This window comes from Vanellus vanellus (genome assembly GCF_965231255.1).
Source record: "Vanellus vanellus genome assembly, chromosome: 2".
Taxonomy (NCBI): Eukaryota; Metazoa; Chordata; class Aves; order Charadriiformes; family Charadriidae; genus Vanellus; species Vanellus vanellus.
Genome location: NC_138906.1, coordinates 67,267,098 through 67,339,186, shown reverse-complemented (window position 1 = coordinate 67,339,186; position 72,089 = coordinate 67,267,098).

Genomic DNA, 72,089 nt, shown 5'->3' with positions numbered 1-72,089 from the left:
TTAAAGGAGAAAGATGTTCTTTGTTCTGGTTTATATTATTCGTTGGCTGGAGGAGAGCTTTGCAATGCTGGTTCTGAGATTCTTATTGTCAGAAAGTGTGTGATTGTAAGAAATTTCAAGGAATAGTGCATTAAACTATGGATTTAAAAAGAAATTAGACCAGAATAAAAGAAAACACTGATTCATCAAAGATAGACTTTCCCAAACTAACCTTTTTGATAAGATAAGCCATATTTTATGGAGAGGAACCTAGTGAACCTTTTGGAGCTTTTAAAAGACAAAAAAATAAAAAATGCAGAATTACATAGGAAAATAATCATAGAGCTGGAGAAGAGAGAAAATACAAGAAATGTAAAATAGCTAAGGATTTGGTTACAGGAAAGTCTACCAGAAGTTGTCCTAAATGGACAGCTATTAAAAGAAGGGATTCCCTGGTAGAAGCAAGGATTGATCTTGGGGTTGAATTTATTTAATATTTTCATGTGCAAAATAGAGAAAATACTGAGATTGTACTAATGAAGTCTGCAGAGAGCAAAATGTTGTGAGACACTGTCAATCTCAAAGAATATTATGCAGAAAAAGGTGGGGGGGGATTGAATAGTCAAAATGAGGTGATTTTCAGCAACACAGAATTAAACTTCATTTTCCGGATGTTTTGGATAGGAGCTAATGATAATGCGGTTGGAAAAAAAGACAAGTATTACTTTAAAACACAAGTGGAGGTTTATCTATTTGAGATGGAGAAACGTTAACATCATGCAATAAAGCTTGGATACAACTTCATCTGGAATAATGCTTAAAGCTGTGATTATTCATGCTCAGGAAAAAAGAATACAAACTGAAAAAGTGTAGATATACTACTCGTTGTCATGAGAAGCACCATATATGTAAACTAAAAGACATTCCACCTAGTAATAAGGAGGTTGAAAAGATACAGGCTGTCATGTATAAATATTTTGTCTCAGGAAATACAAAGACACGAGAAGAGTTATTTAAGCAAAAGTATGATCATGCCACAAAATAGGTATGGAATGTAGAATACCCATAAATAAATAAAGTCCAGAAATAAGAAAGAAGATTCTAACCATCAGACAAGTAGCATTATTTCTAGCTAGGGCAGTGAGATAAAGAAATCAAACTGATTTTTAGAGGGAGCTATGTAATTTTTTTTACGTAATAGAGTTGATAGCCATGGCAAATGACTGGATGTAATGATTCAAAGACTGTTTTCCATCCTAGACCCTAGGTTTCTGGTGGAAGAAGAAAACACCCAGAAAACTGAACTGAAGCTGGACCAAATCAGGTAAGCTATTTATAAAATAAGATGTACTTCAAAAGGTGTCATATCAGAGATCATTAAGAGATTTTTTTTTAGCTGATCCTAATATTTGGAATGATAAACCTTATTACAGAAATGGATTCCTCCTCCCGTTTTCCTTTTCAGCTCTCTAAAACTACTTTCCTGTGAACCTAAAGCCTGTTTTTCTGTAGGTTTCATTAGCGTGTATGAGGGTATTGGGGTGGGGCAGCTAAACCTTCCCTTCTTCATGTAACTCCATCAGGAGTTCTACCTCTCAGATTATCCTGAATAAATTAATACCAGTTACAGAACACTCTTATTTCTGTTTGATATTTGGTCTTACCAGCTTCACTGCAATGTGATGCAGATATACTGAGGTATGAAGGATTTATCTTTTTTTAGAAGTGAAGTAACTGAATTAGCATGAGATTTAAGTGCCTACTTGAAAGCACTGAATTTATCGAGGGTTCCCTCCTTACAATAATTGCAGAATTGCTAGGGTATTTGTAGCTGCTAACTTCATACTTAGGTAAGGGTGTAATTTCTGTGTAACATGTATGCAGAGGTCATAGAACAAGGCTTGGGATTGCTTACATTTTGTTCCTGTGGGCAAAACAATAATCTCAGCTGGTTCTTGGGGGTTTATCTTAATTAATATCTCATAACCAGGTCTCACCTTAAAATCAATCCTATTGCAACTGATTTGGTTGTTTATTTGCAACATTTTGTTACTATAGCTTCTAAGGCACTGCTGCTGCTATTGTGTGGGATCAAGTAATTAGCATTTGTAATTACAATGTTATCATTTACATAATATTCATACTTATTATTTACATAGTGTTCATATTCATATATACTATATTTCTTTGCAATTCTATTTAGAAAACATGGAGGTGAGTGTGGCATCAGCTATTTCATAAAATTCTTTGAATTAGGCATCTTTTTTCTACTAGTAATGGTTAGTAAGACAAATACAGTAGCCTAAATTCATTATTTTCTTTCCTCCATTGATAATTAGCACTAGAGGGGATGGGTATGAGTTACCTATTAACTCCAATTGCTATGTTTAGCAGTGCATCCAGAAAAAAAATACATTATCGGTCACAGTAAAAACCTGCTTCTTTTCTCATGTTTATTTTAAGAACTTGTCAGCAAAGGGAAACTTCCAGCTGTGGTAGACTCTCACACTGCTTTTTGTTCAAACTGATGTTTGTTTATGTTGTATATTGGACATATCAATACCTGCATTACTGCTTATCAGTGTTAATTTCTTGTGACTATAAAAAGTGCCAGTGAAGAATTTGCCATGATGATGTTGGACTAGCACTAAAGAATCTGTGTTTATATAAAGTGCTTCATCAAATGGAGTCAAATTCTGCCACATTCAGATATATACAGTTAGCTCAATTGAATTCAGTGGAGTCAGGAAATAATTTGACCCTGTTATTTAAAAATTAATGGAATTTCAGCTTAGTACACAGCCTTACAAAGTCATGAATACTTCCACATCAGGTGTTACCTTCATGAAACAGCTACTATTTATTTTCCTATGGTTCAGAAACTTATTCTATTAATGAATCCTCATGATTGTATCTATTTATATAAATTGAGTTTGTAGCTTAAAGTAAGCAAGTTCTTATTGTTCAGCTGATGAGTTATACTGAAATATGAAGCTTAGCATACTGTAAATTGTTAGAGGTAATGAATATTTAATAACATGGATTTGCACACAATGATAACATAATTAATGGTGTGCAACATATCTGGTCAAATAAATTAACTATACTCATAATTAAACTAGATAGCCCTGCTTTTTTTTTCTCCTCAAGATAACTGACATCTACAGTAAACACTATAACTGCAGTACAGAGACATCAAAGTACATAAGTTAAAATGCAAATTCTCTGTTCAGGGATGAGAAAGGAGAGTAGACACCAAGTTATTCAAAGCCTAGGGTTTGCAGGTAGTGAAAGGTTTGAATAGAGAGGCCTGCTTGTAAGTATCTCACTCTGGCAGTGGCCTACATTCTAATCCTACCTTCTGTTTGTGTTGCTTAAAGACCATATTGGACTCTGTACAAATTACCACAATAAACAAAAAAATTACCACGACAGCTGCTTCATATGACAAGTGGAAGAGGACTTCCTGTCCTTGTGATAGACTTGTAATACTGCAACCTGGGTTGCTATATTTTCATGTAATAACCAGTGCCTCTATAATGACTGCCACTATGAAAAGTGCTTGTTAAACATGAAATTGAAATAAATCTCCTAGACATTCTTAAGTACATTGGAGAATGGTGTTAGAATTCAAAATAGATTTTTCAAAATTGGGTGACAGAAAAAAAAACAGGATGCAGTTCAAAAGGGATTCAAGGGAAGTAACATGTTTTTGGGATAATCTGCAGCAGAAATGACAGAATGGAGGAGGACTGGTTAATGAGTAGCACTGGTAAAAGAGTCTGAGGGACCAGATAAAGATAAGAAGCTGAATCTAACTCATCAATGTCACATAGTTGTAGAAAAAACAAATATAACACTGGCTTCTAAAAAACGTGATATGGAGTAGTCCCTTCACCCTTCTCAGAACTGGAAAAAAAAGCCTTAGCTGATGTGTGTATAGTTTTGAGTATTGCACAAAAGACATGCACAGACTAGACAAAATCAGACTAGACAAACTAGTTTGCCACAAGATTGCCTCAATTACTAGGAAGTTTGTACTTTAAGAAAAGATGGGCAGCTTTTGGCTTGTTTCATCTCAAGGAAAAAAAGAGCAGAAGGAAAACTGTCAGCAATCCTTGATCATATAAAAAAACCTGTGCACTCATGGATAGAAATGAAACAACAGGTGTAAAATTCAGTGCTATGAGATTTAGGTCAGTGCAAAATTTTTGTCTTGACCTTTTAAGGATAGCTTTGATAAATTCTCATGAGGTGACAGAGGAGTCAGGGATGCTGTAGGCCCATGTTATTCTGCCTTGTGCCACAATGGACATCAGCTCTGTTTTCTATTATGTATTTTAGAGTAGCACTAGTTTAAAAAAAGCAAATTATTCCCACTGAGTTTTGGAAAGAAATGCTTTGGTATTTTGGTTATCTGCCTCCAGGGAAAAAAACAATAACTAGGAAATTCAAAAGGAGGGAGGCACTGAGTAGAGTGACAGTGTGCTAGGACACATTCTTGTTCTCAGAATTTACTACTTGCTGTCTCTGACAGTTCCTTCTTCATTACACTGCCCTTTATGAATTCCAGAGTGAATTTGCCTCATACTTGATACATGAATCCTCAAAACTTTACTTGCTTAAGAACAGGTTGAAGAAATATCCATTAGGATATGTGCAAGTGTAGTCAAGGGATTTTAACTTAGGGTTGTGATAACCCCTCAGGCATTGTGACATGGAGTCTTGGAGTGGCCAAGTCACTTTGCGAGTGTCGATTCTAGAGCCAGATCCAGAAGAGGCTTAGGTATCGATACTGTGATAGGTAATTAAGAAGTTAGACATGCAAATTCCAAGCATAGAGTTTCATGGCTTCTTGGTCAGCACCTGTTTTTTTTTAAAAAAATCAACATTTTAATGCTTTTACTAGTCAAGTTACTAGGCACGGAAGAAATCTGTTAGTTACTATTACTATATTTATCCTTCCCTCTCCTGTTTATCCTCCACACATACAATGTATTGTGTATCACAATTCAGAGTACTCACCCTGGATATAGGACCCAAAGGTTATTTGTTCTTATCTGGGAAGGAGTTGTTTTTAATTTTTAGATGTCTAATTCAGGGCTGTTGGTAACTTAAGGCAGAAAAAAACCTACAGTTTTTGTAGGCGTATTCCCAAGACAGTACAATAAAATCAAAGTCTTCTGTCATTCTCATATTCACATGGACACATTCTTGAATAGTAAAATCCAAATAGTGAGTGCAAAGACAGTAATGCTGTTCATTGAACTAATGTTAAATTACAGTGGAGTAATGTAAGTATCATACATACACAGTACAAACCTTTCCATTATTATAGAAAAAGCAACATTTTCCATCACAATGAATACAACACTACAAAATAATGATTAAAAATGTATTGCTGGTTACTAAATGGATAATGCATGGCTTCCAATTAGCTGGGAAATAAACCCTCTTGTGTCATGAAGTGTACAGATGCGTTATCCTTGGCTGGAGATTCTTCAGCAGACATACTGAGGAAATACTACATAATGTAATAAGCTGGCTATTTATATTGAGAATGGAATTCAGTATTATATTGTAAAACCAACGTAGTTTAATTTAATTTGGTCCTTTTCTATAGCAAGTTAGTGTGATGTGTGATATATGATATCAAAGTGAAATCTTTCCATTCCCCATTTGTTTAGTTATCTCTTCTGTCATCAGTAAGAAAAATATTTAACCCACAAACAGCCAATGTGCCTAAGAGACATTGGACTTGGTGTCATTTTTCGGTGTTGTGGTTTTTTTTTTTTTCCTTATTCATTGGCAATAGAATTGTTTACATTACACTGCCATTAAAGGCAATTTAAGTTGCCCAAATGTAGGTAATGGATTTGCACAGCTGGAACAAGAGACCTGGTTTGGCATCTGGAAGCTTTATGATTTGTGAGGAGGTGAAAATGTGGAAATTCAAACTGAAGTATTGGTAGTCAGAACGTACAACATTGTAGTTGTAAACTAGGCATATATGAGAGGTCTTGAGTGACTACAAGCAACTGTGGTCACTTTTCTGAGCAGAACTGAAATCACTCAATTAGCCTTGGTATCATTTGAACCACTTAAGGCTTCTCCACACTACTATGTATGTTGTACATGTTTGAGATTCAATTCTGAAATCCATTTATTATTAAGATATTTGAGATTATTGGCACATTGGCTTCAAGTTTGAGGGAAACATTTCTGCTATACCTGAGATTAAATTAGTAGACTAGCAACATACCAGAAACTGTTGCTGCACCAGGAAGACCACGTGACTTTCTCTTTTGAACTGGAAAGGAAAGAAATGAAGAGGCCTAACTCTGTCCTCATACAAAAGTCAGCTCATTGCTTTTACTGGGGTTGGAACTGATGTAAATTGGTATAGGAGAGTGCACCATTTAATTTAGCGTCTGAAAGATAAATAGTTGTATGGCTCACACAGGAACCATTTACTGACCAGTAAAACTGTACAGTAAGGCTGACATAAGACATAGGCAGTACATAAACAGTGTTTAACTTCAGCCACATAGTAAATACCTTCAGTTGAGTTTGGAGAGACTAAGATGGGCCCACTACTTTTCAGAGCTTTTGGTAGAAGCTGCAGGCTGTTTTTCTTACAATTATTCTGTTTATCTATTCATTGTTGCATTTATATCTTATATGTATTTACAAGCATAGAGTAAACTGAAAGAGCTTACTTGCTTGCAGCCTAATTATAACATGAAGAGCACATAATGGGGGGTGCATAGGGACAGGAAAAAGGTTATGGGGAAGAACATCACTGGATGTCTTAGTTTTATTGCATGCCCTGATGGTTTCGTCAAACTTCTTTCTTTCTCTCTTTTCACTTACTCTTCTTTTCTCTTCTCCATACCTCCACATTTCCAGGTCTTAGCAATTTTGCTTGGTAAGAAAATCCCTCTTCTTCCACATTTGCATGTTGTTGTAGGGCTGGACCTTGAAAGTGTTTTACACAATCAAAAAATCAGTGTTGACTCATGGTCTACTTTGTATCTGTGAGCTCTGCTACCAACAGAAGGTGGTGGTGTCTTCTTTCAGTGTTTGGCTTTAATATTTTCTTTGACTAATTATACTAAGATTTTTATTTGATTTTGCTTTAGGAAATATGAGAGTTTACTTAGATGGTCAGTTTCACCTTGAAGTTTGAAAGTGTGACTGAAGTTTGAAATGCACTGTAGCTGGAAAACAAGTTCTTTTTTTTTTTTTTTTTAAGTGCTAGAACCCATGGATAAGCTGTTAAAATAATAATAGCAATAATAATAGTAATAACAAAACAAAAGTCCCACTTGCTATTTTCAGAATTAGGGTTGTCCATAAGTGCTGGTAATATTATGAAAAACTTTTCGGAGTTCCTCTTTCCCAGTCCTCCCTAAGCCTCTCATTCACCAGAAATTATTCTTTTTCCTTTTAAAGCCCACCATCTTCTTTACCTCTTTTACTTTCCCTCCCTGTTTTCTTTCCACCACAACAGGAAGCCTCCAGGGGAATTTGCTAAATACAAGGATGCCTTGGAAGGAAAAGGAGACAGTTGTAGGTTATCTGAGGGTGTGGATTGTATGAGAATTTCTTTTCAAAAAGAGGTGTGGGTTATCTGAGTAGCAGGCTATATACAGGAAAATATGGTAATATAAAACCATTTTAGTTCTATCTGATACATTCTTGCTAGGCTTGTGATTTGCTTTCCTGAGATGTGCATATCTATATAATTTCATTTCTTTCATGAGAGCAAACATGTATAACTGAGAATTGTAGTGTTTATTCTTCTCTTTTATACCATGATTTTACATGTGCTACTAAGCTGTAATATTACACAAACTAGTTTGGTTATTTTTTTTTCCTTTTATGTTTTATGTTGTGGCAAGTTAATTTTGGATATGGGAACTAAATGAGAACTGCAAGTTATTTTAATATTTTTCTGAAGAAGAGAGGGAGAATAAAGAAACTTATCAAAAGAGGAAGGATAATCTGACACAGAATGCTTGATATTGCATCATAATTACCCAAAAATCAAGAAAGGTAATTTCATAAGTCATAGCTCTTCCTCCACAAGACCCTGAGCATTATTTCCAGATGCTTGATAGTTCTTGTCATCCAAGCTGTAAATTTGTAACTCATGAATAAACAGTGGGCTTAAATTTCCCTTTGATAGTGATCCCTTAATATTGTACCAACAGGTAGCAGTAAGATGCAAGCTTCACAAGCAAAGATTTCTATGTTGCAAGCTGACTGACTGTGCAGTGAAACGGGCATCAGAAAAAAAATATTTAGTAGGTAATGAATAGAGGTAACACTAAGATTCATCTTTTCCTTTATTACTTAAATTGCCTATTCTGGCAGCTTTGATTAAATAAATTTTTAAAAAATCGAAATTAACAACCATATTTTCTAAAGTAACTTTGTTTCCTCAGGTGATAAAAAATAATGTTTACACTGTTTTTTGATATTAACTATATTATCATTATTATTATCATCATCATCATTACCACCACTACTGCTACTGCTTTATCAATAAATTGTCTCTGGTTTATTTTAAGAAATTAGGGTACGTTCTACAAATGTATTTAGGAGGCTAATTGCTAAACTGAGTCATGAAACATTAAAGGAATATTAATTGATGGTATATTAATACCATTGCAAATATGATCTTTTGAAAGGTGCGCACAGTGGGAACTGTAGGTGACAAACCTGTTATTTCAAGTGAGGGAAATCAAACATTCACTATGCACTAAAATAAGCTTCCATAGGCATCTGATAAAGGCAGAAAGAACAGGTTACTAGTGAGAGAATATTTTTCATTAAATGACTGCTCAATTTTTTACTTCTTTAGCCCTGATCCTTTAAAAAAATCTGCAAACAAATGTATAACTCAACTTTGTATTAAGTAGTTTTATGACACGTTACATTTTTGCAGTTTTCCCTCATTCCATTCTTAGTTGACTCCTTTTCCTTTCTCAATGAAGCTAATTCCATACTGATGAAAAGCCAGCATTGATCTCCACTTTCTCATTTATTAAATGAGTTGCCTAACCTGCTAGAAAGGAGAAACTGGGACAGGATGATGAAAGGACATGGAAGAATGCTGCATGCTCAATCGTGCATTTCTACAAGTTGGTTCTCTGACATCTTCCAGTTTTGTTCCGAAGTAGAGCCTCAGTTGAGTGGAGCTTTCGGATAACACCTGCATAAAAATAGTTCTTTTCAGGTATAGTGTTCAATGCCCTTAAAAAACTGTTGTTTTTTTTTATTCCAGTGAGGAATTTTCAGTTTTGCAAATACGAACAACCTGATCTTACTGAATCGGACAGTCAATAAGACTGAATTATACTTTTTCCACTGTTTGTATTCAGAGCAGGTAACTGGGCAGAGAGTGATATTACAGAGATGAGCACTTGGTGACCATATTGAGAATTCACCCAGGTATCCTCGAATCCAAGCTTTGCAGTTCAGTGTATACAATGCCAGCTGTCCAAATTACCCTATTTGAACTCCATTTCTATGGCATTCATTAGTGTGCCAACAGGATAATGATTGGAGCCTTAAATATCTATTCCTAATACATATCTATTCCTAATAATGGTTTCTTCTAAAGGTACTGTGTGTTGTATGTAATTTTCTGCATGTGTTTCTTGTGTTTTGTGAAATGCTGCATTTTCTGTGAGTGTTGTCTTCTTTTACGCCAAATATTTTTGCAAAGTAAGAGATTTTCCCGTGTCTTAATATAAAGGTGAATATCCATTTCTAAAAGAAACATCATGTTAAGTGCAGTTGTTAGAGTAGCGGTAGCATATTACATTGCATTTCTTCTTCCACGTTTCTGTCAGGCCCAAAAGTGCTAGAAACTTAAGTACACAGTGACATTACCAGGCATAAACAAAAGCAGCTGTGGTAGAAGATAAAGAACAAAGCCCTCTAACTAATTTTTCTAACTTCAAAGATGAGCTGAACAAAGAAGTAATTCCACTTACAGCATTGTTTACTGACTTTTTCATTAAATCCAACAAAGACAATAATAAACAATGCAGGAACAGTAACGGACAGATTTCTATCTTTGATTCATAGTGCTCATCTCCCTGCATATTTAAAAATCTGCTACTAGACGATGATTCGTGCTGTGTATCTGAAGGCACCAGCAAGGAGTAAGTCTTCAATATATTCTATAATTTTAATTATTTGGAAAAACAATGAGTAAACTTATTTACTCCAGATTTGTGTCAGTAACAGAGAACTGATTTTAAGATGGTCTCGCATGATCCACAGTGTCTTCATGAGCATTCCCGTCAGGGTGTAGCACTCCAACAGTGGTTGCATGTGTACATCAGGCCAAAATAATGATGTAATTTAGAACAATATATCTGAAAAGAACAGGTAGAAGATATGATGCTCTAAGCAACATCTGGCAAGTCCTTTGTCTGACTTTGAGCAGTTTGCACTTTCAGCTTATTTATATTTTATGTTGATTTATGTGATTATTTTGTTGTTGAAAAAACCAATTTTTTGTAAACTAACCAAAAGGTGCAGAAGAAAGAATGTTTTTTATTTCTATTATTAGAAATAATTATTCCTATCATTTCTATTAGTATCTAAAGACGTCATTTATTTAGGAGCTACTTGAAAGAGAAATTCTGGCAAGTCCTCTAGGGCTTCATGGTAGCCAGGAAGCTTCCTCTTTCTGTCCACAGTGGTATGGAAGATTGTTGAAATTACATTACTGATTTCACATCTTGAATATAGTCTGTAAGTTCCCTGTCTTGAGAATAGTGGTAGAAACAAAGGAAATTTCTTAAGAAGGAAGAAATTCTGCCCCTTCACAGAGAGATTTGGGTAACTATGAGTTCCATCATCTACTGAGTGCTTATTCCAAGTCCCTGAATTACACACTTAGAAAAAAACAGTTTTTCCTTGAGTTTTTAATGTTTCTTGAATTATTTTCCTTAGACTGTAATCATGCACTGGAGAGAATTGAAGGGGCATGAATTTAAAAAATGAATAGAAGAAAAATAGTGATCTAGTAGAACAAGACAGGGAAGGAGAAAAGTTACAGATGAGACAAAAAAGAAAAACTGTAATAAAAGATGATATTTCTAACAAGCAGTGAGTTTACCCAAGGTCAGAGCTATCAGTTTCAAACAGATGTAAATGAAAAGAAAGATACAGTTTAGATGTAAACATATAAAAAACCAAAAAGAAACTATCAGGAATGTAATGAAAAAGATTATGTGCTAGACTCCCAAAGGCAAGTAAAGAACAGCGGAAGGAAGAAAAAAGAAACTAGAAGAAAACTAAACAAACAGAGGGCTAATGAAAAAATGAAATACATTCCTACCAAAGATAACTGAAGTGTACCTGAGGACAACTTGAAAATCATAGAATCATAGAATAATAGAATGGTTTATGTTGGAAAAGACCTTAAAGTTCATCTAGTTCCAACCCCCTCAGCCATGGCCAGGGACACCTGCTATTAGACCAGGCTACTCAAAGCTCAATCCAGCCTGGCCCTGAACACTTCCAGGGATGGGGCATCCACAACTTCTCTGGGCAACCTCTTCCAGTGTCTCATCACCCTCGGAGTGAAAAATTTCTTCCTAATATCTCATCTAAATCTGCCCTCTTTTAGTTTAAAACTGTTACCCTTCATCCTATCACTACATGTCCCTGGTAAAGAATCCCTCCCAATCTTTCCTGTAGGCCCCCTTTAGGTACTGGAAGGCCGCTGTAAGGTCTTCCCAGAGCCTTCTCTTCTCCAGGCTGAACAACCCCTACTCTCTCAGCCTGTCTTCAGAGGAGAGGTGCTCCAGCCCTCTGATCATCTTCGTGGCTCTCCTCTGGACCCGCTTCAACAGGTCCATGTCCTCCTTATGTTAGGGGCCCCAGAGCTGGATGCAGTACTCCAGGTGGGGTCTCACAAGAGCAGAGTAGAGGAGCAGAATCACCTCCCTCAACCTGCTGGACAAACTTCTTTGGATGCAGCCCAGGATGTGGTTGGCCTTCTGGGCTGCGGGCGCACATTGGCGGCTTATGTTGAGCTCCTCATCCTCCAACACCCTCAAGTCCTTCTTCTCAGGGCTGCTCTCAATCAGTTCTCTGCCCTTCCTGTATTTGTGCTTTGGATTGCCCTGGCCCATGTGGAGGACCTTGCACTTAGCCTTGTTAAACCTCATAAGGCATGCATGGGCCCACCTCTCAAGCGTGTCCAGGTCCCTCTGGATGGCATCCCTTCCTTCCCTGAGGAGCACCACTTGTTGCTGCTCGCCCCTTGGACATGGAGCCGTTGACCAGAACTCTGAGTGTGGCCATCCAGCCAATTCCTTATCCACCGAGTGGTCCATCAGTCAAATCCATGTCTCTCCAATTTAGAGACCAGGATGTTGTGTGGGACAGCGTCAAATGCTTTGCACAAGTCCAGGTAGATCATGTGATGGAAAATAAGAGAAAAGTCCATGAACATGTCTCCTATGACAGAGGAGCAAGATACAGTTAAGACCACATCTAGCTTCACTTACCTAATCAGGGAATAGTTGAGGTGAGAAGGGATCTCTAGATATGGTTTAGTCCAACCCTCCAGTTCAAAGCAGAGTCAGATAGAGCTAGTTAATTAAGATCTTGTCCAGTCAGGTGTTGAATATATCCAAGAATATTTCCACAACCTCTCCAGGCAGCTTGGTCCAATGTTTATCCACTCTTACAATAAAAAAGTGGGGTTTTTTTTCCTTATGTTGAAGTGGAATTTCATATATTTCAGTTTTTGCCCATTGCCTCTGAACCTTTCAGAGACCACAACTGAGAAGAACCTTTTGTGTCTTCTTCACTCCTTCTTCCCCATGAGGTATTTACAGACATTGATAAGATCCCTCAAGAACCTTCTGCAGTCTAAACAGTCCCAGCTCTCTCACACTTTCCTCATGTAGCAAGTGCTCTGAGCCCTTAATCATCTTAGTGGCCCTTCGCCAGACTTCCTTCAGTATGTTTATGTCTGTCTTGTGTTGGGGAGCTCAGAACTGGATCCAGCACTCCAGATGTTTCTCTCACACTAGTGCTGAGTAGAGGGAAAGGATCACTTCCTTCAACCTGCTCACAATACTCCTTCTAATGCAACCCAGGAGGCTTTTGGGAGGACCGCATTGCTGGCTTATGGTCAACCTGTCCACCAGGGTCCCAGGGTCCTTTTCTGAAAAGCTGATTTCCAGTTTGTTGGCCCCAGCATATACTGGGCTATGGGTTTATTCCTCCCCAGGGACAAGACTTTGCATTGCCTTTTGTTGAACTTCATGAGATTCATGTTGGCCCATTTCTCCAGCATGTCAATGTCCCTCTGAATGGCAGCACAACCCTTTGGCATATCATTCAGTCCTTCCAGTTTTGTATCATCAGTACTGAGGGTGCACTCAGACCCACCATTCAGGTCATTAATAAAGATGTTAATAGTACTGGCCCCAGTACCTACACCTGGGGTGCACCACTAGTGACTAGCCTACAGCTGGACTTGCCACTGGTTCAAGCTCAGCAGTTCAGCCTGTTTGCAGTCAACCTTGCTGTCCTGCTTATGTGCTCTGTAATTCATCAGTTTGTCAATGAGGGTGTTGTGGGAGATGGTATTCAAAGCCTTGCTGAAGTCAATAGAAGCAAACATCCACACTCTTTCCTCATCTGCCCAGCCACTTTTCTCGTCATAGCAGGCTATCATCAGATTGATATTGCAGAGGTCATCTTGGAAATGAAACTACAACTACCTTGTACAATGAAGCTAGATACAGAGACTTGAAGTAACAGTTTGTTTCCCTGTACGAGGCTCTCACTTTACATGACTGTGTATAAGAACTAGGAAGAATAGTGTGACATGGAAAGCTATATTCACTCTGAAGGCAGAATTGCTCTAAAGAAAGGAGTGAGCTATTTCCTACCTGCCTGAGGCTACCATAACCAAAACACCCAAAGACTAATCTGATTATTCAGTTTTGTCCAAGATTTTTCATTTTGGCTGGAGCAGAGATTGAACAAAGGTTGCTTTTCTTTATGGGGGAGGATAGAAGGGAACTTTCAATGCTGTGTTTATATTAAAAGAAAACGCTTAATTAATTTTTTTTAATTGCAAATCTCAATTAGTAACCCATAAGTCATTTGCTGTTGATTTAAATTTTTTTAACATGAACTGTACTTACTGTTAAAGCTATGCATGTCATTTATTTATTTTACATAAAGTGGAAATTTTATCACTTTATAGTAGAAACTCCATATAATGGTTAAGATCATCAGCTGTTCTTCAGCATATTCACATGTCATTTCTTCAACAGATGCATTAAAGATTAGATGCCTCACTTGTACAGTTATTTATTCACTGCTGGACCTCAGTTTTGGTAAACCATGCTCAAATGTCAGAGTGTGTTATTATGAACAGTATTGTACTAGGGCTGAAGTGTGTCACCTTCATAAAGTTAAACTTGTGTGCATCTGTTTAAAAGGATTAAGGTCTAAGTCAGTACTGAACATCTAAAAACTCATTTTACAATTAACAATTTTAATATGAAGCATTCTGTTTAACTCTGGTTATCTGAGTATAGCAGTTGGTTTCAAGAGTATGTGAGTTTTGAAAGAAAATGTGTTGCTGTCTTCCTTATATTTGGATTCAGATGACATACAAAGAGTTGTAGGAACTAGAATCATAGCAGAATAAGTCACAGGAGGTGAATCAAAGAAGTTATCAATAAGGAAGTTGCATGACCAGAGCAGAGGTTTTTGGATTCTCCACCATGTAGCATTGTGATGAAAGAATATCTGGTTTGGGAACCAAAAGAGATTCTAACAAATGGAAATTAGCACTTGATTGGGCAAAGAGAAAATCTCTACCCTTTTTCGTCATTCTAGGATATGTCTACTAATCCAGAAGCAGGTAAGATATCCTGCTATCACATTGTATAACAGTCCAGCTAATACTTGATAGGGTTGGGGTTCAGTGCAAGACTGTTAAGGGGAAGGCAAAGTACGCAAATCCATGTATTTAATGAGGCTTTTTTTCAGCCACATATGCTCTTCCACTATCAGTTGCTATAAAAATTGCTATATTACTTAGTCTGATTAGAGATGCTGTTGCTGAACTCATTAGAAATTAATGCTTTATATTATGTCTTGAATTCTGGTACAGAGTATAGAGATAAGCAGCATCCGCTACTTGTTTGACTTCTTTGTCTGTCATAAGGCCAAGCATAACTTGGAATGGTAGAAATGCCACTGTGTGATGATAGCTCCATCAGGAAAGATTTTTTTTACCTTGATCAACAAATTCTTCCTGCTGAAAGATATTATTCAGAATGGGAAGAGGGACACGTGTTTAGGTTTTACTCAAGGCATGCCAACGTTACTATGGGGGGGAAAATTCTGAAAAAATGTACTTTAGAAGAGGAAAACATTATGTATATGAGTAAAATTATCAGTCATTCATTTACTATATCTGCCAAAATGGATAGTGTATTTGGCTGCTCAAACTATTTGTATTGGATCAGTTGCCTAGTTATTTTTTCAAGGAGAACCAGAAAAAACAAAGTGGTTTTATACATAAATCTGAGACTAGAAACAGGAAGAATTGCTAACTAAATAAATGCTTTTAAAAGCTGTCAGTAAGAAGGTTGAAGGCTTACTTTACCAGTCTAGGTAAAATGAGATGTTCTCTGACTATTTCTTAATGAAAGAAAAGGGGCAGCTCTGGAAAAGATAAGTGGTAGCCAAATTAATCTGGATTGCGCTTCATCGCTACCTTTCTGTCCTGTCTTCTTGTGCGTACTGTATGCTAACACATACATATGTCTGCAAATAGAAATGAGACAGCTCAGAAGTCCCACCATCTTTTCTCCTATGTTGTTTCTGCCTTATTGGGTAATCTTATCCCCAATTTAGTCAGAGAGAAAATATACCATAGATCTGTGGCAGGGATAAATGATCACAATGGCTTTTTTACAAGGTGTTAAGTGATTTCCTTTTTTGGGGGATTTTTAAGCAGCTAACTTTGGAAGGGAAATTGATACTGAGGGGTCTTGTGAACTCAGACTGGACCATATGTAAAACCCCTGACTTCATCTCTCATTCTTGGGCTTCACGGGAAGTTTTGAAGCTAAAGTTCAGATGTACAGAATTAGCTGATTTGCATCTGCCCTGGCTGGGCTATACGAGAAAGTAAAGTCTGGTGTCCCAGCTTCTGCTGAAACTTAGAGCAATGGCAGAACTATAGTTGCATGGATGATTAAAGAATATTTATATTGCCTCATTTATATGAGTACTTAGATGCCTAATTTAGAATCTTAAACTCCTTGCTTAGGTAGTAAGGAAAGTACACGTTGTGAAAGAGCAGCTTGGTTATATGCTGAAAGTCACTCTCCTTGAGCTAACCATTTTGTTGATGTGTTTTATAGGAGCAAGGTTCTTAAATTAGGCCCCAAAGTAATCAGTATTAATTCCACCTTCTATGACAGATAATTTTGATAATTTATACCCAGAAGTGTTTTAGAGTTACCAACACAACGAAGACTTACTACACAGATAAAAGCCCTGAACATTTAGTTTGTCCCATTTGGTTAGTGGTAATAGATGATAGCATTGGTTTGCTGACTATGAACAAAATATGTTGCATATCATAGAAACAGATTTCTGGTTTCAGGACTTTTTTCAGTTTGTCAATTATTAGCCTAAGTCTAAAGAGAACTTCAGTACTACCTTTTTGTATTATAATTAGCCTTTATTTTTGGAAAATGAAAAAGTAACTGCACTTGAATGACGGAGGAGTTATTCAGAAATACTTTCAGAAGGAATCTGTGCAGGCTCTGGGAATCCCAAGAACTCACAAGCACATTGTGACTTTCCCAGATGTGATATCAACTAGGAAAATAGAGTGGTTGTTGGAAGAATGTGAAGGTTATCATGCAAAGCATGTTTACATGGTTCAAATGAGAGGAAATGATGGCAAATCCCAGAGTAGTGGGGGAACTTCCTCTTCAGAATATCCTGACTTTCATTCCCATTGCTGAAAGCCAGATTAGTCCTGATCATTGTCAGAAGAACCAGGAATATTGTCAATGCACAAAGAAGATACCTTCAAAATTAATAGTCCACAAGATGAATGCATGTATGCTTATAAAATAGAATTTTACTAACTAGAATACCATTTGACTTTTTTTGTCTCTACTTTTGTCAGCTCATTCTTAAACTTTAAATTACTTTCACTATGATTTTTCAAGGATTTTCATTTTATTTTTCCCCCTTTTTTTGTCTTTCTGATTAAATGTACATGCTTCTCTTTGTCCCAGATTTTTGCCCTCAAGTCCCAGTTCATAATTGTTGCGACTTTCTACATCAGCCATTCTGAGAAACTTTGTCATATGGTCAGAAGCCACATCTTTTAAGGCAGAGAAAGTTTGCGTTAATTGGAACCACGTCAGGACTTGTTCCTAATAGCTACGCCAGCTCATCTCTATTCCCTGTTGTCTTCAAAGTAAAGCTTAACTTTCAATTTTACATTATTAACCTGCTTTTGTTGGCTTTATCTGAGCTGTTCTTTCTAGGGCTGGATGGTATTTCACCACCTTCCTGAGCTGGCAGGCACACAACAGCACAAGCACTTAAAGAATATTTTCTTTTGTACTAATATAAATAAATAAAGTATTTTCTTCAAAGTCTGCAATGTTATTGGATTAGCATATCCTTTAATATGAAGAAAACATGTTGGTAGAACAATTATTTGTCACTTGCCCTCTGTGTTGTGGCTGGTCTACAGTGCACCCAGTTGTACAACAGGCAACACTCAGAGCCCTGCTTAGAAGTAAGTTCCAGAAGTCCAGATAGATCAGAGGTGTAGATATCTGAGAGCACGGAAAACAAAATCTGTTTATCCAGGTACAGATAAATACTTCAATGTAAATTTCAAAATGTTTCAGCACTTTAATGATACTAACTTATCAAGGTCAGATAATGGCCCTCTGACCCTTTCCTTCTAGAATTCATTCAGACCGTTAGCCATATCTAAAAGAAGAACCACAAAAAAGTTCTTTTGTTTTTTTTTCAAAAGTGTCCTTATGCCAATAGAAATCAGAGGAATAGCCTAATTCTCGTGTAACTTATGTGTAAAAGAGGAAAGAGATTGTAGTAGGCTTGTGTGCCTGGACTTAGTAAAATGGAACCTGTGACTACTGTTTCAAATGGAGCCGTATAAACCTTGCTGAACCGAGGGCACCCGACTGTCCCACCCAAACCTGCTCCCAGCTTTCTTGGCTTTATCATAAACTGGCAAGGTGCTTCAGCTCTAGGTCTAGAAGTCTCCAATCAGGTGCAAGCTTGAATTTTCACATAAATACTGTTTCTAGCCACTTTTTTTGTCAGGGAAAGCTCAAAAGTGGAGACTCAAAATGCTCAGTAGTCATAAAGCCATTAAAATGCCCCAAACTTACTATCATTTAAAAATGAACTACTGGCTATTTTTTGAAATGTACAGTTTGCAAAACAGCAATAGGAAAATACTCTTATCACGTATTTTTGCTGAAAAAGTTAGTTTAAATATAATCTTTCAGAAAATGCTGCTGCAGTATTTATTTTTTTTTTATAAATGTGAGGTGGTTGGACCTGGTGTCTTTCCCTGAAAACGAATGTTTACAAATATTCAAGTCTATAAATCTGTAGGGAAAACAAAATACAGAAAATTCTTGTTAATGCAGTACATTTTCTCGTTATTTTATAGTCTAATTTTCAGTGGTTCCCTACAGAATGAATGGAGTTCAGAAGGCAATTCTATAAAGTACTTTGTGGATAACTATTATCGGCTAATTATTAGAAATTGCATGTTGTTGTTAATTGCATAAATAAATTGTTTTATCTGAAAGCCATTAAAAAAATGTTGGGTGTTTGAAGCATATATGGTTTTGATGTTCCTTTATAAAACATTTAACTGTTTAGCTCTAAAATAATGGAATGGTGCTTTAAACCATTTTTTTATTCTAATTCATTGAAAGGGGATTTCAAAGAGCTTTCTTTTGTGAAGCATAGCCTGACAAACCTTTAATACAACTCGTGATGTTTTTGGCAAATACTGAAGCCATCTCTCTCTTTTTTGGAAAAAGAAAGTTATGCAAATATATTTTCACAGACTTATTAAAATTTAGAGTAGCAGACATATAGCAGATTTGAAAGAAATGGGAATATTTATTGTGAATATTCAAATTAAAAAATGCTTTATACTTTTTCATGAAGATGTTTGTCTGAGATTGTTCTAAAATTTGTGGGGCTGACCTTACAAACTAGAACCTTTAACTGTTTTTGTTTTAAGTTAGTCAAGGAGTGTAAAGGGTTTTTTCCTAGCTACATGTGTTGATTTTGCTAATTTTTTATGTATTTCTGGGCAAAATCAAGATCGGTAGAAGTTTCTTTCTCTTCATTCCTTCAGCTTCGTAAACTCAAGGACAAACTGAGGTGTTAGGGCTGAGTAGGTAGACTTTTTCCATTGACTTCTCCTGGGTCAGAATTTTATATTGAGCATCTAATTGTGCTATAAATCCAAGCAGGTCCTATTTCTCTTCTGAAGTAGTCAGTTGCAATGGCACAGGAAGAAAACACACTTTATGCAGGAAAAGGGTATAGCCATGGATATTGCCTTAGCATTTGTTCAGGTATTGGGATTATGCCTGCTGGTATAAGACGTAAGCTTGACCAAAGAAGAGTAATCTTGAGCAGGATATGAATGTTATTACACACATTGGGTATTTCTAAAATGGTTCTGTTTTGTGCATAAGAAAATAGGCCAAATCACACTTGCTTATAGACAGAAAGAATAGGAACCCAGGGCAACAGGGTACATGAGGCAGAATCTGTCCACCTGTAGATGTCTTTATGCAATTCTGCAGCCAATGGTGTAGAATTGGTACTTCTAATCTACAGTTCATCTCTTCCTAAGGTAAACCTCTAAGCTGTGCCTTCTACACTCAAATGAAATGAACCACATCTATGTAAGGGGAATAAATCAGTATAGTGAGGATGCTGGGAAGGTTATGGAACAAATCCCTTGACAGTAATTTCCAAACACATGAAGCACATGCACAGTCTTCCACAAAATCCCTATAGTCAAATTGGTGACACATGACCTGGATAAGTGGATGCTAAGGTGAGTTGGCTGGACCGTTGGGGTTGAAGGGTTTTGATCAGTGATAGAAAGTCCAGCTGATAGCCAGTTAAGAGTGACATCCATCAGGGGTTGTAGCTGGAGCAAGAATGTTTGACTAAAGTTTGTGAGCCATACCTAGTTGAGGAAAGTGGTTTTCAGACAATAGCAGAAAAGAACCTGGAGGTCCTGGTGGACAGGTTGAATATAAGTCAGCTGTGTGCTATTGCAGCAAAGGCGGCCAACTGCATAGTGGGCTGTATTAGTAAGAGTGTTGCACTCATGACAGCAGGTCGAGGGAAGTGATCCTCCCTCTCGCTGCAGCATTTGTGTCCAGTTTGAGGTGTCCCAGTACAAGGAAGGCATTGACATAGAGATGGTCAGGGAGCTGGAGGACATGCTGTATGAGGAGGCTGAGAGAAATTAGTTTGTTCAGCGTTAGGAAGAGAAGGCTGAGGGAGATCATTTTGCTGTCTACAGCTGCTTAATGGGAGGGCATAGAGAAGCCAGAAATAAACTCTTCTTGGGGGTGCACACTGATAGGACAAGATGCAATGGTCACATGTTGCAACAAGGGAAATTCTGGTTAGCGATCAAAAAAAATTCTTCACCATGAGGGTGATCAGATGCTGGCACAGGTGCCCAAGAATCTCCATCCTTGGAGATACTCAGAACTTGCCCAGACAAGCAACCTTAGCAACCTGATCTAATTGAACCTGCTTTGAGCTAGAGTTGGAATAGATATCTCCAAAGGTCCCTTACAACTTAAATTATTCTATTCTATGCTAGAAAGTCAAGTCTAGACTTAACATTTGTTTCTACACTACAAAAAAAAAAAAAGGTCTCTTTTTGTTTTGTTTGTTTTTGAGAAAACTAATTGCCATTTAGTAGTAATCAGCCAGTGATACTACTTTTATGACTAAATGGATTTTAGAGAAACAGAATTGTTTCGTGGCATGTCACTTGCAGGGAAAGGGGGAGAGGGATGAGAAGAAAAATAAAAAAAAAAGTTAAAAAGGCATGACTAAATGCAGTAGGCTTCAGAAAGTACCACTGAACCCAAATCAGTCTGTGGTGGCTGCTGATGCTTTCTTGCAAGTTGCCTCCTGGTGTCTTCTGTGCTGATTCTTATGTAAGTCACACTGAAACCATTAAAAATTATGAGTATTTGTAGAACATAACATAAAAAGTCATATAACAATTGATGTAATCTACTGCTATCTGGGAATTTTCATAAACTATTACATTATAATGGTGCCTGCTAGCACTGCTATAATTAATTTAAAGATAGCATTTCCACTAAAACCTCTTATTTTCCAGAGCTTATACATCTGATAAAAATTCCTCCCAGGCTGAAACTAGGTACACAGGGTCTTGACTGTGGAATGAATTATTCACAAAACATTAACAGAAGAAAATATGATAATTTCTTAATGATCTTAATTTCACATTTTAAAATGGGCTTTGTTTTACTAAAATAAATACAGCAAGAGGAAGCTGGAAGTGACAAATGGCTGCTAGCTTTAGCAGGAAGAGTAAAGAAGTGTCGACTCCGAGTTGCACAAGGAGATTGCAACAGCCATGGATCACACCTCCTTTTCAGTAGCTACCCAACCTCAACCAAATTTCCCCTTTCAAAATATTGGTTTGATTTACTATATCTCTTTTTTTATGCTTACCAAAAATGTATCTGTGATTTTTTTTGGCAGACAATAATAGTCGAAGTGCAGATTGACGTCTTGATATTTCAAAAGTCATTTTCTTTTCTTCTTTGAAAATCCTGTTACCAAATAAATGAGAATCAAGTAATCATTTTGCAGGATAAATGAAACTATAGTCCTGTTAGGAAAAAACCTGTTATAGTCAGTGAAAATCCAACTGTTGCATCGGAGGAACATCAATATCTGCAAGTAGACTGCCATTTTGAAAAAAATCTCCCAAAATAGTGCCTGACAGCAGAATGTAACACCCTGAGCCTCTTCCAGTTAATGGATGGGCCTTTGTTACTTTCACGTTAATGAAGTCTCCTAAACCTCGTTTTAACCAGTTTTGCTCTTCGCATCAGGTCCATTGCTTTTGTCATAAATCCCCCTCATAGCTATTCTCCATTATGGGGGACAACAAGAAAACACAAAAAGAAATTCTTTACCCAGCTCATGGGTGAAGTGTCATGGGGTCTTCATGGGTGAACATCACTTCAACCTTAGATGATCACCCCTATTCCTGAGGAGACGACATGGAAAGGAGCAAAGGCTGTTGCCGAAAAGATGATAGACCTTCTTTTAAGAAGTCTGGCTTTGGAGATTCAGCTCTCGATGGTACTACAGATGATGAACTTGCAAAGGAACAGGGGCAGTTTGGTCACGGTGACCTGGGGCAATCAAGGGATTTTAGCCAGCTAGAGTCCAGTGGATTAAAACTCCACAAAAGAGTGTGACTATCAGAAATGTAATGGTGTAATGCAAGATACATGATTTGTAGCATGTCAGCTGGTTTTATAACTGTTTAGAAATTGCTTCGGTTGAGATCTATTTTAGGGAATGAATGTAAGCAGTGGTATTTGGATCTTGATAGGTATTAGAACTTTCCTAGGAATTTGTCATCACAGAATCATAGAATGGTTTATGTTGGAAGGGATCTTAAACATCATCTAGTTCCAAGCCCCCTGCCATGGCCAGGGAAACCTGCTACTAGACCAGGCTACTCAAAGCTCAATCCAGCCTGGCCCTGAACACTTCCAGGGATGGGGCATCCACAACTTCTCTGGGCAACCTCTTCCAGTGTCTCATCACCCTCAGAGTGAAAAATTTCTTCCTAATATCTCATCTAAATCTGCCCTCTTTCGGTTTAAAACCGTTACCCTTCATCCTATCACTACATGTCCCTGGTAAAGAATCACAGAATCACAGAATGGTCAGGGTTGGAAGGGACCTCTTGAGATCATCGAATCCCTCCCAATCTTTCCTGTAGGCCCCCTTTAGGTACTGGAAGGCCACTGTAAGGTCTTCCCAGAGCCTTCTCTTCTCCAGGCTGAACAACGCCTACTCTCTCAGCCTGTCTTCAGAGGAGAGGTGCTCCAGCCCTCTGATCATCTTCGTGGCCCTCCTCTGGACCTGCTTCAACAGGTCCATGTCCTCCTTATGTTAGGGGCCCCAGAGCTGGATGCAGTACTCCAGGTGGGGTCTCACAAGAGCAGAGTAGAGGAGCAGAATCACCTCCCTCAACCTGCTGGACAAACTTCTTTGGATGCAGCCCAGGATGTGGTTGTCCTTCTGGGCTGCGGGCGCACATTGGCGGCTTATGTTGAGCTCCTCATCCTCCAACACCCTCAAGTCCTTCTTCTCAGGGCTGCTCTCAATCAGTTCTCTGCCCATCCTGTATTTGTGCTTTGGATTTCCCCGGCCCATGTGGAGGACCTTGCACTTAGCCTTGTTAAACCTCATAAGGCATGCATGGGCCCACCTCTCAAGCGTGTCCAGGTCCCTCTGGATGGCATCCCTTCCTTCCAGCGTGTAGACCGTGCCACACACCTTGGTGTCATCAGCAAACTTGTTGAGGGTGCACTCCATCCCAACCTCCATGTCACCAACAAAGATGTTAAACAGCACTGGTTCCAGTACCGACCCCTGAGGAGTACCACTTGTTGCTGCTCGCCCCTTGGACACAGAGTTGTTGACCAGAACTCTTTGAGTGTAGCCATCCAGCCAATTCCTTATCCACCGAGTGATCCATCGGTCAAATCCATGTCTCTCCAATTTAGAGACCAGGATGTCATGTGGGACAGTGTCAAATGCTTTGCACAATTTCAGGTAGATGACATCTGTTATTCTCCCCTTATCCACCAGCGCTGTAACCCCCTCATAGAAGGTTACCAAAGGTCACTCAGAGGTGAGACTAACTGGCCTATAGTTCCCCGGGTCTTCCTTTTTTCCCTTTTTGAAAACGGGATTGTGTTTCCCATTTTCCAGTCAGTGGGAACTTCACCAGACTGCCACGACTTCTCAAATAGGATGAATAGTGGCTTGGCTACTTCATCTGCCAGTTCTCTTAGGACCTGTGAATGAATCTCATCAGGTCCCATGAGCTAGTGCACCTTCAGGTTCCTCAGCTGGTCTTGAACCTGGTCTTCTCCTACAGTACTTCATTCTCTCAGTCACTGCCTTTGCCTTCTGTAACTTGGGGGGTGTGGTTAGAGCCCTTAGCAGTGAAGACTGAGGCAAAAATGTCATTATCTCAGCCTTCTCCATGTCCTGGGTGACCAGGGCTCCCATTTCCTTCCTGAGTGGGCCCACATTTTCCTTAGTCCTCCTTTTGTCACTTATACACCTAATACAAGGCTTTCTTGTTGCCCCTGCTGCCCCTGGCCAGATTTACCTCTATGTGGGCTTTAAATAATACAGTTCTGTTTCTGATTCACTGTGAAAAGAAGCTTTTCTCAGAAGCTTCCTCAGTTCCTTCTTACTAGCATTCCTACTATATATTTTAAACAAACTAAGCAGAGTTCTGTCTTCCTTCCTTTTCCAAACCCACCATCTTATTCATGTTTATTCTGGGAGAGCTATGTGTTGATATGGTATTTTTTCAGCCTGGCAAAATCAGTTGAGATTCACATAAAAGAATCAAAGGAGTTTTAAATTATAGAAGGTAGAATGCATTTTTTAAAAAATATCATACATAAATATTCACTGAAATTTTGAAAGAACACTATGACTGCACACTAGTGTTTACTTTTTCTAAACGTTTTAATAAGGATATATACAAGTTTGATGGAATTTTGAAACCTAATTGCAGAGAGAAATAAGACAAAAATTCAAAGCCTGAATTTAATTTCTGTTACAGGTTGCATTGCTTATAAGTGTTCTGTTCTTTGTCACCTATACCTCAGAATTTGAATATTATAGAAATAACTTCCATGAAAGCCTGTATTCTAAGAAAGGATTCACCACTGAAAGGACCTGGAACATTAATAAGAAAGGTTGTTAACTTCCAGATGATGTTCAGTAAGACAGTATACAATGAGTTATATGCTACATATATAGAATCATAGAATCATAGAATGGTTTATGTTGGAAAGGACCTTGAAGATCATTGAGTTCCAACCCCAAATATGTAAAATCTTATTTGGATTAATAATAATTGCCTTTAGGGACAGGTTTCAAAAAATCCCCCTTCACTCTGAGTTCAAAAACCATCAACTGCAAAATCATATTTCATGTTGATGTGCAAGCTAGTTTTGAGAACATGAACCACAATTCATTTAGGTATCTGTCAATAATCATTATACACTCTGACTGATTAGGGTGTGGGAAGCCATGTTTGAACTTGCTAATCAGACAGTAGCAAATAAATTGTATTTTCTTTGTGAAACTAATGACTAAATTTAAATGTTAGGGAAAAAATGTGATATTGATATATGGATAGTTAAACATTTCAATGAAATTCACTATTCAGCACTTTCATTTGAGCTAAAGGATTTATATACCATAATGGTACAACTATATTATTTTGTAAATCTATTCTTGCTACTGAAGATGTTACATTAAGATTGAATGCTTTCTGTATTGGTCTAAGTGGCTTGAAATGCAAGAACATACCAGGATGTACTCATCCTTTTTAATAAATTATGTAAGTATGACATCTGTACATCTGCACATCTGCTTAAAATAGATACATAGTTTTATGAAAATGCCTGTAATATTTACTCTGACTATCATTTTGGTGGTTATGATTGACCAGAAGATTTTAGGAGCCTTAGGACAAATCTGCAGTTGTAAGATATATGTATTAGCAATAAATTTAGCATACTGTTTTGCACAACATGATTGAAAGTTCATCAGAAAATTTCAAGATATTGTCTTCTGAGGTGACAGAAAAGTTAGATACAGAGGATTCAGATTTAAATTTTATCTATAGAAAAATCATAAAATATTGTCAAGGCAGAATTAATGTTTTCTTTTTTTTTTTTCTTTTTTCATCAAGAATAAAGGCTGACTACATTTAATGCTTTTAATTCTAAATCTAGATTATGGATAGTTGTCCGTGGGGAAAATGAAGTGTCTTGAGTCTGAGCAAATATCAGTTACGGTTTGATGTCTGAGAAAGCCATAGTTCTTCAACTGATTTCAGTCTTCACTGTGGGGGTGAGGAGGGGTGGGAAAACACGGAGGAGGAAGTTATAAATGGCTCTACCATCTCCCTTTATTGCAAGGAGCAGCAAACATCACTCACATCTACTTTAAAATACAGATTGTGGTGGATTTGCTGCTACTTGGATTTGTGCTGGAATATAATCCTTATTTCCTATTCAACACACAAGGAATCATGAAAAATAAGGTCTGGAAAAGACCCCGGGAGGTCACCTGCCCCATCTCTCAGCCCCAAAGTGGAATCAACAGTACATAAACCGTTCCTGACAGTATTTGTCTCGCTTGTAAAAACAATGCAGTGACAGAAAAAAACACTAGCTTCCTAGGCAGTCCATCCCAGTGTTTCATTATCTTAGTATTGCAAGGTTTTCCTAATGCTTAACTTAAATCTCCCTTCTTGCAGTTTAGGCATAGTAGTGGTGTTATTGCTGGTGAAAACGGACAACAGTTTGTTACATTCCTCATTATGGCAGGCTGTGATATATTTGAAGATGAGTACGTCTCCCCTCAATTTCCTCTTCTCTATAATTCCTAATCATCATGTCAGAAAGGATGTAGCAACAACATGAAGGAAGTAGCTCAGGGCCATTCCATTTTGTGGTTGTACAGGTTTATGCTACGTTTAAGTGAACATGAAACCGCAACTGAGGAAAGACTTAAATAAAATCACAGCTATTCAAATGGGGCCAAGTACAATGCACATTATAGTCAAGAGAAGGACTGAAACTGAATCTGCAATAGGTGAAACCAAACATTTCATTACCGAACACCTCCCGAAATAGCTGTAATTTTCCAGGTGAATACCTAAATCTGTATGAAACCTCAGTTCTGCTCAAGAGATATCAAGGAGTATCTGGAGAATGTCTCCAGTATTTCTGAATACACTCGGTAGGTGCTGAGTATATTAATATCATATCTTTTTATTTAATGCTTCACTGTTAAACAACCAGAACACAATTACTATTTGCATTTCACATGCAGGCTTTTGATTCAACTTCTTTATTACACTGCATACTGGCAGAAAGACTTGAAAATGAAGCTTCTATGATAGCTCACCCAGGAGACTTTGAGATGTGCTTTCATAAGACTTTTACTCTAATAAATTTTGGTCACATGTCTGTTGGTGGAAAGTGAGCCACAATCAGATATGGGAGGAGGGGCACTTCAAGAGAATTGATTTAAAATTAAATTGTTGCTATGCAGATGATGATTTAAAGTTTTTCTAAATTATTCCACCTTATCAGGAACTTCATCCCCAGAACGTTATTGGCAGGGCATGACCACTGACATCTCCTGTTCTTTGTTGCTCTTGTGTAATTGCCTTGTTTCATTGCTACAGCTTTGGTTGGAAGGCATTAAAAAATTTAGTACTGGTACATAATCTTTACTTCGTATCTACTTGCTTTCAAGAGTACAGTGATCTCCTGTTTCCTTCCTGGAACTTTTTAATTTTGCACCTGGCTCGTGAAACAGATTCCTAGACAGCCTTAATTATTTAACAAAACAAGGACTTGGTGTTCTGCAACATCAGGGACTTCTGTTAAATAAAATGCAACTGAGTAAACATGACACTGTCATCCCTCCTTAGTCTTCCTTAGTTCCTTCTATGAACGATGATAATAAATGTACTGACCCTTCTTGCTTCCAGTACAGGCACTGAACAGTTTTTTTCTATGTTTTCTTCTTTGTATTGAGGAAATTTTTACAATATAGGGACTGATAGGTCAATAAACTGAGGCCTCCTTTTAGTTTATTTGTAAACAGAACTTTGCCTCCAGTGCATTAATGGCAAGTCATATGGGTGTTCCACTATGCCAGTTCCCCTTTTGTAGTCATATTTCCATGTTATAATTAGAATATCACCCTCTTTAAGTTTCTATTGGATATTAAACTACCCAGCTGTGACTTCACAATGTTGTTTAGAGTAGAACAAGTTAAAATGGAAAATATTAAACAAAAAATGTGAGATAGAAATGTTCTTTTTTAATTAAAAAACGGAGAACCACCTTTGTGTAATTCCAATTAAAATATTATAGGTAGGTCCAGTAGCACTGCTGATTATTAAGGAGTATTTGGTGTTTTCTGCACTAAAACTCTTTGTCAATACTTACATGCTTTTTCAAACTGGTATTTTTTTCTAGAGCAGATGAAGAAAATTACTATAGGATTTGTATAAGGAAAACTAGAGCCCTAAAGGCTATTTTGGTTCCCGTGGCTGAGAATGGGTCTGGGCAGCAGAAATGAGGACAGAGCTTGCCTCTCCTGTGCCCTCAGAGTTTGCCCTTCTGTGCTGGACCTAAACAAGACCTGGACTGGAAAAGAGAAAGTAGATCAGGAAGTCAGTCCCAACTGCGGGGGAACAGTCAGAGGATGCTGGCAAGTGGGAGGTGGAGACCGTAACCGAGAGCAGGATAAGGGTGAGGCAAGCAGCATCTTCCCTGGTCTGGTGGCTTCTGTTTTAATGGCATGCTGTTGGGAAGGGGAAGGACAAGGGAGGTATGAATATAGTAATGATTTTAGTTTCTGGTACGGTCACCCAGAGCACAACACTGATCCTTTGTAGAGTTATCACAGTAATGTAAAGAAATTAAATGTGAATAATGTATTTATAAAAGTATTTATAAAAGAAGGGATTGCAGAAGCAAGTAATTAATTTAAGCCACTTATCTTGCGTACTGGCAAATTGCAGAAGTATTTTGTCCTCATTTTCTTCTCACTGCCTTTCCAACTCCATCCTCTGTAATGATCTACCTGCTGTTTTGGTTCTGACTGCTCTTACCCATATACAAAGGTTGTCTTTCTTTCTCCTATCTGTACCAACCCCAAGGCACAGCAACAGGTATTGGGAGGGATAAACTACTGACTTTTACTCTTGTGTGTATTTAGGAAGGACAAGATAGCAGTACACCACCCTTCTCATCTAGCCTAGAATATTCTCAAGCTGCAGTATTTTTAGTACTGAAACTCTGGAGTTAAATGGAGAACCAAAATTTTGATTTCTGAAACCTGTCAATATTTTATGAATTATTAATCACAATAAATAAATAAATAAATGCTTGTTTTAGGAAAACAAGTTGAAGGCTTTGGACATGGAAATTGTCAGCGATTCTGTAAACTCTCTATATGCATGTGTGTGTCTCTGTAAAGATAGATGGGGAAATGTTCTCAGTGATACCTGCTTTACAGAGGGGTGCAACTTGTGGCTTAACAGGGATTTGCTGAAGGGATGTCAAGGATTCTGACTTGTGGAAAACATTGTGGTCACATCTTGCCAAACACACTGATAAAAATGAGCCTTTGTGATTCTTTATTTCAGGACAAGTCTCATTAAGGATTGCTGGATTGAGAAATGACAGATGTTTCAGCTCTTGCAGTTGTTGAAGAAGGATTGACCTGGAGAATTAAAAATAATATTTAAGTGCCTAAAGAGAGGTTGGCAAACAGAATGTCTTTTACATAAAGTCTTCTTTAGCAGGGGATGAAGAGGATTTGTTTGCCAATGTAATAAAGTAGTAAATGAACAGGGCTCTGTTCCTGTCAAATGAAGCTGGAAGATTGGTCAGTTCAAGTGGAGGTACTTCAGCTTTCTATCCCAACATTCAAATTGTGTTTTGCTAAAACATCACACATAAAATGCACAAAGTCTGTAAAAGCTAACGGGTTTTCCATAAGTAAGGGAAGGGTTATATTTAACCTCACGTCAAAGTAAACAGTAAGATGTCTGTTCATTATTTTATTAATGCTATCAATATAGTAAGTTTAAGAATCAAAATTCTAGGCTGATAAAGCAGAAAAATAAAATTATGAACACATTTTCATGAATTCTGGCAGCTTTCCAGTCAGTCATTATAGGTGGGATTATCAAAACACTTCAGCCTTGGGCAAATGCTCCCATTGTCATCAATGCTTGCCAGCCGGAGTGGGCCTCACCGACTGCCTTTGTTTTTCCAGTAGACGGGATGATTCAGGCCCATCAATTTTATCCTTTTCACATGCCCATTTTAGGGCTAGCCACAGACTCGAAGTGTCAGGCACGAATACTGGAATATACACCTATTTGTAATAAAGCATGCATTCATGCATAATTTGCACAGCCTACTTGTGTATGAATGCCCTTACAATGGTATATAACAACCATTGTAATGACAAAGATTAAAAGTGCCTTTCCAGGCCAATATGCAGGTTATTTAAATTTTGAGTACCATTTTTTATAGAGGATTTGTACTATAGGATTCTGAGCTCGGTAAAACACATGGGTGGCACAGGGCTATAGGCTCTCCCATTGATCCTTTCTCTTGACAGGTGCTAGATGCCCAAGTTAAGCTGCTGACTGATTGTTATTGACATATTGCAGATAGCAAGGAAGCAGATGCGGCTGTCTGGGCAGAGGGACCCATGGGCTGGAGTATAGAGACCGTCCCAAAAGATCTTACAGACGGCAACGCCTCAGCTGCAATTTGCATTGGCCTGTTTATTATTTACTTTGTTGATAAAGCTAAATCCTGAGAAGAGGTGGAATCTGCTGTTTTACGTAGTGCGTACATTGCCTTTTAATGGTGTGATGAATACTCTGTTGTCAGAGAGGCTGGGAGAAAATTATGTCACCTCTAAACAGAGGTAGCTTATTCTGGCAGGCACAGGTTATTTTACATCTCTGGAACTGACTGAGGGATACCCAGGGGACAGAAGTGTGGTGCTGTTGTTGTTGCCGGGATTATTTTTTGCTTTCTTCTTTTTATTTTTTTTTTTAAATAAATAAATAAGAAGGAGGATATTTTAGATTTAAAACAAAGTTGTAAATTTAAAACAACCTCTCTCCATAATGAATTGTCAGTTACTTATTGATTTTTTTAGCTACACAGTCTGTAAACATTTCAGATTAAGTGTGTCTTGTCATGCTGCTCCCCTTCTCAAAGGTAACATTACAAAAAAACCCTCCAAAGCCACGTGCAAGGGCCATTGAGGTGCTTTTGGGGGTGAGGAGGCTACCACCAGCTTTCCTCCATGACACCCAGTAGCGCTGGGCATGTGGGAGCAGGAAGGGAGCAAGGGAGCTGCAAATTTGTTTCACTTGCTCTTCTTCACTGCCTTAGCTTATAATTTTTGTCATTTTTGCCCTTTCCATCTTGCCTGTACCCAAGGGGTCAGAATGTGAAAAGCACTATATAGTGTAAACATCGCTGTGAAATAGCTAATTTGCCACAGTGGCAGGGGGTCTCATTGCTACTCCTCTACCTCCTTTTTCTTTCAAACATTTGACAGCACTTCCTCCTCCTGCCACCTCCTGACCTGAATCAGGGACACAACGTGTGATCATTTGTTCATCAATTATGTAACATCAGCAGGACAGGAGGTTTTCCGGGGTCTGGATCCCCCCGCCCTTTCCCCCCAATCTTTCCTCTTTCCTAAAACTTTACTGTAACAAAAGGAAAAATAAAATTGGGACAAATTAAGGCTTGTCTAAAGACCAAGTGTGTGTAGTGGGAGCAGTGGGAATGAGTGAGAGTGAGCAGAAGGGGGTGGATGTTTGTGTTTTGAACCTTTTTTGATGCATGAGTGCTGATTCCCATGTACCGTCTGCACTGAGTCAATTCAAAGTCTTCGTGCCAGTTCTTAGCCCTCTAGTGCCTGAGTTTTGTCACATCCACAGTTTTCTTTCTTTCTCCCGTAGCTTTTATGTGACCCCCGAGCTCATAATATTCCACACGCTGAGTGTCAGCTGAGTCCAAACAAAGAGACCTTTCTACTCTGGCAGAAATTCGTTAAAGTCTCCAGCATCAGAATTTACGGCAGCTTTCTTTTGAAATGCTTGACATTTCCTCACAATTTCTTAGATATACTTGGTGGGTAAAGTGCGTCATCTTTGTTTGAATTTATCACACATAATAAGCCATTTTCTCCCAGTTTAATGTCATCCCCTCGGTAACCAGGAGGTCGGAGGCAACAACGCAAAAACAGCAAATTTGTCAATGGAATGTGTAAAGCTTAGTATAAATTTATCTTGTCCTAATCCCTTGGCCCCTTTTCATACCATGATTTTTCATATGCATATGAGAATTTTCAGAGTATTGGTTTCTCACACATTTCACTGCCTGTGGACAGAGCTGAAATACAGGCTGAGCTGTCAACTTCCATCAAGGCAAATTAAAAAAAAAAAAAAGGTTCCATACAGTAAACTGCATTTCACCCTCCCAACCTCCATGCTCTTTGAAGCTGAACACTGTTCCCTCTATATTTTTTTACTCGCACAGAACTCACCAGATTCTCTGTAGAAATAAAATTAAATAAATTAAACCAATCAATAACTTTTTCTCGTGATGAACTGAAGTGAGTTTCACTGAGGCCCAGAGGTCCTGTTTTCTAGAATCCTGATTTAAATAAAAAGAAAGAGAAAGAAAGAAAGGAAGAGAAAAGAATCTCAGTTTATGCCTCGGGTTGTCCACGCAAAGACTTCAGATGGCAGTAAAACTCACAGAACGGTTCTCTTTTCCTGGGCGCTCCCTGCCTGCAACTAGCCATTGCTGTGACATTTCAAAGTGAAGATCCTCTGTTGCAGAGGTTACCTAACTGTTTATTCTTAAAATAACTTTGAAACTTCAGGCCTGCTTCTTCTTAGAAATTGGGAAAAGGTCAGTACATTTATTACAGGGAAAAATAACTGATGTTAACTCTTAAAACAAGGTATCCCTGAAGACATTTACTGTAACCAGGAGTTACACTGAGTTTTATTAGACCAATTTTGTGTGTTAAAGGAATCCTATGATAGTCCTGTAGTCCTAAGTTTAGTGTGCTCTTAAAAGAGGATTCCACACCAGCAGGAATAAACAGAAACATTTCCATTAATATTTCTCTAATTTATTAGTTGGGAAAAAATCGGTCATGCATATTTTGTTTGGTTTTTTTGTTGTGTGTTTTATGAAAAGCTGAAGGTGAAAAAAACCCAAAACCTGATGGCAAAACTATCCATCCTGGTTTAATTTAATAAAATTGTCGGTCTGGATGAGGACTTCACCAAGGGGGGTTCTTAAACATGGATTTATCAATTTGGAGTCCAGGAGAAAGCAGAAACATATATCTCAAACATCTAAAATACATCAGGTATGCTAGTAATTTTATGTTATAATCTGAAGGCCAAACATTTTCGAGGCTGGTGGGATGGGGTTTTTTTCAGTTTTAGGTTTTCTGTGGGCAGCATACCTTTAAATGAACAATGACTGATTATTCAGAGTAACTTTACAGTTTTAACAACTGTGTGCTAGATGAACCTCCTCTGCTACATAACTATTAGACCCTAAATATGTTTTGTGTAATCACATGTTCTTTATTATATGGTTTGCTGGTGGGAACAGCACAGCAGAAATGATCCAGTGTCATTTCCTTAGTAATGGTGAGTGAGAATTGAGAGGGTCTGAGACTCAGACAAACTGTGTCCTGTTTCTCTGTTCATTTCCAGTCTCATAACAATAGGCACAAAATCTTATCAGGGCAATAGTATTTCTGTTCATGGTCCACCCTAGAGCTAGGAGAGAAAAAAGCACAGAACAGTTTAATATGAAGGAAAACTTGGTTGAGGAATCACAGGACTCAGCTTCAGATTCTACTGACTCTTTTTGTAATACATTTCTTCTGTGATGCAGTTCATGCAGCTCTGCTTTTGGACTCTTGTATCACAGGTTTTTATGTTTAAAGCCAATGAAAGGAAACATTTATTTACACAGAGTTTAGTCATCGTGGTATTTTCTGTCAGTGGAGGTCACTGAGACAGTTTACTGGAACTGACTGGAGAGAAGGACTGCATCATGTTGTGACTACCAACAATGTTTGTGGCTGTGTAATCCAAACTAGCGATGGTCAAATCCAGCACTTGAGGGGATCAAACATTTGCCTTTGGGGATCAGAAATTAAGACATACCATTGGAAGTACTGTACAAGTAGTCAGATACCTAAAAAGATTTTCATCCTCTCCTGCAGCGCAGGCCCTTGCCTCTGCAGGAAGGGCAACACTAGGGCAAACTGACAATTAGTCTCATCTGCTCTGGCAAATCTTGAAATATTACTAAAGATCAGCCCACAGGTCACTGTTTTTGGAGCTAGGTTAGGTCTGGGGTTTGTGTTGGTTACTTCTTTATGGAAGAAGGTCTGTAACAGCTAATAGAAATATATTTATATATATTTAATATAATTCCACTGGATGCTTTAAATATCTTTTAAAAGATGAACATTGGTATTCATGTTAAATAATTTTGACCAAAATCTCCAGAAATTATACATTTCAACAAACAAACATAATATATGTGACATTTATGGAATAAGGCTTGAATGCAGGAGAAGAAAATTTAGCTACAAGCTTGAAATCAGTGGGTTAAGAAGCTTTTTTTGGTAACTTTTACAGTGTGGTTGCTGATTGTCAGTACAAACATTGGCAGTCTTGTGGAAATCTGCTGTTTGGGAAAGGCATTTGGAAGCTAATGCTGTGAATTTAGCTCATGTAAAGAAAATCGTGTTGACTGTGTTGGGAAGGGGAGTTAGTAAACGGATGGCAGTTTGGGACAAGTGTGGGGCTTTTAGTACATCACATTACAGTTAATTCTGTGCTGACCTCTTAGTCGGTTCCTTTGGAGACATTAAAACAGAAAGCTTTCCAAGGGGAAAGCAATGGAAATAGAGCTAATGGAAAATATAGTACCTCCTCCTGTTTCTCTGGGTGATTGTTTAAATCTATTTACATATGTGTTTGTCATATTTTTCTGGAGAATTTGACACTTTTTTTATTTCCACAATTGCAAGCTGCAGTAGAATCTTTGTAATGCGGATGAAATAATCCAAAATAACCCCAAATAATACCATTGGAAACATTAAAGCAGATGATTGTAAGGAAAGCAAACAGTTGATTTTGAAGGCCAAAATATATACGTTGTTGAAATGATACATAGTAGTTATTACCTTTAGAAATTACTACTATGATAAATATCTTACACAGAAAATAAACTGAACACCTGCAGTTTCCAGTGCCACTATGAAGGACCATCAAAGATGACGATGATGATTTTTTTTTTTTTTCCTGGAGGAGGAGAGGAAGAGTTATTAATTTGGGGCTGGTTTGTTTGTTTTGGTTTGGTTTGGTTTGGTTTTTTTGTTTGTTTGTTTTTTTTTTTAAGATGTGTGGTATTTTTCTTTAGTTATTTAAAGCATAGTCCCATCTGGTCCTGAGCTACCTACTTGATTTTCTCTTTTGTCAAACTAGCACATAAAGATATAGATCTATTGTATTTGCCTTTATACACCTGACTATGTTAAGAATGAAACCAGAGAACTAGAACTGAGAGAACACCTGTTTTTTTTTCTCCTTTCTTAATAGTGTTTTTTCTGCATAGAATGAGCATATTTAATCAACTGGCATTGGCTGTGTGAATAAGCATGTATGGTATTACAACAAGTAGTACAGAGTTATCTGTATTTCAAGCCAACATTTTATCACCTGGCAATGGTTAATGTTCTGGGACTCTCTTTGTCATTCCAGGCCTTGTGATTTTACATGGCAGCTGATCTTACTGATCTTTTTAAAAATGTGGAAATCCAGTGTAACTTAATTGACTAAAACTAAGTGAATGCAATAGGAGACTGGCAGGAAACTGGTGTGAAGGGTTGCAAATCCACTGATGACTTTCCAGTATTTCTTTTGCTAATGCCTGATTTTTGAAGCTATGCTGAGCAGCACTCATCAGGTGAATTAGTGATAGCTAAGAATGCTTAGTTAGTACTGTGCAAACCTCCAATCTCTTGTTTTGTGCGTGTTCATCCTGCTGGTCTTAGTGTATTCTCTGAAGTTTGTGGAAGAAGACCTTAGAACATAACAAATACATCATTGCATTGCATCATGTGATCATTATAACGTAGACAGATGATGGCGCTGGTATTGCAGGAGGAGGGAAATATAACACGTGGAGAAAATCTCTAGTTCTGCTCCTGCTGGCTTTGGCTGCATTTGAGTTCTTACTGAATGATTTTCAGACATAAACTTGGATTTGAAACATTCTGGTGCTATCCACTGCACTGCAGTAGCTTTGGAAAATATATGACTGACTGTCTGCCAAGGAGGTCAAATACAGAGTCACTATGAAGAAATGGGTCTTGACCGCATGCTACATCTGGGCTCTTGTCAAGTTCTCACAGTCAAAGATAAAGTTATTTTCGAAGTCTCAAATATGTTTTCCTTCCTCTGGTGTCTAATCAAAGGTGGAATTTTCTGTAGTAAGTTCCTCATGGCTGTGTCGTTCTGTAGCTCTGTTACTCATCATGTACACAAGCAGGGTCTTAAATCTGTGGCCCTTATACTGAAATTGATTTTTCAGTAAAGATAGGAACTGTTGTATTCCACCCACATAGTAGAGAGATTTCTGTACATAAAATGGGAATGTGCTATCCTGGCAACACATTGTATTTACCGTCTATTCACATCATTCTGTTGCCAGTGGGAAGATAACCACTTCCTGCTGGAAGACTGTTGCAGCTGAGCAGGCTGAGGTAAATTAATTATAAACATACAACTTAACTTTTTTTAAAAAAATGTAGCCTATTTTTGCATTTGTATAGTTTTCAAAATGCCTTAGATGTTTACATCTTCCCCCTCCCCATAATTTAATGTGTATATTCCTGTTGCAAAGGACTAGGTGAAGTTAGCTGCATTGTGGTGCTTACTGTAAGAAAACATGTTGGAGACAAATACTGTGGTAAAGTATTAGTGACAAATCACCAAGGACAAGTGAATTTGAGGTTCACTTCAAAACCAAAAAGGTTGTTGAGATTAGAATAATATACCTTTCACTGAGAATCACTTAAGATTTGGTTCCACTTAGTTGATCAAAAGAGAAACTGAGAGGTGACTCAATTCCAGGGTATAAGACAGAGAAGGAGAAAATACCAAATAAAAGAGTTCTTTAACCTAATGAATAAAAGCATGACGACAACAACCAATGGATGAAAGCTAAAAGAAGACAAACTTGAATATGGCATGCATTGAAATGACTAAGAGCTGGAACTATCAGGGGAAATACTGGATTTTGCGCCTTTTGATTTCTCCAGATTAAGACTAGTACCTTCTCTGGAAAATATACATTTGTCAAATACACATTACTGCACTTAATACAGTGGTAGTTGGGTGAAATCTATGGGTTGGGTGCTGTATATGAGGTCATACCACATGATCTAAAGGAACCTTCTGGCCTTCAAGTCTCAGAGTTAGGAGTTTCGTTGTGTATCATTTCACAGATGAAGAGGCAGACGAACAAACATGAAGAAACAAAGTTAATACACAGAGTATGTCCTGTTCTTTTATTTCAACAGTGATAGGATGCAAGTGCAAAGTATGTACTTGTGCAATGTTGCTTGACCATAACTCTGAAAGCATGTGTACCCCAGTTTTGGTGTCTTTTTACAAATCAGGCCAATCACCATTCACCTGATGTTGCGCTTACATGGGAAACTGTGACCTGGTCTGAGTTAGGAGTTTATTGTGCAACCTGAAACTAGGCAGGTTTTATGTTGTTCAGGTTTAATTTTAGGCATTTTGAGGAACTCTATCTTAAACCAAACATGAATTTAGCTCTATAAAGATCCTAAAATAGAGCTTGGTTAATTAACTGTTAGGCCCTTGTTGCTAAGGGTCTACCTTTACAATTTTTATATATTTCTGTAATAATGAATGGCATGTATTGAGAGGCTCTGTAATCTAACAGAAAGGGATGCAACATTATCCAATGGCTCGAAGGTGACACCACCAAATTTAAATATGAAATAAAGTGTAATAACAGTGAAGATGTTTGCACAGTGAAAGAGAATACCAGTGGAGATGGGATTGCCCTATTTCTTGTTGTCATTTTGGAAGGTTGGTTTTAGGCAGTTGAAAGTTATAGGGTAAATATAGGGAGAATGGGGTGAAATTTACTGCCCTGAGATATAAAGTCATATAGGATCATCAAATGATTTCTTCTGGCCTTAAACTCTTTGAATCTACACTTCATATCAAGCCAACATTATACATTTGCTTTCCTCCCCCAGACCCCCTGTTCTACTTAGAAATGTCTTTACTGCTTTATTCTATTCAGATTACTTTAATCAAGTGGCAAGAGCCTAAGTAAAATAGGAAATCTGACCTCCCAAGCTTTAAAGTTACTAGCTGGTAATGGGTGTGAAGTGACAGTAGAGGAGAGGGAAAAGACACTGAAAAATTTGATTTCATGAACTTCAGATTTATAGAGAGCAAGAAGTCACAAGTAATTATGTATTACTCTGCATCTATTAGTAAATCCTGTAAATGACAGTCAGCCCAGAAAATATGCTGGCATTTTTGTTAAATGAAATTAAAACAGAAACTGAAATAAGATACTGAGAATAATCAACGAGTTCGTACTGTCATACAAGTTATAATAATGGTACCTTTCATTCTTCTCTGGGGTGCTGTCTTTTCCTTCTCTTCAGCATATGTGCCCCAGAGCAGAGATCTAGCATCTATATAACGGTAATGCTGTTTAACCCAGAACATATGATTAAGTGATTCACCTGCTAATGTTGTCAGCTGGACCTCTCATAAATATTTCTTCCCCTTTAGGGACATTGCCTTCTGGAGAAGAATATAGTTAATTAATAGATTAATAAAGAGACTGGAGGGGGGAAAGGTTGTGATCATGTCATCTGTGTTTAATAGGGCAGTTTTTCCATGAAAATTACTATATTTTTTTCACTGCTTTGCCCATACCATGAGATAAATCTTCGTTTTGGAGATATATCTTCCTATTTACAAAAGGAAAGAGAAGCAGCGTGAAGAAAAGATGGACTTATATGTGAGTGGAACAATCATACTTTTCCTTGAAGGTGTGAACTCCAGATACGACCACCCTCACAAGCTAGATATAGAAAATACAGCTGCATGTATCTGTCCTGGCTTTATGTCAAAGCTGCTCTAGGCTGGTGACCTTTTATTGCTATTTGTGGGTGTGGTTTCTCAATGTCCTTTGACAGATGTAAATCAGATTATATAGGAAGCTCACAAAAAGAATTACAGTAAGACAGAGAAGAACTTTTCATGTGTTACTCCAAATTTTATTGTGACAGCTTGCCGGCGACTTCTCTCTGTGAGTCACAGCCATCAGTTTACTTTTCATTGTCTGCCTCAATGTACATGTTGTTATTTAGGTGTGACAAAGAGGGAGGATGAATTCAAGAGATAAATTTAATAGCACAGACTTTAACTATGAAAGGCAGAAACCATAGGTGTTTCAGAAGCATAAGTTAATGGATAAAGAGAGGTTCATATAATCAAGTCATTATCTTTTTATAATTTTTTTTTTTCGCTAGGTATTTCTGAACCAAACCTGCAGTCAGGATGACAAATGAAGGAAAATGAGGAGTGAATGAAAGGACTGAACATTAAAGGTGCTATTTGTAAAAGCAATGTTATGAAATTACATAACATTTTTCTACATGGCATGCACAGAGAAGTTAGACAACTTCTCAAAAACATGGCAAAGTTTCCATCATAGCTGAGTCTACAGTTTTGTTTAAGAGAAAAAAAAATGAGCAAAAATAAAATGCTAACTCAAAAATATTAGTAACGGTGAACGAAATTTAATCATGAACTACAAGTTGATTTAACTGGCAACAAAATCTGCTTATTAGGAATAGAAGAAAAAGATGTATGCTCAGGGAGAGATGTCCAGGTCCTCTGAAATCGATGTATCCTGTGTGAGAGGATCTACCATCTTTCTTGCAACTGCTATCCTATCCTCCATTGTCTCTTAAAAATATAAAAATAAAAAAAGGATCATAAAAATGGCATGTTTTAAATGCATCTGAAAGACTGCTTGTAGCTTATGTCAACTTCCCCCCCTGCCTCTAAACACCCCCTCAAAGTCAGCATCTGATGTGTGAACCTTTTTCAGCCTTGACATGCTAGATATATCAGAGACAGTTTGATGTATTTGCAATAAAAAGGGAACTGCAGCAAGCTTGGAACCAGTGAAATTTACTGTTGTGAAAATGATCCCGTGCAAGCCTCTAGCCCCTGCCCCCATCATCCAGAATAGCAGAAAAACAGTTGCTGTATAAAGTTTATTGAGGCTTTGGAAAGCATCCCTAACTTCTGAGCACTGTAGTCCCAGGCAGTCTACTTTTTGTGAGAATCCCCAGTGACTCAACAGTAAACTACAGTATACCTAAAATACGGGCTAGCCATGAGCTTGGAGTGGTGTTGACCACATATTTCTTCTGATCATAAAAAAAGAAAATTAAGATCTTTTAGAAGAAAAATACAGATTTTATTATAGATTTTCTGCATATAAATATATAGTAAATTAAAAAGTATAAATATTGTAAAACCCTCTCTCTTTAAAAGCGTGCATTGGTAACCAATTCTACCTGATAACAATAAATCAGAGGACAAGAGGTTCTCTTAGTGTAATCTACAAAGCTCCCTATTTCAAAACCCAGTACTGTACTATGATTGTTTTTCACTCAGGTATCCACCGTTTATGAAATCCTGAATCTTGCCTTGACACTTCCATGAGAAGATTGCTATTAATCAAAGATTAAGATTTTCCAGAAAGAAAAAAAGCAACAGATTTGATGCCACTGATTAAGGCCAGATGCTGCCAGTTTTAATCCAGCTGAGTAGCACCTTAGGCCATTGGACTAGCTGGAAGATAGGATGGCAATTCAGTTCAAGTTCTTAGGGATGACCCCTAATTTTAAAATCTGCACTCTAGAGAAAGAATAGAAAAAAATTAGGGAATAATTTGCTAGGGTATAAATGTTTGATGGGTGGATAAAATTACTGTTTAGTGCCTACTGCAGTTTCTGCCTTTGGAAAAAGGGGGGAAATGGCCAGAAAAAAATCTAGCTTTGCTTTCAAGAAATTTTAGCAATGACCAGTGGAGTTTTTCAAATGCCTGTCCAACAGTGCTGGCTTGGATTCTGAACGTGTTTTCTACTTATATTGTGTCTTGCGCACTGGCCATGTGAATAATTCCTTTTTAGTGTTAAATTCAACTGCAAAATCAGCAGAGCAAATAATATCTCCCTGATTGCCCAAGAAACAGAGATGCAATTTCCACAAATACTTCCAACGGATTTTCTGTATTTGTAGGCCATTAGAGAAGGAGACTCCAAGGTTCTGCTTGGTTTCTAATTTTAATTCATCCATATGCAGTGTAGCAGAAAAACAATTGAAGAACATGAACCATCTAGTAAATACAAATCAGCATTGAAATAGAAATGTCAAAATTAGAATAGGTTTAAGGTATGTTTGGGACATGCTGAATCTCAAGTGTCAACCTAGGCCATGCATGAGCTATTAAAAAACCCCCAAAATTAACAAAATATCTTTTTGTTGAAGTAAAAAATTAATGACCACTATTAGCACTGAATATGGCCTGTAATTATTGAGCATCTTTTGAAAATTGTTACAGATAATGAGCTGGCAGCAAAAGTTGGAGATCTCTCAGCTAACAGCAATGTTAAAAATATCAGTGGCCTTTCAAAAGGAGAAAAGAAATGCCTTTAGTTAAAAAGATACGGTAAAGGTTCAATGAGTGCAGTGGCATGAAACCCACAGTTGAGCGTCAACTGCTTTAGATCCTGCTGCAGTATGTTTAAGGGCTAGTAGTCAAACTGTTCAGCTGTTTTCAAACCAAGATTTGTTGCTCAAGGTAGTACGTACCTAAAGACCTTGTCTTGCTTATGCTCTTATGCCATCAGAGCTACAGCTATTTTCATATTTATACAGTGAGTGTGGGAGGACTCAAGGAGAAATATAGGAGCACATACTGGTTTATTCACATATGTGCACAAGTTAGAGAACCACAGCGAGTATTTTTCTCACTTTCTTAAACGACATTTTCCCTTTTTTCTATACAAGCTGAAGATATACAGGTGGTGATAAAAAAGCAGCATAGAAACCTGCCTTGTTTGGAAGGACCCTGTCCATCACTGTAGGAAAAGAGAAGACTTTTATCTTGGTGATAAGAGGACTGCTGGATGATCTAGAAGGCAATTTCATGAAAATGTATTTATTTCAACATACCCTTTTTTCTTGCTTAGATGTAGTTATGAAGTATTTGAATACAACAGGTCAGAACATGGCTGACCTTCAGGATCTGAATGCTTGGGGTTTAGGTATTCCTCTAGTAAAGAGGTGTTTACCTATATACAACATATGCTTTTCAGTGTGAACAGTTGGTATTAATGCTGAATAACTTGAGTAATGTTGAATCCACCTATAACAAAAGATTTATGCCTAAAAAGGGCAAGCGTTGACCAGAAGAGGGTGCAAAATTACCTAGCAAGCAGAGACACGTTTTGTGTATTTTAAAGACAACTTCTTGACACACAAAAATATTGAGGAAAAGTAAAAGTTGCACTATGTTTACCAGATAGCTGTTCCCTAGCTGAGAGGAGCTTTCTCTGAATCTGCTCTTTCTGGATCACAAAAACATCAAGACTAAATATGGTAACACAAAAAGCAGTGCTCATAATAAAACAAAAACAAAAACAAAAACAAAAACAAACAAAAAAACAACCAACTGCTCAGTATTGAAAAAGTTATCAACTAGACAGGCAATATTGAAAACATAAAGCCTCCTGTGTACTACAAAGGCCGTTTCTGACTGATGTACGAATGGCATGGAATGCATGTCTGGGCCACTTCAGGTATACTCTAATCTCCAAAATAAATATCTGTATAAGCAGATCTCTCAAAATCCTGTGATCTTTTGTGGCAGTGTTGTCATATCTCCGATGTGGCAGTATGATAACTTTCTTCACACTGACAATATTCCTGACATTCCACTGTGGCTCTATAGCAGAATAAATAAATAAATAAATAGATAGATAAATATTATTTTTAAAAGCTATTTTAAAATAAAATGTTAGTCAACAGGAAAATAATACTCAGTATCAGTCAAAATGGCAGACTGCTTCTCAAAGGATGAGCTTTGAGGAGAACTCCAACAACGTCTCCATCGTGTCAGAATGACTACATATTTGGAAAAGCATCAAATAATGATTAATATTATTATTGATTAATTCATTTTCCCAGGTTGCCCAAAAAATGTTTATAAATTTTTTGCTGCATCACACACACTAAATTGAAGTTACTGACTGAACTAAAGTGAAAACAATGTTTTGATCTGTGACTTTTCAAAGAGGACATTGCTTTGAGTTTGACATTCAGAATTTGAAAGTCAACCTGTTTTGGTGGGATACCTTGGTCTTCCCTTCATGTAAGAAAGCATTTCAGAGAGAATTACCTTCAGGGTAGCACTAACTGTTAAATAATTATCTACAGAGAAAGAAAAGATACTATTAAGATACTCTTTTCAAGATATCACTGTACCTCCACAAGTATGTTTGATGTGATACACCATCTCATTACAGGAAAAATGAACCTACTGTAGCATCCATTACTGTATTTCCCCCTCGTTCCTCTACTCTTACAGTTTTCCTGTGGTATAAAAACCCAACAGTGACAACTTTGAAGTTGCATTACAGCAATGATACAAAGACAAGTAGTTATTAATAAGGCTGCAGGTAGGATATAGTATTTGCAAAGAATACGTGGCTACAGCTGAAGGAGAATAAATCAGTCCAAGACCTAACTATGCATACCACAAAGTAAGACATCATAATCTGGAGGTGAATAAAATCTTTTTGGGTTTCTTGCACCATTCCTTCAGTAAAAGGAGTTCCAGTAATCATAGAACTACAGAAAACAAAAGCAATGAGTTGTAAATTCAGGTAAGGTAAGTGCAAGCATTTATTTATTTCACTCATATAGCAGGCTCTGGATGGCTAGTATTAAGATAATCAAAGATCTTTCCTGATTTACAGGCAAAAAGCGTAATACAGAAAATTCACTAATTTTAATCTAGCAGGTGGAAGGTTAAAAGCAGCTCAGTACCTAAATAGAGAAGAAATATCTGCAAAATAAACGGAGTAAGTAAAGCACACTTGCATTTTTAATCCTTCTTGGTCCTTTTTTTCTTGTCTTCTCCTGTAGGGGAAGACTGACATGAGATTGCTTATAATTTCGCCCTCATGAGAACCTGGGCAAAGATGGTGTCTAAATTTGAAGTGTATCTACTCAGCATTCATCAGTGGCAACCGCAAAAAAGTCTGGTTTTCCTGAAGTGTTCTAGCAGCCTTTTTGTTTTTCCTGGCAAACTAAAAATTATAGATTACTGAGAACAAGGAGGTGAGAAACCTTCTAGAAATGCTGTTACTCTCCAGTTCTAGGTTATATCTATTTCTTTTGATAAATTCAAGTATATGAAGGAGTAGGAAATAAGACTTGCATAAATGGATAGTTTCTGATGCTAAAAGTATGTAATGCAAAAATGTGGTTCTAATTTGTAATGAAGTTGAACACACAGCCTCCAAAGGGATTAAATCCTGCTACAACATCTGTTCTGAAACAGAACCCCGCACTTACTGAACTGGCAAGTGGTACTTAATCAGTGACTTGCTTTACATAGGTAGGTATGAATCCAGCATGCCGTTGTTTTTCCCAAGTATATTTTTCTTGCATGGGGAAGGGGATTTGTGAACACACATCCTTGTATGTGATTTCCTATCGAGCTGATCCCACAGAGCAGATGCCTATCACTAGCCCCAGCCAGGGGATTTAGCTCCAGATCTTTAAAGTCGTCTGAGTAACTAAAGTAACAGGAAGGGATCAAGAGGGGTTTACATGCAGTCCCTCTTTTGAAGTCATACATCATGCAAAATTTCCATTCTCATAACAGTAGTTACATTATTGTTAAATCCTACTTCATCTATTTTAAGCTTGACCCTCCATTCCTTAAAAAGCTGCTGTCTATGTGTTGGTGCCTTTTCATCTGAGAGTCACAGTCTTCCTGCAGGATCTGGGCTTTGCAACTAGAGATTGTGAGGGACTGGTAACAGTGAAGTACTGCCAAGCTCTTTCTCAGCTCAGTGTACCAGAAGTTTATCTGTCTGATTTTGACCCTGAAAAGTTCTGTTACCTGCACACTTTTTTCCCTCTTTTTCGTCAGGTATTTCATGCACAAAACAGACTCAGCTGATGTTACTCCTCTCATTGAGAGGAGGAGTTCTGGGGGATTTGGAATTGAGCTGCCTGGCAGCAGGGAAATCAAGGTATTCCCTTTATGGCATTTATTTCATCACAAAATAAAGGAATGGCCCATGGCCCTTTCTACTAGGGCTTCAGTTAAGTATCACTGACCCTCCACTACAGAGAAGCTATCTTCAGCCTTGTTTTTCTGGACCACTCCTGGATTACAGAGAATAACTGTGCTGCACTTTTTCCTCCTCCGTCCCTTTTGTTTGAATGGAACGGAACGGAACGGAACGGAACGGAACGGCATAGAATAGAATAGAATAGAATAGAATAGAATAGAATAGAATAGAATAGATCCACCAGATCCACATTTGGACGCATGCAAGGGTCTGTTGTCTCTGTACACTGAGCTGGCATTAAAAAGTTGAGATTCTTTAACCAAATAGACACGTGCTGGCAGCTTTCTGCACTAATTGCAGCAGTTTTACAAACTAATTACCAAGTGTGTGCTAGAAGACTGTTTTTCATCATTTCTTTTATATTTTTTTTTAAAAAGAAGTTCCTTTGTATCTGAATAACGTAAGAAAAGAAACATCAAGAAACCATGCGTGAAGAACTACACAACATCAGGTGGAGCACCATGAGATTCTGCACCAGTTTGGAAACATGAGAGTAGGCAAATGTTCCTGGAGGCGTGAGGAAATCAGAGGGTGACTGTGAGGCACAACTGTGATGCTTTCTGGTGTGTCGGGCAAGATATTTCTGTAGGAAAGGCAAGAATTGTGCAAAGGCCTGTTGAAAACTCACCTGTGCCACTATGGACATTTCTCATTCCTCAGTTGATTATGGGTGTGGGGAGGCCTATGGAAGAAGACGATGACTAGAAGGAACAAGACAAAGGCTGAGAGAGCTGCCATCACTTTCAAGAAAGGTAGCAAGGATGAAGGCAAGGATGAAGAAGGAAAAGAGCTACTGGAGTACAAGGAAAATGATGGTCAAGAAAATAAACGAATTCAGTACTTCTTTCCAAGAAGAAGACCTCACCATAAACGGTGTAGTAACAAATGTCCCTTGGTGCATTGCTAAGGGATGGTGAAGAAATAATGCATGCTCTCTACATCTCTGCAAAGTTCACGCAGAGGGAACCAAACAGCATCCTTTCACCTCTGGCATCACCACAACCAAATGAATGCCTGTGGCAGAAATGCCCTTATTTACATGGTCTGAATGTACATACCAATTTTGGCACCAATGTACGAAATGATAAGAATAGTAACTTCCTTCTTCCTCTTTCAGGACTCAAAAGAATAAATCCTAAAGGAAAAAGAGATTTGCCAGGCTTTTAGATAAGATCTGAACATCTTCCCACAAATGCAGGAAGGCAAATAACTCTCCGAAAGGCTAAAGCCACCAATGAGCTCTGAAAGTTTTACCCCGTGGCCAAAGAGTGTTTTGTGTCCCACATAAACACAGCCAACTGCACAGCTCAGTTTCAGTGGGAAAAGGGAATGTGAGGGTGATAGCATCAATGGGCTATTTTTACAGCTTGGAAGAGTCAATGTTTGCCTGGCTGTGCTTTGGGCATGGATCCAAATATTCTAGATCTGAAAATGACCAACCTTTCCACCACACCAGTGTAATCTCCACTCCCTTGTTTTTCAAAACCTGCATTATTTCCATGGCAGTCTCTTTGCACTGTCCATCCCAACCTATGGCTCTGGTTACAATGTGGCTTTCCTCCAGGCTGCGGCTGCTGAAATCACTCACCTTGCACCCCCGGAGAAGGGGTTGTGTCCAGCCAGCTGAAGTCCCTGGCCTCCTCACTGCTTGACCTCATGGACACTAGCTCTGGCGCAGAGAGGGGATGGCTAATAGGGGTGGTCTCTGGGCTGCAGGGTTGGTTTCTGCCATGGCCTGAGAGAAGAGCAACAGTACTAAGTTTGCCCTTGGGAGCCGAGTGGTGGAGGACACCTCAGGGATTCCCAGCAGCTGTGCCCAGTGCATGGCCACCAAGGGCAGGGACAGCCTCCTGGGTCCCCTGGGAACAGGGACTGCCTCATGTCCAGCACCCCAAAGACCTTCCTCCAAGGGATGCTGGGCAGAGGGATGGTGGGCAGGACTGCATATGGAGGGCCCAGTCACCCCCATGGCACAGTGCCACCAGCTGGCAATGCAGCAGTCACAATGTCCCATGGCAGGACAAAAGGGAGCATCCTCGCATGTCCTGCTGCCAGAGCTGACCCAGGGGCAGCCCGAAGACATCCGAGAGGAAGTCCTTGAGGAGCCAGTGGAATTACTTGGAAAGGCTTGAGGGAGGAAGATCAGAGAATGGACAAGGCTGCTGGAGGTTCTCCACTGCAAGGCCAGCTCCCAGCAGTGCCACCTTCAAAGCCCATCTGATGGATGGAAATCCTTTTCAGCTGGATAGCAGTGGGCAAGACCAAGGGAATGCCTTCTGGAAGAAGGAGCACTGCAGAGCTTGCTGTCCTCATCCCCTGCAGAGCCAGGGGCAGCAGCCATAAGAAATGGGATGCAAAGATGTTGCCAGTCGTCCCAGTGCTGTGGAGTACCCACTAGTGTCCTGCCAGATGCGGGAAGGATTCTTACCCCCAAAGTCAGTCAGGCTGAGGGTATTTGGCCACTCTCAGAAATCCCTGAGGTGGCGCCAGGTTAAGGGAGAATAGGGCTTGGGCATCTCCTGGTGTGACCAGCCTGTGGGAGGAGGAAGCAGGTGTTGCTCACATGCCCAAGGAACAGCCGATCGACAGCGCTGGGGTCAGGAGTTTTACCCTGGGGCAGATGATTGGCACCGTCCCCAGAGTTTTTTTGCCTTCCTCTGCAGCATTGAGCATGACCACTTGTTGGGGCTTATCCAGTCTGTCTTGGCTAGGTTATTGCCTGCTGCTCATGCACCACAAAGATGGTCTCTCATGCCCTGCAGCTGCAGGGAGGAAGGCTTTTTCACCCCACGGTGGGCTAGCAAGTGTCTCTGGGGGAGTTTTTGCCTTCCTCTGAAGCATTGAGCCCAGCCCCTTTGGACCATTTTGGGTAGGTGCCTGCTGCTCCTGCTCCACGAAGGGGGCCCTCGTGCCCTACATGCGGGGGGAGGAAGCTTCCTAGACTCCCAGGGTGTGCCCCCAGGGTGGCCCCCGGGGAGTTACTTCTTGTCCTCTGTAGCACTGAGCACAGCCCCTTGTTAGGGGCTTCACCAGCTTTAGTGCCCTCCTCTGGATGCACTGAAGTACCTTATATCTTTTTGAAATTATGGGGCCCAGAACTGCACATGATACTGAAGATGAGACCACACCAGTGCTAAATACAGTAGGATAATCACCTCTTTGAAATGGCTGGTTATACTGTGTTTGATGCATGCCAGGATGTGGTTTGCCCTCTTGGCTGCCAGGGCACACTGCTGACTCCTACTGAGCCTGCTGACAACCAGCACCTCCAGACCCCTTTCTGCAGGGATGCTCTCCAGCCACTCCTCTCCCAGTTTAGACTTGTGCTCAGCAATTTGGGACGATGTTATTCCAAAGTGACTAGTTGGGACATCACAAACTTCAAGTCAGTCTGGGTATTAATTTTCCTCTTGGATGTCTGCTTAATGATAATGAACCGCAACAGAAGTTCAGATCCTCTCAGCCCTTTAGATGCAATGAGGTTTTAATTCCAATTTATTATATATGAGATTTTTACATGATAATATATTAACATCTTTTATTATAAAAATAAAATAATGACCTTAAGAAGAAAATAAATTAATATGATGGATGAGAAATCATTATTACTTCAATTTCTTCATAGATTGTATGATCTTTAAGTCTTTCAGAGGATGGACTTATTTAACATTAAAACAATTCTGCATCTCACACCGAAAAACATTTGTCTAGATTGATAATAGAAATTATTATCTACTCCAGTAATCACTCTCTTAAGTCTCTGCGAGCGTAGCTTTGCTAGATTAGAGGTGACCCTTACAGCATGTATCCTATAACAATATCCCCTAATAAACCCATTTAGCATAGTGCTTTTTACGTAGCAGTGGTCACAAAAAAAATAAGCTAATGAAGGAAGATACCAGGAAGTCAGTCTGTTACTGAACTTGAATAAGGCTACTTTTCTGTGACCTCTTGGAGAAGGCTTTTTGGTGCAAAAGTGAGGTACTTACAGAAGCAATGGTTACACTGTACGTAATGACAGCGCCTTCAAGAAGCTGCTTACTTTTGATGCAGGCAACACTTAATAGAGAGGTGTAGCAGAAGATAGTGATGTTTGGACCAAAGGGAAAAGTTGTGTATCCACATGCAGACATACACCTAATGAACCATTGGAAAATCAAGTAATAAACTGCTCAGAACTGGAGGCTAACCGCATACTCATTCTCAGTTAACAGTTCTGAAGCCTGACTGGAGGCAGTGTTTATTCGTGTTTCCTAAGTAACAGTAGTTGCCAGTCAGATGGAGACCATTAACCATTAAGGAGATCATTAACTGGGGAATTCACAAAGCAAAATGACCAGTAGCTTGAATCAGAAGACTTGCCTTTGGTACTCGCTCATATACAATGTTCATTTAGCAACCCCTGCAAAATGTCATGCTTAATAGATGGTGAAGGTCATTTCCTTCTCTGCTTTTGTTATTGAGATATAAATGCTTATCATTTCAAAGTCCTTCCCAGTACTTTTTCTAACACTTTCTCATAATTACTTCTTCACTTATGTAATATACTGTTATATATCACTATTCCAAAAATCTCAGAACACGTCATGAGATCCTACTCATTACTGAACTAATTTATTCAAAAAACTGTTTTGCTTACAAGGCTGCATACATGTCAGTAGCTCACAGTGCAGATTCCACTGAATGCGGAAACTGTTGTATACAACCATCCTCACATTTCTTCTGAGTTTAAAACTGGACTCCAGCTATGGATTTTTATCGTTGTTTATGGTAGAAGAGGATGCTTGTAATCTGTTATTTTCTATCATAAGTCCTTTGCTCATCTGGTTAAGTCCAAAGTTCATGCTTGTAAGTGACAGAAGATTTAATAACAATTTCTTTCTTTTCCGTGTTTCTTAATAGTAAAAAAAAAAAAAAGTTAATTTGACTGTATGTGAAAAACAGCAGAAGATGGCAAACAGCATGAGTAATGGCTAACAAGTTGCAAATTAAATACCAATTTTGCTCTTCAGTATAAAACTATATATAAAACTCTGCTATTAAGACATCATTGTTATATTTCCTCTTTAAAGAGATGGCTTTAATAAATGTAGTTTGTTGGGGGGGTTGTTTTTTTATGGTTTGTTTTTTTTTTCCTTAGCACAACTGTCTGCACACGTAAGAAGCCTAGGAGCATGGAAAGCGATTTGATAGCTGACCTCAACAAACAAGCCACACAGCATAATCATTTAAAACTTTTAGATAGGTGTATTTCATACAGTTCAGAGAAACCTACATCTTGCTTGTACACACCTAAAAATCCTGTTGCAGAAAATGTATGCGGACCTACTAAGGCTAATATTAAGTTTATAGCATATGTCTCTTACGCATGATTTCACGGTTGATTTTATTCCATGTATAATTGTACTGTAGGAAGAGACAATTAAGCATATGATAAAGAAAAAGAGTAATCTTTATTATTCAAGGTTCCCCAGTGCTTCTTCATTGTATGGATTGCAAATTCTGATATTACAACCTTACAACGTAGACTATTTTAAAGAACCTGCCACGTGTTTTTGCCTGTAAATAATTTAATATTCAGTTTATGCAAAGTGCTAGATAAGATGGGCTACCTTTGATTCTTCACTGCGATTTCAATCGATTCAAAAAAAGGGTCTGTCTATGGGAATTGCAAACCAAAGAACCTACTCTAATTGTTCTTATCTTCAATTGCATACAGATTTAAAAGTGCATGGTTTGTGCACTAGTTGCTGACCCATTGTCTTTGGAGGAAGGAGTCCCATCTGCTTCATTAGGTGTTGGCTTAAGCCAATAGTAAGGCCATGAATGCAAAATCACAGGACACAGTTTCCAAATTCACAGCAAGAATCCACTGGGATTTCACTATTTTTCATTAACAGGCTGTTCTCCATGTTCTCCGAGTTCTTCTCATGTGAAGGCCTTAGTGAAGCTCCCTGCTGGGCATCTCTTTTTGTTTTTTCCTTTGCTTACTCCATTTTCTTCTTATTGATGACTCTTCGTTCAGTTGACTATACTGAGCAGACAGCTCATGCACAATAAAACAGGTACTTGCTGATAACAAAAGCCTGCAACAAAGAGAAGCCATCCTTGTGTTTAGGCCTGTGTTGGTCCTTTTCCCCTTTAGGATTAACTGTTTTCTTTGTGCATCAAGCTTTTTCTGTGTGAGGAGAATAGTCTTCATAGTCAAACATGCACATCCCAGCAGCTGGCCTGTGGTTCATACTAAGTTCTGCAATGATACAGATCCAGTTCCCAAAAATGTCTCGTGTTTCACTTTTGTGAGGGCAGAGCTGGTGGGCTACAGCAGTCTGAATCCCATCCCTTGCTGTTCTAATGTCAGGGGCTTTGGTGTGTGGAAACTACTGTTGAAATACACCACTGCAGACCTTTCATAAGAAAGTAGATGTATCTGTAAGTGGGGAATGAAAAATAGATCCTGATGGTTTCCCGGCAGTACATTTCAAGGTGTATTTGCTTTACAAAAATAAACAAACATCAAAACCCACATGTATATGATATACCTCTACTTTGTATTCTAGACCAGTTTTCTTAGCATCCTTCTGTATATCTTTAGCAGAGAAATCTTCTGCTAATCTGTGGCGTTTCCTCAGAACATTCAAATCTTGCCTGTATTGAAATTATATTTTATTATATATTACATTAGTAACCTAAATGTGTATTTTTCTATGCAAGAGACATGCAGCTTTAAAAGAACCTTGCTTGTTCTTGTATTTCTGCATTTGCTTTACATACTAAACATTAAAAAAGCATTAAAAAGTATAACAAAATGTGAATGAAAAATATTACAAAAGAATAAAAATACAGTGCTGTCTTTAAACCTCCCACACTGCAATTGACTACAATTCCAACAAGCCACAGGTGTACACCATATGCATAGGTGAAAATGTGATTATGAGAAGTCTGATGACAGTTCTGGGTCCACAAAGCATTCATCTCAATATAAACATCTGTTATGTATTCAAGGCAAAACTGTGCGGAATATAGAGCTATAATTGAGGTTTTAAATGCAGAGATATCAGGAAACTCCAGGTTATTGCCCCAACAGGAACTCAAATTTGATCACATTATAAAAAGATAGTATTTTTTATTAGTGTACATGATGTTAGGCTTCATGCCTTATTATACTGAGATGGAATTGCTTCAGCTCAACAGAGTGTAGGGACTACTGACTTGGAGTGATGCACTTATTTCTCAATTATGGGATTGATGCACTCTTCTGGCAGAGCGGCTCTAATGAGCTGGACTGTTAGCTGTCAATATACATTGTGAAAATCCTGTGGTTTGATTGGCTGCTCCCTGTCATAAACCAGCAACAAATACGATGTCTCCAACTTCTGTATTCCTCTGCTGGTAGCTGAAGTTGCCAAATCCTTTGCATTATATATAAAAGACCCTGTTATCAGATGCTCATAATTTGTCCAAACTTTAGCCATGCAGGATTAAATTTCCTGTGCCTTGTGTCTGCCTTTAGGCAAATGCCCTTTTTAATTTCTTCTAAAACCATTTCTGAGGAAGAAATAAGAGGAAACTATATTAACCACACAAGGTCTCTTCACAGTTTTCTCTTCGTGTCTTGCTGCGTTTCCAAAAGTACAGACTCAAAGGCAAAAAAAAGTCAGCCTAAACTGCTGGGCACTGAAAACCTCGGCCTTGTGCAGTTCAGCAGCCTGGGACAAGAGGGGGTATATCATCTCTTTTCTTTTCCTCGTCATTTTATTCTTCTAACCCCAGATCAGCCACATGTAAACAGGACTAAGGACTCACTCCTACACCAGATCGAATGGCTTTTCACATTGTCATTCTTCATATGTTATCAGCACTACACATATACTTCTGTGGGATTTTTTAAACAAATATGTATATTTGTTTAAATATTATATATATAAGGGCAATCTTCTTAGCACCAAGGTGTCCCAGATTAAAGGTGTACTGTGCCCTCTCAGCTGCAATAGCTCAACAGCATTAGTAATCAGAGATCAGGAAAACACCAATATGACGCTTTGGAAGACAGAAGCGCTCAATAGCTGAGGTTTGGACTGCTGGTCTGGTCCATCCTGATTTGTACCTCTATTTTAACTAAAATGCATGCTAAAAATAATGATTATAAAAATATAACTGAGACCTGTCAGGTGGAATCTTTTGTGCAGATTACAAAGTTATTTCCTTCCCCTTTAGGCCATTTGTCCACAGAAGGATGAGGTTGTTGTTAGGGTTGTCAATGAGTACAAGCCGATACTAGCTTTGGTGGAAGAACATCACCAGCGAGAACAAGACTACAATCCACACCCTTACCAGTGCCAACACAGTGCCAGGGAGGCTGCACTGAACTGTGAGGGTTAAGGCTCTAGCTTTGTGGTTTTTTACTCTGACAACAAGAGAAAACCTACACAACAAAAATTAGGTGCAAAATTTTCCTAATCTTTTCCTTTAAGGAAAAATAACGACATTTTTAACCAAGTTTTTGCCAGGAGAAAAATAGCCAGTTTTAACCCCTCCAGCCTTCATACATAGATACAGATTTGCCCCCCCACACACACATCAGTGTATCTTTGTGACTGAGTAGAAATGAAAGCAGAATTTGACTCTATGTAATGAAATTTACTTTTTCCTCAAAAAAAAAAAGCCTGTCAGGTTACAAATGCAAACTCTTTCCAGTTAATTTTCCTTTCATTTTATTTCTTTCCTGTTCTTTTTCCTTTTTCACCTCTTTTTCTTTTCTTTCTCTCTCTTAAGCAGAATGAAAAGAGTTCTTTAACCAAACAAATGTAAATACGTAAGTGGTAGGGATTTTTTTAAAAGTATGTTTTTCAGTTCATCTAACAAAGACATATCTGTCTGCTCGAATGATTCCTTACTGAATATGAATGAGAAGCCCTTTAATGAGGTACGGTAATTAAGCTCTGGCAAGCCCCCCTAGCCCCCTGTCAGCAGCTTCCCAGGCAAACAGCCATTGAATCCGATGATTGACAAACCAGACACTGGACATGTACTGTAGTTCATGGGGAACAATGGGCTTGGGGGCCACGATATCTGACGTACCCGGCTGTTTCAGCCCCATCAAAGGGCCAGGCTGCTGGGGTGTCCATCTTGCTGTCCTCGTGGGCCTGAGCTGCACGTTTACCTGCCAGGCTCTCCTGGCTCCTCTCAAGGCACCCGTCCTCAGCAAGTGCCGGCTGGATGTGTGCCTCGCTCGCTCCGCATGTGGCTGCGCAGAAGCGGGTTCGCTCCTCCGGCACTCTGGTGCTGCGGTGCTCGGCTCATAAATCTTTTTAATTGTTAAAAGTCTTTAACTATAGAATAGGATTCATTATCCATTGTGTTTGCCAAAATGCTATTTAATAAGTTGCTTGTTTTATTAACCCTGACAGAAAAGAAAACAGGGTTCTTTATCTCCAGCTGTTGGAGAAAGATACGGGATTTGTCTGAGCAGTTTTGCTTAACACACTGCAAAATGAGTGTGTTTAACAGGTTTGGGGTGACTGGCCTACAGTTGAATTGCACACCTTTCCCTTCTGTCCTGTATCCTGGATAAACAGTACCCGTGTCAGCAGCCTGCATATGTCTCAGAAATCATGCGGGAAGAATTGGTAGAGAAAAAAGCACACCAAGAAACAGCCACAACAACAAAAAAAAATAAAAGTCCCTCTTTCTACCACCCTGTAACTCTTACTATATGATTGCTCAGCAGCCTAGGTGAGAAGGATGCATCTTTGTTTTAACTGATTGTAGCCATATGGATTGGCATTGTGAGGGACTGCTTGATTTCCAGGCCAAGAGGTTAATTTCCTTCCTGTATGTCATCAGTTCTATAACACGTGCACATGCAATACACTGTCCTCGTGGTCGTTTGGAAATACAGGTAATGATGGCCTGGCTGTAGGCTTTGTGGAACAAACTGTAAGATCATTTGAAATGTATGATGCCAACTTGCATTTTGAAAGCATATACAGGGAGGAGAAATGTACTTTTCAGGAATGAGATGGAAGAGAAGGAATAATTTAAACATTTCCTATCTCCTAAATAACACCAAAATTATGTGCAAATATGTATATATGCAAACATTATCTGAATAAGCTGTTAGTGTCATTTGTCAAAATTGGCAATCTCCTGTTATTAAAATTGAAAGCTCACCAGTCTTTCTTCCTTCCTGGACTTTTTTTTTCTTCAAAAAGCAGAGATAAATCCCAGTAGTACAATTAAAACACTAGCTAAATATTACTTTGTTGGGCTTAACGATAGATTACAATGTGTGCATAATGACCCAGTTCTAGTAATATCATCTGATTTAGTAAGGAAATCAGAGTCTGCCATATGTTCACCAATAAGGTCTTAGAAATTCTTTTTCTTGTTCTTGATGTGTCAGCCAACTGCTAGCAAGGATGCTGTTTTGTCCTGAAATCGTCTTGGTTTTGAGCACCAAGCACATTAAAGTCATAAGCATGTGGCTCATTTTATCATGCCACCTCTAGGAGTGAGCGGGGGGTGAATTAACAACCTGCCACCTGCCTGCCCTGAGTACCTTTATGGGTGGAATTGTTCCAGTTGCAGGCCGGTCTGAAAAGTGATTTCCTGTTAACAGTCCCAGAAAGGTATACAATGTGGCTTTGGGGATATTTTAAAACATGAAAATTAATCTTGACATTTCCCCTGAATATATTATCACCCAATTGACAAGATTATTTAGCTCTTATGACAAACCAGAGAGCAACATCAAAACCCAAAACAAGAAAAAATCAAAATAGGGAGCAAAGCAAGACTCTGCTGTGCCATTTAGAAAATTTAGCAAATATGTGCCACATATTAGGTACGTTTGTTATGTATTTGCCATTTGTAGACTAATGAACTATAGTGCACTAACGAGCAATGTATCTGTACTGTGTATGGGCCAAATCCAGACAGTGACTAAATACTTACTGTGCACCTATAGCTACCGTAGATCATAATGGAAGCTTCAGATGTTCATCATCACCCAAACTTCGAATGTCAGCTTATTTATACAAACTCTTTTTTCTTACTAACCCTCCTTAAATTTTGTCAGACCCATGTACATATTTGGATCTGTTTTCCTTTGGCAGGCAGACTGGACTTTGAGCTGCCGCTTAGTAAGTGTCTTTCCTACCCACCCTTGACTCCCATTTTGAGACAGCAGGAACTGTGGGAGTTAACATTGCTCCAGGCTAGCAATGAAGTGATAACATTGGAATATGAACTGTTGATGATGGGCGTTTTTGACAGCTGACAATGATGACCTACAAATGGAATCAGTATCTTCACTGTTCCATCAATATTCTGACAAGTAGGAGATAATTTTGTTCTTCTGTTTCATATGGTTCGCTGTTTTACAACTCTTTTTTTAAAAATTAATTCAGGAGTTTAATTTTGCATAACTTAAATAACATACATAATAATTCTCTTCTTCGAATGACTCTCTTGATCTCATATTTCTTAGATTCACAGAGCCAAAAATCTCTTTTGGCAAAACCTAATATAATCCCTTTGGTATTAGTGGAGTTGCAGTAACTTATTCCAACATTGTGTCCAGTATTTGTGCATATATACATATATCATAGAATCATAGAATGGTTTAGGTTGGAAAGGACCTTGAAGGTCATCGAGTTCCAACCCCCCTGCCATAGACAGGGACACCTCCCACTAGACCAGGTTGCCCAAGGCTACGTCCAGCCTGGCCTTGAACACCTCCAGGCATGGGGCCTCAACAACCTCTCTGGGCAACCTGTTCCAGTGCCTTACCACCATCAAAGTGAAAAACTTCTTCCTAATGTTTAATTTAAACCTGCCCTCTTCCAGTTTATAGCCATTCCCCCTTGTCCTATCGCTACATGCCCTAGTAAAAAGTCCTTCACCAGCTCTCCTGTAGGCCCCCTTTAGGTACTGGAAGGCCGCAATAAGATCTCCCTGGAGCCTTCTCTTCTCCAGGCTGAACAGCCCCAGCTCTTTCAGCCTCTCCTCATAGGAGAGGTGCTCCAGCCCTCGGATCATCCTCGTGGCCCTCCTCTGGAAACGCTCCAGCAGGTCCATGTCCTTCTTATGTTGGGGACTCCAGAGCTGGATGCAGTACTACAGGTGGGGTCTCACGAGAGTGGAGTAGAGGGGCAGAATCACCTCCTTTGACCTGCTGGCCACACTTCTGATGCAGCCCAGAATACAGTTGGCCTTCTGGGCCACGATCGCACACTGCTGGCTCATGTTGAGCTTCTCGTCAATCAGCACCCCCAGGTCCTTCTCCTCAGGGCTGCTCTCCAGCCATTCCCCGCTGAGCCTGTATTTGTGCTTGGGATTGCCCCGACCCAGATGTAAGACCTTGCACTTGGCCTTCTTGAACTGCATGAGGTTGGCTTGGGCCTACCTCTCCAAGCCTGTCCAGGTCCCTCTGGATGGCATCTCTCCCCTCCAGCATGTCCACCTCGCCAAACAGCTTGGTATCATCGGCAAACTTGCTGAGGGTGCATATATGTGTAAACCTCTTTATATATGTGTAGCATTTCATAACAATTATAGGACTGAAGTTGTATCTAAAATGTTTAAGCTAGTATTTGTTTTAAAGTGAGCAAAGTTGTTTAACAGTACTAATAACTTGCTTAACTTGCTTCTAGATGTAGAAATCTGCCCTGAAAGAGGGTAGATTTAGATAGGCTATAAGTAAGAAATCCTTTATTATGAGGATGGTAAGGCGCTGGAACAGGTTGCTTAGAGAAACTGTGGATGCTACATCCCTGGAACTGTTTAAGGTGAGGTTAGACAGGGCTTTGAGCAACCTGGTCTAGTGAAAGATGTCTCCGTCATGGCAGGGCGGTGAACTAGATGATGATTAAAAAGTCTTTTACAACCCAAACCATTCTGTGATTCATTCTGTGATGTAAGGTACAGACACTAAGTACTGTGTAGTAATAAAATTTTGTATTTTACTGAAGTATTGTCCTTATTTAAGGACTAGAGGAGAAGAGAGCTGGAGGTACTAAAATCGCAGTGAAAATATCTTTCATCTGAACTTTTCACAAGTTTCCATTTTGAAATTGCAGCACTCGTTCCAGAGCTATCAGCAAGCAAAGAGAGTACTCACTGGTTATTACATGTCTTTCTCCATCAAGATAGTCATATGAAACGCTTAGCTAATTTTTCACAGATCTCTGTAGCACGTTGTGGACAGTTAAAGATTCTAGTTAGATCAAAGTAAAATTAGCTGCTACAGCTTTTGGAGTCCCAAAGCTTTTCATGTCATTGTCTGCTGAATGCAGGAGCATAAGACTGGGTGGACAGTTAGTGCAGATACCCTCTTTGCACACCCTACTTCTTGGACTTCTTCCTGAGCAGCCATCATTGATAAACAGTGGAGGCAGGATATTTCAGACTGGGAATACAGTTAGTGTCTTTGTATGGTCCTTGCATTCTTATGATGGACTAAATCAATGCAAATACACATATTTAGTATGATAAAACCAAGATATTTCTCTTGAAAATTCATGAAAAGCAATCATTTCAAGACATATTCTTAATGTGGGGACTTTTTTTATTCTATGAGCCTCTTAAACAAAAATACGTTAATTTATTGATATTAACAAATGCCAAGTGATTAATTTCTGTACTCTTTGTGTTAAGAAGGAAAGACAACACAAATGCTAAGAATGCTGACCTGTAACACAGTACATGTGGATGTGTTTGTTTTTTTTTTAGAGAGGAGACTGTTAATAATAAAATAGGGCTTTAAAATATTTTGTAGTCAGATATAGGAAGAAAGTTAAAACCAAGTCTGCAAATCTTTATTCTTCCAGTAATCTGGACCTTCTTTTCCTGCCAGGCTGTCTTTTTTTATTATTTTATTTCCTGTCTTCACAGCTCCACACACTGTCCCTGTCGTCTAATATATTAATGTTTTGCTTGTCTCTTCTTTTTCATGTCTCTGCAGTTGCCATCCAAATACCAGGACCTCTTCCTTTTGGTTATCTTTCTCTCTCCTTTCCAATAGATGGTTACTAGGTTTATTTCAAAGGCCAATTAATCATTAGGTAAATTTTAAGGAATTTATAGTTAGGCTAATGTTTGTATCTCCAGACCCATGGTCAATTATCAGGACTTCATCACTTAGGCGTGATAATGAAAAGAGAGTCCATGATCTGAAGATCTTGCAGAATAAACCACATAGTGAATACAGGAAGAGCAAAGTAACGGGGAAATTATGATTTGTGTTATTGTCCAGTTTTTATAACAGGAGGGGTTTGACTGAAGAACCTGGTGTGTGTGAGACTGTCTTCCATTATAAGCGGCAGCAGTATGCCTACCACACACTTCTTTGTGCCTAGACCCCTGAATCAAGTCACTGAGCAGCAAGCGGTACAGAGGCATCGCCACAGAGCTGTGTCTGAGCTCACGAGCCCTGCAGAGGGAAATAAACTGGAAGGTACTGACATAAAACTTAGACCCAATTTTTCAGTTCTGGAAGTTGCTTAATTTGTATAGCCTAATAAAACTGGTAGTATGCATTCTCCTTGCCCTTAAGGTAAATGTTGTGACTGCAATGTAGTGTAAAGATAGCCACGCCAGCTTTAAACTGGCTAGCCAAGACATTGCTAGCAACCTAATGAGAAATCAACATGGGCCAATTCACTGAGTGTTTACTTTGTTTCTGAGATGGCTTTTGCAGACCATGAGCATGTGGCACAGCAGGGCTGCGGTTGGCACCCTTATTACGTTAATACTAGAAGGTGGCTATGGCAAGGGCAGGGCCAGATAGCTCAGAATTAAGTGCTGAGATATTCAGAGCAGAAACAGAGGAAACCTGCCAGGAGCCGCTGCCACTGACTCTCCTCTGGGGCATTGGTACATGGGATGGTCACCATGAGGAAAGGCCTGGCTCTACAGCTCCAGCAGTGGTGGGCTTCTCAGTACCACTCCATCCACTAGACCTATCCCCACCCCAACCACATGCTATCCTTTGATTCTGTCAGCACTCTGGCCATGCAACAGCCCAGAATATATTTTTCCCCATCCTCTTGAGAGTGGTCCATAGCTTGAGAACTGCTACAGACCCTATTTTCCTCTGTTGTCCTTACCAGGAAGCAGCTGGTTTTCACAGTTACCAATCTAGTTTCTTCAGGACTTGTATGTCACAAAGGCTTGAGCAAACCCATAACTTATCACTGCACTGTGTGCATATCAGCTATACTGGCCAGAACTGATGGCATTTCTAAGCACTTCAACAAACAGTTTTCTGTGATAGCTCAGATAATAAAACTCGTCTTCTAGTTTTTTATTTCATGAGTCCTCTATATTGCAATGCTTCAAAAAGGCTCTTCTCTTGTGCTTCACTGAAGTCACTTTCTTGAAGGTAGATGATTATAGAAATAATAATCAAAAATGTGGTAATTGCTTTTTTATTTCATAGCGACAGCACTGATTTTATTTTTCTCTGGCAGTGAAATATTATTAGAAGTTGTTTATTTGATTTTTTTCTTGCACTTTTAAAAATTTCACCAAATGTTCAATTAAGTAGTGTGTTTGCTTTCTGCTGAAACAAAAAGCTCACCAAACTCAATGAGGGAAACCCTGAAGGTAGATATGCTTTTTTAATTTGTTCACTACTGAGCCACAGTTTTCATTGGATTTTGGAGAGTTGACTGGTGTCGGAGGGTAGGTCCTCATTTTAAAACCTTGGAATCCTTCGCATGGACAGCTGTTTTAGCTAATGTAAATTGATAGACAAATGTAAATTCCTCATGGGAGGCTTGGCAGAGCCTTGACAGGAGTAACCAGATAATCAGATTGCAAATCCACTGCATGTAGAGAGCACTCTGAGCACAAGAGTCTCTTCAGACCAAACCCGTTTGTTTGCTGTTCCAAGGTATGTATTCTGAGATCTTCGAGGGGAGGTGCACAATCTCTGCTTTTTCGCTCAAGTGGAGCTTTGCAGTATGGGCGACGAAGAGTGTTGTATAAAAGATGTTGAGACTATATGTGGCAGAGAATTTGGCAGGACTGTTGTGTGTAAAAAAATTTGCCCAACTTTCTTAGAAAGGAATTCAGAAGTTAATAAATTGCATGTCCATCTGCTCTGAGTTTCTCTGCTTATTGTAATATCTCTGATGTTTTACAAATTCTGTATCCAGCTCTATAGGAGTTGTTTCTCTCTCTCCCTCTCCCTCTCTTTTTTACTTCTAAGTCAGTAAACTATGATGTATGTGTCTCTCCCTGAATAACGTTATTATATGATGCTGCTGGAGCCCTGAATAGCTTGGCTGTGGACTGCTGAACCCTTTGAATGTAATTGTTTTAACACCATGAAATGAAGTAATGCATAAAATTGATAATAAACGGATATCTCTCTGCCTCTGCATGCAAATGAGCACTTAGCACCAGGGCACAGATGCCACCATTGTTTCCCCCCTGAAAATGACAAAGTAAGTGAAAATATCTACCAAGAGCTTAGAAAGTACGGTAGCTGCATTTTCATTATATTTTAGAATTTCACAGAGTTGGGAAAGCGAACTCTCCTGCCAACATTCAGAAAGAGGCTGGATAATGCCTGCCTGTAGTACACTGGAACATACAGCGAAGCAAGGTTTTGTTGATTTTTTTTTTTAAGATAAAGAATATAGTTATTAGTGATTCTCTTCCACTTTCATGTTTTCAATTTTACAATCTCATTTTTGTTTTCGAAACAAAGACTGTATTTTTTATCTCAGTGTCTTGCCTCCTCCTCCACCTCCTCTAAAAAGTACAGCTAGAATCAATGTGTAATACCCGTTAATCTGCAGTGCATATTAAACAGGCACATTTGGAATACCTTGGGTCTGGCTGCAGCTTTGGGTTTAACCTTTGGTTGTTTTCTAATTTATACTTTTAGTTAATAAATATATCCAGGAACTAAAATGATTACTTTGTTTTAGAAATGTTGTTCAGGCTTGGCTTGTTTCTCCTTCGGCTTTAATGAAAGGGTAGAAATCCATAAAAGAGGGGTATTATTTTATGGATTAATCCTTCCATTTTCAAACATTAGCTATATTGCTGTTCATTTCACAAAGAGATCTTACTTAGAAAAAAGAAGGTCTAAATTAGCTTGTCACATTTTTTACCTTTGCTCCGAGGTTAGCAGTTTGAAGTGATTCAAACACGTTTGTGAAGCCTTAGCAGTAGATCATGCTCACATTTGAAGCCATCGTGGTTTTCACAGAGGTTTCCTAAGAGTGCAAAATTAACTTTGCACTCATCTTCTAGCTTTATGATAAAATTATGACTTGAGTTAGTGTCCAAGCTTTGTTGAAGTCCAGACATATGACATCTGTTGATTCTGCCACATCTGAATGTCTGCTGCCTCTTCATAGAGGACTGCCTCCTTTATCCTTTTCCCTTTTTTCTTTTTACACATTGCTTGATTCCTTGCTCCAGTACTCTGTAATTTCATGTCTACCCCTTTCTCCCCTCTGTCACCTCATTCCCCTACACCCCAGTAGCTCTACTCCAATTTGGAGCCTTATCCCTCACCAGTAAGTTCTCAGGATAGTCCCCTGTCAGTGCAGAGAGCACTTCCACCTCTTTGTGAGGTACTCAAGGATGACTTTTTTTAAACATAGTTAGTTTGAAAAGTCAGACTTAAATAAAAGTCAAACTTAAATAAAAGTTTCGTTTTATGTTAATTCAATTCAGTCCAAGTGTAAGCTATTACTGAGAGGGCCAGCACCTGGACGTGTCCCGGCTCTATCTCCCGTGTTATATCTGGCGACTGTGTGGCAAGTCAGATCAGTGTGTTGATCTGACAGAACTCCTCCCCCCCCCCCTCCCCCCCCCTTTTTTTTTTCTACTTTTTCTTTTGGCACTTTAGGGATTTTTCTCCGATCATAAGCTGACCCGACTCACTTGTGGTGTCACCGTTGCCGGACCTTACACAGGAGAAGTGGCAGAAGAATGTAAGCAGGGCTGGGGCACAGAGGGGCCACTCTTGCCCACAGTAGCCTGCCTTTTCTTCAGGTTGAGTAATGTGATGCAGTACCTTAAATTCTCATTAGTTTGTGCTCTCTCTGGTTCAATCTGAAGAACCTTTGCTGATGCTATTCAACTCTTTAGTAATCTGTCCTTTCAGTTTGCTTCCTGCCTGTATTTCAAGTCAATGAAGCTTTAGCTAAGCTGGTGGTTTTTGTATTTTCTGTCATTCGTTCCCACTCGTATACTTGGCACTGGTATGGTTGTGTTCATTTTTTCAACTCTGCTATCTTAAACTCCCATTATCAATTCTCTGAGTTTTTAAATTGGTAATCTTGAAAATCATCATTTTTATTTTACTTTTATCTGTTCTTCACTTTCTGGTAATCACAGAGACCATTTCATGGCCTCTCCTACCTCTTTCGCCTTTCTTCTTCATGTTCTCGACAATTTCTTCACCATCATTTAGAATCATCATTAAAAAGTCTTCCCCTCCAAATGCTTTCTCTTTATGAATGAAAAAAACTATCACCAATGGAACAAAACTGTCTTACCCATTAACTCTTTTCCTGACAGATACATGGGTGATTGAACTACCTTCTTAACGCTGAGGCCACAGTCTTGGGATTACTCTGGTTGATACTCACAAAAAGCTTTGTCCAGTGGTCTGTGCTGTATCCCTTGTCCCAGCAGCACGCCGTTCTTCTCCTTTGTAGTCACTGCTAACAGACTTTCAGCAACTCTGTCCACAGTATGGATAGTTTTTTCTTACCTTATCCTTCCTGAACAAATTATAGTCTTCCATATTTATAGATCGGTCACGAGGAAACAAAAATACCAACACTCCATTTTACTAATATTTTGTTCACTTAGGAAAACGTCTGTATGCTCCCATTTATATCCCTTGTTCTTATACCAGTATATAGACATCTGCTCAGTGGTATTGTCCAGCCGTCCACATTTTGTTTCACTCCTGTGTTATAATGAAGCTTGTCCTCCTTGTCTTATGTAGGCATTCTCAAGTGACTTTTGCTTTATTTCAGCATTTTGCACAAGTCCACAGTTCTATTCTAATTTTCAGTCTTCACCTGGTTAGCAAGTGATAAACAATAATACATCTACCTGTCTTCACGAGGATTTGACGCTTGATGAACGTTATGAAAGTGTTTACCAGAAGTGCATATTTTCACTAAAATATTATCAGTGTTCTGAAATACATTTACCTATCAGTGAGTGAATAGATGACATTATTTCCCATTTAGAAGCATAAAAAACTATTTAGTTAAACTGTACTGGTTTTGAGGCCTATGGATGAAACATTATAGCATTGTTTTTAAATTTAATTTTAAATTTTGCTATATCATAAGCATTTCTATGTATACGTGTATGTCATGTCCAATGCAGTCCTCTCCATGCAGAGTGAGAAATGTGTCTCATGAGAAACCTGTAAAGAATCGTAATTCTGGACTTAAAATTAGATCAGGTTTCCACATTCTTTCAATTCCAAGAATCACAGCCTATTAATAAGTTATTTTCAGTGTAGAATGTTTAATGGAAAACCAGGGTCTAATAAGAATAAGTAGCAAAAGAAGGTATTTGGTAGGAGTTCTTTAAATATCCCAACTTACGCTTAAATACCAGGGATAGAGAAAAAAATAAAACATGAATCTTCCAATAAGGAATTCAGAAAATATACACAGTGAACAGATACTAAAGTCATTTTATGAAGTGTTTAAGTAACATACAAATAACAAATTCCTGAACCATACAAATCTCATATCATGTTTAGTGTGGCTATGAGTAAACTTAGTTGATTTATGCTGCAGCATAAAAATCATGAGATGCTTTATGCATGGCTTTGATGTAGAACTCAGTGAAAAGTGGTACATTTTCTTTGAAATTCTGTTGCTTGCTCAAACTTGACCCTCCATGTAAAACTGAGGATCATAAAGATATCATCTGCACTAAATCAGAGAACGATGTATACATATATATGTTCTGCTCCTTCCCATCCCACCCCACCTGCTGAAAAAATATAATTGTCCCTTTAAAGTGAAACTATTGTCTTATGATAAGACCATCTGGACAGCTTGTCAAATAATGGTCTAAGTGTCTATCCAAACACTAGTTAAATCAGTAGGCTGTTTCTCTGCTTCCTCAGTACGACAGTTGAGAATTTGACATGAGAATCCTTTCACACTATTGTAATTGCCCTCCACTTTAACCTAGAAATAGTATCACCAGTTCTGATAAAATGAGAACAGAATGATTTCAAACTCAAATCACATCTATCTAAAAAATAGACTTGGTTTGTCTGTATGTTATTTTCCAGATACACACACATTCAACACCCTTGTTTGCACAGTGACACCAAATTGTTGCCTGAATTAAAGCTGTTGCAACAGTATATTTAGCAATATTGAAGTACAGAAATGCTACACATTTAACAAAGTTCAGTTCTACAACTTTTCATGGAGTATTTACCTAACAGTCAATGATTTGAGCTTTGCTTCATTATGAACTCCACAATAAGATACATTCTTCACTTTACCTTCTCACTGGCATCGTTCAGGTCCTCCTTAGAGATTATATTTGAGAAACAAACAAATACTGTTGGCAGCCCATGGACTTGTATGCCCTCAGTGATAACAATACTTCCTTTGTGTGACTTGGATGTATGTTTATAAGCTCTTTGCATTCTCTTTTAATTTGCATGCACACAATACCAAGTATGAGGAGCTTCCACCTCAGTGAGACTATAAATTAAGATTTCATCCTCAGCTATTATAGATTGTAAAAGTAGCTCAACTTTAAGGAATGATGGTTTCTTTCAATGTGACTTTGAAAGAATCTTGGATTCAGATGGATTGAGGTGGTTAGACGTATTCTCAGGCATACAAAATCCTATGCTCAGGGGTGTAAGTATGTAGGTTGAAGGGTTCAAAAGCAGAGGTGTGTTATGAGCTCTGCTGGCAGTTATACTGCAAAAGAAAGTAGAAGGCTGAAAAATGGAGTAATGTGCTCAGTCTTTATTCACTATGCATACTTGACTTAGAAGCCTGATGAAACCTATGCATATTCATAAAGAGCCAAAGACTGAGATAAAAAATAGTAAAGAATAAGAACAACTCAAACTAAGAAACAGTGATGCACATTGTCTTTCCCAGTCTTGTGCTCTGCAGATCTGTCTGCAGAATAACAAGAACACAAATAGTAAAGCTTTGTCTTCTTGTACCTTTTATCTCTTTTTATATGTTTAAGCCTTCATAAACTCACTGTATGCCAGCACCTCCCCTCTATAGATTTTTAAAAGCTGTAGAGATACTTACAAAAACCTTTAACATTCTTGGGCAAATGGTAGGGAGAATTTTCAAAGCGACTTAAGGGAGTGGTGTCCAAACCCTCACGAGAATAGTTTCAGCTAATATTACCTTACATTCATGTTACTTCAGAGTATATTCAGGAGCTTAAAATGTAGGCATTGTCTACTCTATCAGTGATCTAGTAGGTGTCGGTTCAGCTACTACCATTGATTAGCCAGAAAACATGTTGGTATTTCTAAGAACGGATTTTGCCCTTTTTGAGATTAGTGTCTAATAACTGCAGGGGCATTGACGTGTTTTAGTCTTCTCCAGGGTGCTGTGTATTATGCATTGACAAATAACCCTGGATTAATCCTAACTGAAAGTATACACTTAACTGAGGCACCAGGGAAAGGATGCTAGTTTCCCTAACCTATGGCCGTAGAGTGAGATTCACATTGCAAAACAATTATTCAGCCAAAATAGGATCTGAGTTGCTTATAGGAAACATTGAGCTCTCTTTGTCCATTGGCTGCAGAAGGAGTTTATGGCAAATGGACTCTCAACTGGGGCACCTCATTCAATTGCTTAGATAGAGTTCGTCTAAGCCACAGCACCTAGGTCTTATGCTATCTAGCCACTTACTGTCCTGGTTGCCTCTATACCTGATCAAAGAGCATGGACTTTCAAAAGTTGATTGCCTTGCTTCTGGCAGATGAGCCCAAACAACTGACACTTCCTTCTCATTACTGCTGTTCTTTTGCGTTACCTGTTCTACCTAATGCATTCCCTTTGGTTCAATTCAATTTTGTTCAAATTACGCTTTACTAAAGTAGTAAGTCAGACATGTTCCTCTTTGGCCTTGCTCCTCCACTATTGACATCAGTAGGGGAAGCAGCATTAGGTCAATGCTTATCACTCTTCATAGATATTTATGGATGAAAAAGGTCATTGTGATCATCGTTTCTGACCTGCTGTATAATATTTGCCTTTAGTATCTCACTAACTAAATCATGCATCAAAGCTCCTACCCTGTTACAGTCAATGGATATTCTATCATTCTCTTTAAAGAAAGCATGTTCAAGCCTCAAGAGTAATTTTGGTTTTAAGAATACGAGTGACAAAGAAACTCTAACATCTTTTGCAGAGTAGTTTACTTGTTTCTAGAAATCCTACTCTAGAAATCTTGCTGAAAGAACAATCTTAACCTGAAGACTCCAGATAATTTAAGCTCACATGAAAACACTTTATGGTCATGTGAATTTATTTCATTACATCAAAGCTCTGTCTAAATCCCAGGAATTTTATTGCAACATATATATTAATGAACATTTTCTTAGGTAGGTGTTTTTGATTAAGCCTTCTTGTAACAGAAATAAATTCAAAGTGCTAAGAATATACAAACTTTTCTGAATGTAGAAGTCATGGGCTTTACAGCCATAACAGTCTATAAGATGCACAGTTTTTAAAGAGCAGTAATATCTTTTTTTACTTGGAACACGTAGTCGGAAAAGAAGGTGCCAGGTGCAGAAGCTGAGTCCTGAGGCCTGGTAAAGGGCTTGTAAATGTTTATATTTGCAAACTGGATTATCTGGTCAAACAAAAGACATTAGTTCCTCTCAGAAACAAGAAGTCTCAGATGGTAGATTTTTACCCATATCCTCACTGCACAAAAAAGGTTGACTTCCTTGTAATGTTTGTAACTCCTCATACGGTCCTTTATACTAAAATCTCAGCTACTGGATCTCAGCTACCTTGTAAGGTAGAAACACGGGTAGTTGCAATCAAAATTCTTCCTTAGAATAATTAAGAACCAGAATGTGTGGTGGACTGTCACTTTTTCTATATTCTAGAAACCATAGTGGAGAATTCTTTGGGAAAAAAAAACTTACATTCTGTACTTGCATTTATTTTTATTTCTTCCACACAGATACTTTAGTCTCATTTTCAAGCATTGCATTTTAGAAGGAAAATTCACATAAAAATACAAAGTTTATTGTCTGGATCTTCAGTTTGGAGGTAACTGAATTGATTACATATTTTCAGCTGGGAATCAATGTTAGGCTGTTAGTTTGCTAGATTGCTTACTGGAGGATTTAGTACCGTCTTCTCTGATCCAGCAGCTAACTAATTGGCAAGTTCACAGAGAACATGGTAGACCCTCGTTTAGCCCCTACCTCTGCCTAAAGTGCCTGATCCTACAGAAAATTGTCATAATTATGATGTTTTGAGGATTTATTCCTCTCAGTCTTCACTGTTGGTGTCAATTCAGCTTGTCCAAATAAGCAGACGTTTGTTGCTACTCATCTCTCCCACCTCCCAGGTGAATTTCAGAACATTGTCCTCTCAAACTCAGGGCAATGTTTAAATCCAGCTCATCCAGAAAGTGGTGGAACTTTGTTCAAATCCTTCTGTGAAGCAAGCAGGCAGCAGAAATAAATTAGATTCTCCATCTTTGGTGCCTAGACACCATGCTAGAAGATCTTCGTACATTGGATATACATTTCTTCCATTATCATTAAGAGAGTGGGATGAAAGAAAGGCCTGGTAGTAGGATACTTTGTTGTGAAAAGCACCTCAGCTGGCTTCTCCAGTGGTTGCTTTATCTCTACAGATATAATAATACAGATAAAATAACTTCAGCAAGCAGACTGAGAGCTTCCTCCCTGCCTTACCCTTCTTACATGTCCAACCCACCAGTATGTAGTGTGGTCCCTGGGCAGGAGTAGGGAATGTGGTTTCCAGGTCCCTCAGACAGGGAACGAGGCTGAAGCCAGATTTCCTGAGCTATGGGGTAAAACACAGTAAAATTCCTTTCAGGGAGAGAAAAAAGTGAAGCAAAGATGCAGTTTGTGTGGTTTGATTTTTATTAGCCAAACTAAGACATCAACTAATCACCTCATCTTACATCTAAGTCGACGGTGGACTGGCTGGGTCAGAGTTTGCAGCGGTGCATCCTTTGTGACACTGCAGGAAGTCTCTTAGAGAACCTACTTTCTCTGAAGATTTATCAGCAAACCTGTTACTAGAGTCAGGGTTCCTTGCTTGTCTAGACTCTTAATTTTCATCACTATAATAAGTAATCTTGTTTAAAATAAATAAAAGTGCTTTCCCCTCCTTTTTGTACTATCCAAAATGAAATCGTTTCAGGGTATCACCTGTATGTGCTTAAACATACTTTAAACTGCTGTGACTTTTGAATTTTGTGATTAAATGTAATTGTGATTGATTACCTGCTGCCATTCTCACCTGACTTCTAGAACTCTCATAGAAATTAAAGCTTTCATCTCAACAAGAATTACCAGTTAAAATAATTTGTAATAAGCAACACTTTCCCCTTATGTATATTCAGTAATTCTAAGAGAAGGACATTTTACTGAATGCACTTGATGCATAACTGTAATGGAAAAAAGGGAGGCAGAGCCTACTAAGTTTTCAGCTCTGGGAAGAAATGGATTCAAGTCCCACTGTATGTTGTTTAATATACAACTCATTCAATTCAGTATAATAACAAAAATGTTCTCTTCCAGTGAGAACTATTTTCTTGTTGACCTCAAGAAGAGTACAGATTTCCTGGTTCACTAAAAATAAATGTCAAAGCAAGATTATGTATAAATGTGTTTATAGCTGATTACTTCATTTTCTCATAAAATCATATGTACAGTTTTAAACCACCTATGTCATTGGTGACATGTACAATCACAATTCTAATGACATATGATAGACTTTCCCTCTTCCCCCCTCCTTTTAGCCCTATGCAGAAAGTCTTGATTAATTCCTACTGCTATGAGGGGAAGAAAGAGGGGGAGATCATTGCACCTGGGGGCAAGCGTTTGCAGCTGTACTTCAAGGACTGTTTCATCTTTAGGGAAGACAGAGTTTAGTCCAGTTTCCCTAAGCCCACTTCATAGCCATTGCAAATGTAGAGAAGTCGTTCACCTTCCATTATTTAAAAAAATAATTACTTTAATGCCTTTGGCAGGGTAGTGATGAATAGATGTGGGACCTAAATTTAAAAAATAATCTGCTTATATATATATATGTACTATAGCAGTACTGGAAAATAAATAAGCCCTATATTTAGCTGATGCCTCCAGCCTCTATTCTGCTAAACAGCAAGAGGGACCTGTGTTCTGTCATGACTGCTGAGCCTGTAGTATTTAAATGGGACATGGAGCTCTTTGAAAATCTAACTCTGAACTTTTGCATGCACATCCTGAAAATCTGGATCATTCTTAATCCAAGCAACATGATTATACCCCTGACTGGAGCAAGCAAGGTTGTTCCCGTCATATTCAGTCTTGCTCTACACTGAAGTCACTGTTGGATCAAAGAGATGCCTCTCAAATGACCAGAGTTCCTGAATTAGTGCTTTGGCTCATGTATCAGGACTTGGAGGTGAAGGTCCATAATTTTCACTGTGCTTTAGAAAAAAAGGGATAGTATCCAAGTAGTTAACTTTGGCTTTCTTTTCCTACTCTCCATTACTTTTTCCCAGGTCCACCTAGGTGCACACCCTGTACAAATGGTGCGTTGGTATTTCAATCTGTATGCTTTGCTGGTGACATCTCCAAACTCTGCCCCATATACACGGTATGCTTGAAGAGGTAAGGTAAGACCTTCTTTTTCCTATAAAACCATCTTAAAATTTTGTTTCTGAGCCATGTCTTTGTTTTGTTTTGCTTTATGTTGTTTACAGACTATAACATTTACTCTAACCAGTACAAGACTTTGAGGGTAAACACATTTACAGTATATCTTTTTTTAATCTTTCTCCATCTGAGGAGAAGGTCTGTTTATATAAATTTCTTTTCTATGAAATTTTTAAAAAATGTTTTAACTTCTACTACTCCAGGCAAGATTAGGAGCTTCCATGGAAAGAAAGGCACACGCTAAAGCAGTGCTCGGAGCACCAAAATGTTTACTGTAAGTGCCTTAACACAGGCAGGCAGTAACTCACATTATATGTCTAAACAAGATGGGAAGAGCATGGTATTTGTGCAGTTGGGTATAATGAGTGCTACGTGGTTCTTCCTCTCCAAACTCCGTTTCAAAGCAGCTGAACACAGAGGTGCAAGGAGGAAACAGAGAATACACTTCTTAGGATGCATTGGCTAGTAAGTTCATCTGGGATGGGTTTAGAGGGCTCATTGCTTCCTGTTGATACAGGCTGACTTCTGTGGTCTCTAGAGCAACAGGGATGTACAGGAAGATGTGGCTTTCATGGACCACTCCATGGTTTGAACATTTGTT